The 70,072-nt window shown below is 47.9% G+C and overlaps 3 protein-coding genes and 1 long non-coding RNA gene across 7 annotated transcripts; 2 read left to right on the top strand and 2 right to left on the bottom strand.

Annotated features, from left to right (window-relative positions):
• The first annotated feature begins 9,801 nt into the window (after positions 1-9,801).
• CHURC1 (churchill domain containing 1) lies at positions 9,802-21,808 on the top strand. 2 transcript variants are annotated; one of them, XM_008138949.3, is made up of 4 exons: positions 9,802-9,906; positions 13,583-13,718; positions 14,380-14,450; positions 19,458-21,808. In XM_008138949.3, the coding sequence occupies exons 1-4, from the start codon at positions 9,868-9,870 to the stop codon at positions 19,548-19,550; spliced, it is 339 nt and encodes a 112-aa protein (XP_008137171.2). In that variant the 5' UTR covers positions 9,802-9,867; the 3' UTR covers positions 19,551-21,808. The 2 variants fall into 2 exon arrangements, with proteins under 2 accessions (XP_008137171.2, XP_054571965.1); XM_054715990.1 differs by having other exon boundaries at positions 9,806-9,906; positions 14,377-14,450.
• Positions 21,809-25,608: 3,800 nt separating this feature from the next.
• On the bottom strand, positions 25,609-29,158 carry GPX2 (glutathione peroxidase 2). Its single transcript, XM_008138946.3, has 2 exons — positions 28,812-29,158; positions 25,609-26,267 (listed from the first exon to the last, which is right to left on the bottom strand). The coding sequence occupies exons 1-2, from the start codon at positions 29,031-29,033 to the stop codon at positions 25,917-25,919; spliced, it is 573 nt and encodes a 190-aa protein (XP_008137168.2). The 5' UTR covers positions 29,034-29,158; the 3' UTR covers positions 25,609-25,916.
• A 1,824-nt stretch (positions 29,159-30,982) lies between these two features.
• RAB15 (RAB15, member RAS oncogene family) lies at positions 30,983-57,150 on the bottom strand. Of its 3 annotated transcripts, XR_008556080.1 has the most exons (8): positions 56,831-57,150; positions 39,803-39,863; positions 39,014-39,074; positions 38,470-38,547; positions 37,688-37,777; positions 35,965-36,030; positions 35,311-35,786; positions 30,983-30,992 (listed from the first exon to the last, which is right to left on the bottom strand). XR_008556080.1 is itself a non-coding variant. In XM_008138945.3 (7 exons), exons 1-7 carry the CDS (start codon positions 56,952-56,954, stop codon positions 35,628-35,630), a joined length of 639 nt encoding a protein of 212 aa, XP_008137167.1. In that variant the 5' UTR covers positions 56,955-57,150; the 3' UTR covers positions 33,698-35,627. The 3 variants fall into 3 exon arrangements, 2 of the variants coding, with proteins under 2 accessions (XP_008137167.1, XP_054571959.1); XM_008138945.3 differs by lacking the exon at positions 30,983-30,992 and having other exon boundaries at positions 33,698-35,786; XM_054715984.1 differs by lacking the exons at positions 30,983-30,992; positions 37,688-37,777 and having other exon boundaries at positions 33,698-35,786.
• Positions 57,151-58,817: 1,667 nt separating this feature from the next.
• On the top strand, positions 58,818-60,956 carry LOC114230610 (uncharacterized). The gene is made up of 3 exons (XR_003616539.2): positions 58,818-58,990; positions 59,775-59,897; positions 60,832-60,956. It is a non-coding gene; the product is annotated as an uncharacterized LOC114230610 (long non-coding RNA).
• Positions 60,957-70,072: the final 9,116 nt, after the last annotated feature.

Raw genomic sequence — 70,072 nt, 5'->3', positions numbered from 1 at the left:
GAGTACAAGTCATATGTACTACCCCTTTGTTTACCTGATGCCTGGCCAGCATCTTACATATAATATACATTAAAAAATGTTTGTTTATCATGATGGTATCTTTACTGTTATTTAGGAATGAAACTTGGGCTAGGAGTAAATGTTCAAAAGCAGTAAATTAACCTAATTATCATTATGGCAAGAAGACAAATTTTCTGTGTCCCTAGATACGGACATCAAAAAATTTCCTCAAGTTTTAGGTGAGGGCGGGATTGTGGACTCCGGGACATGGTTCTGCCTTGTTCCCTAGTAACATCCACACTCTAGACAGCATTCCCTTTCCATTGCTCTGTCGTGATGCCTCATAGAAGCAAGCTGACAGCCCCAACCAGAGGCTTATGTAACACATCAAAATAAAACTGCCCCTAAGAAAACACTGCTGTGGCTAACTGACCTGAAACCAAATATTTGGAAGTTTTGATCTGCCTGACTTATTTTGCTTCATTAACATCTGGCCCCAGTTCAGCGTTCTCTCTGCTAACCTACCAGCATACAAAGGACGAGGAGGAAGCAGACCTAACAACAGAAAAAGACAGCATGCACTCATGGCAGCTCAGGCTCCAGAAGAAAACCAGAGCACAAACTGAAAAATGAAAGACATGCGGGAAAGAAAGAATCAGGACAGAATCATCTCCGAGTAAATACTTAACACAGAGCAATGTTACCAAAGAGCATAAAGTCAAAATCCAGTGGGGGTGTGAGTGGATGTGGAAATGCTCCTGGAAGGCAAACCATTTTGTTCAAACTCTGACGGTTGAGACCTTATGAAAAACCCCTCCTGCCAAGCAGGCAACTCTCAGGAGACAGCACTCAGCTATTTTTTACACGGAATCGTATAAGGAAGTTTGCCTTTGATTACTCCTGAAAGTTGGTCCTTACAGAGATTTCCTCTGTAAAGCTTTGGCCAACTGTTTTTGCTTCTATCAAGCAGCAATCTCTGAGCCCCTCCAGAGATTCTCATGTTCTCCAGAATTTGATGAAGAGCTCCCAAACATTCCCGGAGATGCCCTTCTTCCTTCTACTCAGGATTTTAAAAAATACATATTTTTATTGATTTCAAAGGGGAAGGGAGAGGTAGAGAGAGATTGAAATATCAATGATGAGAGAGAATCATTGATTGACTGCCTCCTGCACGCCCCCTACTGGGGATCGAGCCCACAACCCGGGCATTCCCTTGACTGGAATCGAATCTGGGACCCTTCAGTCCGCAGGCCAGTGCTCAATCCACTGAGCCAAACCAGCTAGGGCAGGATTATTTTTTTTTAATCTTCACTGAGGATATTCTTTCCACTGACATTTTTTTAGAGAGAGTGAAAGGGAGGGAGGAGGAAAGAGGGAGAGAGAGAGAGAAAACATTGATGTGAGAGAGACACATCAATTAGTTGCCTTCTGCCCTCACCTCGACCCGGGCCAGGGATCAAACCTGAAACCGAGGTTTGTGCCCTTGACCGGGAATTGAACCCTCGATCGTTTGGTCTATGGGGCAATGCTCTAACCACTGAGAAAAACTGGCCAGGACTACGTAGGATTTTTTATACCTAGACCTCTCTGGAAGTATTGAATATAAGACCTCTTGGAGTTCCCAAACCTTTTATTTGGTTCTTTATCTCAAACTAGCTTTCCCGTTGCAGGAAAAATCCTGCAATAGGATTTCCTGCTGCACTCTACCCCGCCTCCGCCCCGCCCTTGCCGCCCACCCCGCCTTCTCCAGCCCGCCTGCATTTCGCTTCGCTCCCCCCTGGCCCCACCTCCGCTCCGCCCTTGCCGCCCGCCCGCGTTTCCCTTCGCCCCTCGGCCCTGCCTCCGCCCCGCCCTTGTCACCCGGCTCACCTTCTCCTCCAGCCCGCCCACGTTTCCCTTCGCCCCCGGCTCCACCTCCGCCCCGCCCTTCTCCTCCCCCCCCCCCCACCCCCGGCTTGCTTGCTTCTTCGAAGCTTTACTCCCTTCTGCAGCTGTTGGCTTCTTTGGACGCTGTCTTGATATGCAAATTAGCCGCCATCTTTGTTGGGGCAATTTGCATACTCATCCTAATTGGTTGGTGGGCGTGGCTTGGCTGGTGGGCGTGGCTTGGGTGTAGCGAAGGTGCGGTCAATTTGCATATTTGTCTATTATTAGAGTAGATAAGGTCATAGTCTACTTTGGAAGTTTTAAGCCCAGAATAAACAACTAATAATGGCAGATGTGCTGCTGTAGTGTATTTCCTTTTTTTTTTTAATCCTCACCCAAGGATATTTCTCCATTGATCTTTTAGAGAGAGTGGAAGAGAGAGGGAAAGACAGCGAGAAACATCGATGTGAGAGAAACACATCAATTGGTTGCCTCCTGCATGCACCTGACCAGGGCCTGGGCTGGGGAGAAGCCTGCAAACAAGGTACATGCCCTTGACCAGAATTAAACCCGGGACCCTTTGGTCCGCAGGCCGACGCTCTATCCACTGAGCAAAACCAGTTAGGGCTGTAGTGTATTTCCTATCCCCTTTGATCATTCTGCTGCCTTTCCCCCTTATTTTTCATTCCTTTCCTTCTGCTTTATTTTATTTCATTCTCTCCCTCACCCCATCTTTCCTCAGATACATTTAGGGCCCTTGGTTGCAGGCAGGGCCAATACTGTAGATTTTTTAAAATATATTTTTTATTTTTGATAGTATTACAGATATCTCCCATCCCTCCCCATCAGCACCCTTCCTTCCAGTCTACACTCCTCCCTCCCCCCAGGTCTTCACTGCCCTATTGCCCATGTCCATGGGCTATGCATATAAATATATACGTTACTTGGTTTATCTCTTCTCATACCTATTGAGGTATGTCAGTCTGTTAATACTGTAGATTTAAGCATTCATCTTCTTAGATGCAGAGGAGTATATTAGAAAACTTCTTGAGAGTTATTCTACCTCTGGGATTCTCTGGGGCTACAGTTAATAACCACCCCTTGATTATCAACCACTCCTTATATCTTTATTAGATTCTCTGGACTCCTGTTCATCAACACAGCTAACATTTATGAAATACTTAATACATATATCAGACCCTGTGTAATTCTCACAGCAACTTGATGAGGTAGGCGTATTCCCATTTTGCAAATGAGGAAAAAGGCACAGAGGAGTCCCTTGCCCAATATGTCACAGCTAAGTGATGGAGCTGGGATGTGAACGCACGTCAGTATGTCTCCACAAAACCACTTGGCAGAAAATGTGATGCTGATATATATATATATTAGGAAGAAGCCTGAGCAATTCTAAAATTCATTACATGCTAACATCCATCGGGGCTGTGTTAGGCATAATTATGAAGTCTCTCCTGACTTAGGGTCGAAACTTTATCCTTCACATGAAAAGATTGAACACTACTTGGATCTAAGCCACCTGCTCTGTGCTCCAGCCTCCCAGACTTGTTTTCCCACGCCTCTGAACTTTTGCACATGCTGTTCCCCCTGTCTAGGGAATACCCTGTTCAATATCCTCTAATGTCCCAAAGTCTGCTGAAATATCGGCTCTTTTGGAAAATCTTTACTAACACCGTGTGCCTCTGCCCAACCTCTCCCAGGCTGAGATGCCTGCCCTTTCTCTGGGCCCCACTAGCATCCCTAAGAGCAGTTATTACACTATATTGTGATCACTGGTTTGTTGGCTTTTTCTTTCCCCCTCCCACTCCCCCAGGTCATAAGCTACTTGAAGGCAGGCATAAAGTAGGTATTCCAAACATTGCATGAATTGAATCAAGTTGAATTCCTGAGCTTTAACATTATCATATTACTTCTTCCAGGCATATTAACACTCTGAGCACTACTTTAAATTTTGTAATGAAAGGCTCTCTGATGTAGGCATCTCAAGTATTAACTGAATTGGTGAGAGAGGCCAAGAAACCACACTGGTAGAGGAGTCGCATACCCTCCTTCAACTGAAATCAACAAACCATTATGAATCCAATTATCTACAAAAGAAAAAGACAAAATAGTGTCTAGAGCCAATTAAAATTAGGAAGATGTTGCTAAACTTCCAAGAATGAGGTGGCAAACTGAACTCTAAGTTTACAGATCATTTCCGAGAGAGCAATGAGGTGTTAAATGGAATGACATTAAGGGTACATTGTTCTCCTGTTGAGTCATCCAGGCCCTCGGCAGAATCTTCCTTTGGTGGGCACAGCAGGAAGACATGACTTAGCAATATATTCTTGGTGAGTAATTGGAGGATATTGGGCTTAAAACAATTTTATCTTAAACCCAAACTCCTTCTCCTAAAAAATGTTTGTTTCCTTTTTCAAATGTTAAGAGCTTTGAAAGCAAATGACCTGGAGTTAATAGAATGAAGTCAAAATGAGATGGGCGGAATGATGGCTGCTTTTGGCCATGGAATTTGGGGTAAGGTGGTGGCATGGGTGAAACTGTGTGTTCAGCTTTTTAAATCAATCAATAAACATTACTGAGAGCCCACTAAAATGGCATAAAGTGGCATAAAATGCTAAAAGCTGGGAAACATGCATCATTCCCAAGGAGTCCCAGTCAAGTGGTACATCCTATAATAGGGGAGTTGAATAAAGTATGGTTATAGGAGTTTAGAATAGGAAACTAATATGCAGCCTTCATGGAAGAGATGAAGTTTGAATTATGTCTGGGAGACTAAATAGGACTTCAACAGGGAGAGAAAGGACCATTCTGGGCAGAGGGAGAGCACAAAAAAAGCTAGAAAGAAAATACTTGAAAGAATTTGGTGGGGTTAAGGCCATGAGAAGTTTGGTGAGACTACACATAGGTAATGTGTGAGGACAAGGACAGGAGAGCAGGAGAGGCGGGGAGCAGCAGGACATGAGGAGAGAGAAGTAGACTGGGGCCAAATTTTAAAAGGCTTTGAATGCAGTGGGGAATCAAGGAGCTTTTAAAGCAGTGGCATAATAAGACTTAGTATAACGTACATTCCTGGCACTGTCTTCTGTAGACGCTGAATAACGTGCCTCAGCTCTCTCAAACCTTGGTATGTACTTTCACAGTAGCTCTCGTGGAAGATTTTGTGAAGAGCAGGAAGTACAAGGAACCAGAAGTGGGGTTGGAAATCTGTGATTAGGGCTCCCCGCCTCATTGGATCTCTGGGTAACTTTCCAAGTCTGCTTCCCGGAGGGGCCTGGCTTGTCACTCTCTCTCCATCATCTGTGGTTTCCGTCCCTAACACAGCTCTTTCCCAGTGTCCTCTCCAACACAACATGCACACTCAGGCTTTTCAAGTGCACACAAACCACCTTGTACAAATTAAAGTACACAGTCTCATATTACTCGATTCAGCTAGACGCACATTCACGCATTGAGCAGGCTGTTAGTCATTACCAACCCCCCTTTCCTAATTCATTATCCTCCCTTCTACTTTAGACCTCATGCTTATGGTGGAAGTTATTTTTCTTAACACACTTGAATCTTGTGTATCGTTTTATAAAACAACTGTGTGAAGTAGATATATTAATTATTGTCATTATTTTACAGATAAGAAAATTGAAGTCCAGCCAATAAGCAACTTGCTTAAGGTCCTACTATTATTAAGATAAAACTGGGGGGGGGGAGAGATCAAACAAAGGACTTGTGTGCAAGCATATGAGCCTAACCAGCGGTTAAGGACAACAGGGGGATGGGGGCATGTGTGGGGAGGGGTGTGGGCTGGGAATGGGGGGATGAGGACAAATATGTGATACCTTAATCAATAAAGAAATTTTAAAAAAAGATAAAACTAGGACCAGAATCTAAAATCTTAGCTTTAAATTACCAGGCTATTCCCCAAATATTCCTTGCAGGACCCTTCAGTCCGCAGGCAGATGCTCTCTATCCACTGAGCCAAACCGGCTAAGGCTCCCTTGCTTTTAAATGCCATGTGCTTGAAAGCTGGAGCTTATAATCCGAATAGCTATGAGAACCACAAAGGAAAGAAAGTCCAACTTGGCCACTGAACTGAAAAAAAAAAAAAAAGGCTGGTCTTGACCCTTTGGGCCAGGCTCACCTGTGTTCACAGTGTTAGCCTGGAATTGTAATTCATTCATGCCAGGCAGATGATACTAGATAAAGACAACCGCTCCTATTTCACACTTCCCTTGAGACAATGGAAAGAATGACACATACCTTCACCAAGCAGTTGGACTCCTGCTTGGAGATGAGCTTCCTTCCATCTCTGAAATTGGTCTGACTGACAGTGGTACCATAAAAGCTGCGGGGTGCTTCCTCGCCCCTTTAAATGAAAGGTGACGAGGATAGGTATGCTCAGCATCGCATCCTTCCAGTCTCTTGGCTTCAGGCATCATAAAAGGCAAAAGAAAAGAAGTGCTAGAAAGAGGATGTTGGGAGATTCAAACTGAACTCTTAAGGGAAAATTTTAATCTTGTCCCGGGACAAAGTTTAGCGTATGTAATGGAATAATTTTAACATTTAGAGCTACCTAAATGGATTCATTTACCAAGACGTAATTTCATGCATTAACTGCAATCTGTGAGTATATGTGATGTACGTTATTGACATCGCATGTTTATTAAAGAGAACATTCTATTAGAAGGTAATCCTTAAATATTTCCTATAAATTTTGCTTTAACATAATTACCTAGAAGAGAAAATAGATTTTGGGGGTAAACGTTTTCAAACTTATTTTACACCACTACTTGATCATTCCTTTCTATGCTAATTTCCTTCTGCTTTGTAGTCTCTATTTTCCTGTCTTCCACCTGTCACCCTCACAGACTTTCATATGCCTATTACCATAATCTCGTTTTAATTTCTGGTCCTGTTCACCTCCTCTTGCCAGTCTCATTTGCTGACTCTCTTCCCTGAGCATGGTTATATTTGAATAGGGAACTTCATTAGGTGGATAGCCATTAGCTCTTGAAATTTTGTGCCTATGAATAAGATAACCTTTTTATTCACTTGCTCATTTTAATAACAAGATACCATATCACTCTGAAAGGTAAAGATGTTAGTAAATATGTAGATTGATTTTCATGCCTCAGAACATAAAATCAGTTCATACCAAAGAACTTTATCATTGAGATCTTTGCAGGGTGATTTTTAATTTTTTTAAAAAATCATTAACATTCTCTATTAAGGATCAGGCAGAAAGCTATACATCTCCCCCTTGTGGTTCGTGTCTGTGTTTGCCTTTTGCATATCCAATTACTTCCAGTTTCCACCAGTCTCAATAAAATACTGCTAAAATAATCTCCCTAAAACACAACTCTGATATCCCTCTCCTGCTCAGACTTTCAGTGGCTCCTATCACCTACACGATAAAATCCAAACTCTTTGGTATGGCCCACCTGAAATTCCTATATGAAACACTCTGCTTTTTGAAACCCTATACAGTACATTCTTCAAGACCCAAATTCCTCTCTTGCAATCCCCCATCTGCCAGAAGTCTCTCCATCTGGTGGTCTAAAACCACAAGCTTCCAGTAATTATAGGCATTTGTGCTCACTTCATCTCTCAGATTCTATTGTGAATCTCTGGAGACTAGGAAAGGAACATCTTTTTCATCTTCCTATTGTCTGCACTGTTCCTTGCACAGAGAAGGCACTCAACAAATGTCTATAGAATTGAATATAATAGATACAGTGGTTAGTAATGTTAAATGTCACCATTAGGCTTTAAAAATAGAGGATGCATTTAAAAATCAATCAAGAAAGAGAATTGCTTAGACCAGCCTTGTGTGGTAGAAATATGATTTAAGCTACATTTGTAATTTTAAATTTTCTGGTAGCCAGATTAAAAAACACCACAGGTGAAATTGATTTTAATAACTAGCCCAATTATCTCAATATCAATATAAAATTACAAATGAAATATTTTACTTTTTTCATACTAAGTTTTCTAAATCTAGAGTCAAAGATGTACTTACAAGACATTTCAGTTCAAATTTGTCACATTAAAAGTCCTTTATAGCCACATGTAGCAATGAGCCACTGTATTAAAAAGAAGTTAAGCTCAGCCCTGGCTGGTGTGGTTCAGTTGGTTGGAGCGTGGACCCACATACTGAAAGGTTTTGGGTTCAATTCCTGGTCTGGGTACATACCTAGGTTGCAGGTTCGATTCCTAGTTGGGGTAAGTGCAGAAGGCAACCACTCAATGTTCTGAAGCTTCTCTCTCTCGTCTTTCCCTCTCTCTAAAATTAATAAACATATCCTCGGTTGAGTCCAGGGTCGGGACTGCGTCCTAGTCCTGACAGATTACTGACTAGTTTTGTTACCATGGACAAGACCTTTAACCACTTACTTTCTTGGTTTCCTCATCTGAAAAGGGAAGACATACTTTTCTCACTGTCAACAACAGTGCCCAGGTTGAGTGTGGAGAAGGAGAGGCTTTATTTTTGTGCACAATTTGCAACCAGGAAAACCTAGTCTCTGGTGAAAACCAAAAGTGTGCACCACTGAGAATAAGGGGCGGCCACCTTTTATAGAGAAACACCCCCCCCCCCCCCCGCCCTGTTTCCTGATTGGTCCATTTTTATGCAAGTGAGGAATCCAGAAGCACAGTTCTGAATGGTCCAAATGGCACTATCCTGATTGGTTGGAATTCTGCATTCTGATTGGTCTCATAAAAGAACAGCTCTGATTGGTCAACATAGATGCAAATGAGTATATAGCTCTATAGTTCCCATTGGTCCGGGCAGGTCTCGCTCCATGGTTGGAACTCCCTTATAGGCGTTGACTCAGGTGGCTGGAGCACACAGTGCAGGAAGCTGACAGCTCAGTTCCGTGACTTTTCCCTGAACGGCAGTGTGTGTGAGAGGCCTCTGTCAGCAATGGCTGCTAGACTCTGATTATGAATTTGGGCCCAGTTAACCATGAGGAGTCCTTCTTGGCAGGTGTATTTCTTCTGGGGGTTCACATTACTAATCTTATAGGGTCGTAAAAGCATAAAATTAGAAAGTGAATTGTTGAAAATGTATACAAATGGAAGAAGGCATGGCATTATAATTATTCCGAGAATAGAGTGAACTCTGATGCACTAGTTCCTGCAGTGCTTCTTAGCACACCTGGGACTTTTAGTAACTGTTGCAGATCCTTACCAGAGGCTGAAATACCAAAGGTTACCATTTCAACACTCCAGTGGATATCCAATTCCCATATTAGCAAGCCCCGTTAAACTGGCTTGCTTTAAAATGGTTATTAAAAAATAACCAGGGCAGCAATCACAAGCATTTTGAGCTGCACAGAATTGGGAAATGATGCAGAGATCACTGACCTGGCCATTTTCTATTTATATAGTGCTTGCCTGCCACTGAGGTGCTTCTGTGACACACAGAGGCCTTTAGGAATGTCATTTACTATGAACGTTTCACATGTTCTTTTTAGGAGAGTCTCTGCAAAGCTTGAAGTGCCTCTTCCCAAACACTTCAGTTATTGCTTATTCGTCTGCCGAGATCTGATCTATCATTCTCACTGCCCTAAAAAAATGGCTAAGGAAAAATATTTAAATTATATTTTCAGCTTTATGTGTGGAGTAAACCAAGGCAGCTGAAAGGCTGAAAGAAAGCTGAACGTGAGAAACAATTACTTTCCTTGTGTATTGTGACTGGCAGCCTAGACTCAGGAAGGCGCCTTTTAGAACTTTGCTCAGTCCAAGATCCCTTCCCTCTTCCCGCCACTTGGTGCTCTTTCTCCCACCGTTTCTGAAGTCCGACCGGTTGCTGCGTAAGAGACCCGCCCGCGTCGTGCCCTAACAACAGTTGCTAAGGGGCGGGGACTTCGACTCTGTTCCCAGACTAAATACTCCAGGGGCGAGTACTTAGGGCGCATGCGGCAATCTTTCAGCTCTCGCGAGGTTTCGCCTTCCCGGAAGTACTGGAGGACCTTCCCTGTTAACGGCGTCGCCATGTGTGGGGACTGTGTGGAGAAGGAATATCCCAATCGGGTGAGCGAGTGAGCGCCGAGAACTTCCCGCTCCTTCGGCCGTGCCCGGACCCTGGGGCTTCTCACACCTCCGGCTGGCCTTCCCCGGGCACTTGACAGCTGTGGCGGCCCCTTCCCTCTTCCCCGCCCTTGTGGGTGACATCAGCCGGCATCCCAGTTCTCTTTAGTTGCAGGGGACAACAAAGAAAACCCCGCCACCATCAACCCAGTCGGCAACAGATATCCCCATCCCTCCCCCTGGTCTCACCCGCAAGCTTCATTGGATGAAGTTCAATTTTTCTTACAGAATTCTAGATCTGGAAGGGACCTCTGAGGTCATCTGTTCCAACCCCATTTTGTAGATGAGAAAACTACTGCGCTAGAAAGGGGAAACCACTTGCCCAGGTCCATATTGTAGTTAGTATGAGAGCCAAGACGAGAATGTAGGTTTCATGGCTGTTAACCTTTTAAATCTCTGTTCCTCTCAAGCTCAGGAGGTTGCAAACTTGTTTACTCTCATGCAACATTCACGGTGTACTTACTGAACTTTTATGTGTGCGTGGCTAGATTACAAGGGGGTACCTAAGAAGAAATAAGAGGCAGCTTCATTGCTGCCTAAGAACTTACCTTTTGGGGGAGTGTGTGATTAACAAGAACTGAGTAGTACAGTCCATAAATGTTATTCAAATTTAGAGAAAAAGGGGAGAGCTATAGGGGATAACATTATTACCCCCCTCCCAAACACCCCCCAAAAGGACTTAAGTTGGGACTTGAAAGTTAGTTGTGACTAGGGCAGAAAAGAAGGAAGGGGGGAAATAGCAAAACAGGGATTCTTGTATTGGGTGAGAGGTAGGAAATCTCTATAGTTTCTTCAGTCTGTTAATATTTTGAGTAATATTCAGTCTTTTTATATAACAACATGAAAACTCATATGGGACAACCTCTTTGAAAAGAGGTTTAGCATTATCAAATAAAGTTAAAGATGTGCATACTGAATGACCCAGCAGTTCCCATTCTACAGAAATAAATGCATGTGCATATGGTCCTGGAGACTTGTATAAGAATGTTGATAACAGCATTGTTTATACTAGTAGGCTGGCAAAAGGCGATAGAGTCATAGAATGGAACACCATGTATGAGCAATGAAAGTGAACGAATTAGAGCAGTGGTTCTGAACTAGGAGTAATTTTGCCTCCCAACAGACATTTGACAATATCTGGAGACATTTTTGGTTGTCACATCTGGGAGTACTACTGACACCTAATAGGTAGAAGCATTATGGTGTCCATTTACGTTTGACGTACTTTTCTGTACTGTATTCTATTTCATATATACTTTTGAAGTTTAAAAAGAGACCCTAACCCTAACCCTAATATATTATATATATATATATATACATATATATATATATATATATATATATATATATATATATATTATGTTTTTACTGTATGACTCAGCAATTCCACTTCTAGTGACTTACCCAAGAGAAAGGTATATGTCCACACAAGACATACATGAATCTTATTGCTGCTTTATTCATAACAGCCGATACCTGAAAAGAGCCCAAATGCCTGTCAACAGATAAATCCATGCAATGGTATATCACTTAGCAATAAAAACCAGCAAACTACAAATCCATATAACAATAGAGATGATTAACATGGATATTATGCCGAGCAAAAATATCTGAATGCAGATGAGTATACTGAATAATTTTGTTTATATAAAATTTCAGGAGAGGCAAAATGAATCTCTAGAGATAGAAATCAGATCAGTGGGTGCCTGAGATGAGAGAGCGGTTAGAGATAAACTGCAAAGCATAAAGGAACTTCCTGGGAAGACAGAAATTTTTATATCTTGATTGGGGTAGTGTTTACATTGGCATGTATGTTTATTAAAAGTCATTTACCAATACCCTTACAATATGTGGATTTTATTGTATGTAAGTTACACCTCAAACACATAGTTGTGTGTTTTTTAAAAATATTTTTATTGATTTCAGAGAGGGAGAGAGAGAGAAACATCAATGATGAGAGAGAATCATTGATTGGCTGCCTCCTGCACACCCCTACTGGGGATTGAGCCCGCAACCCGGGGCATGTGCCCTGACCATGCCCTGACCTGTAATTGAACCATGACCCTCTGGTTCATCCTATATAATAAAAGCCTTATAAGCAAAGTGACCAAACGGTGGAATGACTGGTTGCTATGATGCGCACTAATCACCAGGGGGCAGACGCTCAATGCAGGAGCTGCCCCCTGGTGGTCAGTGTGCTCCCACAGGGAGGGCGCCACTCAGCCAGAAGCCGGGCTCACGGCTGGCAAGTGCAGCGGCGGTGGTGGGAGCCTCTCCTGCCTCTGCAGCAGTGCTAAGGAGCAGTGAGCAGGCGGGCAGTAAGGAGCGAGGGGTTCCAGACTGCAGACTGCGAGAGGGCACAGGCCGGGCTGAGGGACTCCCCCCCCCCCTCAGTGCACGAATTTCGTGCACTGGGCCTCTAGTAGGTCTATACTCAACCACTGAGTCATGCCGGCTTGTTTTTTTAATCAAAGCAAAACACTTGTTCTTAATAGCTGGAAATTTATACTTCAATCTCAAGGCTTTTCCCTTCTTTAGTAGTTAAGTCCATGTGCCTATGATTTAATGTCTTCAAACTATATAGTTAGCTTGATTTTCCCCCCATCAGAGTTAATCTCTTCCTTAATATATAGCACCGAGGAGCTACTCATAAAGAAGAGGTTAATTGTACAGGGAATCCAGGATGGCTTCACTGTGACATCACTTCAGCTAGACCTTAATTCCCCTGATACTTCATAAGCTCTTTGAGAGCAGAAACATGTGACTCATCCTCAAATTCTCCACTATTCTTTGCACAGTATCAGGCACACAGCTACACTGGAGAAATGTTTATTTAAATGGTTTTTAATCACATTAACTGTTAAAAATACTTTATGTTTGCTGGTCAGAAATGAGATTGAAGTAGATTATTTATGAAATGACTTTTAGTTGTGAACAATTATTAGTAAGCCTTGAACAAAGACTTCCCCTGAGCCAGGAGCATAAATTGTTTAGTTTCTCAGTGACGAAGCAAAACCCTTTCTCTTTGAATTGCCATGGTGTTAGTCTGATGAATTGCAGAGTTTATCTCCTATGCCTGAATCATACATATCCGTTAGGACTGACATCTGTAGAGCTAAGAATCTATTTTTTTGTTTATGTTATGGTATTTTTAAGGCTTTAGAAAATGCTGTTTCAATAATCAACTAAGCATTGCAGTGTATAAGATCATTTTTCTAATTGGCTCAGTGTTTCCATTTTGATTGAATTTTAATTCTAGTTTTATGATAAGATACCTCATCTAATATTGTTTGCTGTTAGGTTTCTTTAATTTTTCTTTTCATATTTTATATTACTAAAGCTTCATTAATTGTTTCTGAATAACCATTTGCATTTATTTCTCTTAAACATAGTTGCAGACTTCAGAGACTTACAGCTCTAATACCACTTCAGTTTTATTTACCATGAATACTACATCTAGAGGAAAAAATAATAATTTCAAAAATTAATTGGTTTTGCCTTCAAGCAAGTAAATTTTGGCGCTTTTCTTTTTTGCCTTTAGAGATTTTAAATCTATTAATCGTTTTCACCAAGGATTTTGAAATATAAGAAAATTAAATTACTATTTTTATTATTTTAGGGTAACATTTGCCTGGAGAATGGATCTTTCTTGCTGAACTTTACTGGCTGTGCAGTGTGCGGTAAGCGGGATTTTATGCTGATCACAAACAAATCTTTGAAAGAGGAAGATGGAGAAGAAATAGTTACCTATGATCGTAAGTAGACCTTTTTGTTTGTTTTGTTTTGTTAATCTTCACCTGAAAATATTTTTCCATTGACTTTTTTAGAGAAAGGAGGAGAGAGAGAGAAACATCTATGTGAGAGAGACACATTGATTGGTTACCTCCCACTTGAGCCCTGACCAGGACCGAGGATCAAGCCTGCAACCAAGGTACATACCCTTGACCAGAATTAAAACCAGGACCCTTCAGTCTACGGGCCCATGCTCTGTCCACCAAGCCAAACTGGCTAGGGCTATCATATTGTTTTTACTAGAGTCTTGTTTTACCACTAAATTTACTTTAATGTCTAGCATTAGTTGTTTATCTATGATTGGTTGTCGTAGCACAATTTCTATCATTCCTGAGAATAAAAGCTTTTACATAGTTAGATAGGTCTAGCTGGTTTAAAAAAACAAATTTACATATCTGTTTACTGATTTACCTTAGAGAGCATTCAATGGGAATTAATATGTGCACATTGAGTGTCTGAACTTAGGCTGTTAATTATGTAGTGTTGCTATGTCGTGGATTCTGGATTTCTTATCAAGGTAGATGTTTTAAAGCAATACCATTGCTGAGAATAGAAATTCTACTGCCTTAAGACACCTTCCAGGACTTAATTCTTTAATATTTAAGTCTCTCTCTGTTTCAGCAGATCTGTGTCAGAATTGTCATCACGTAGTAGCCAGGCATGAATATACATTCAGTATCATGGATGAATTTCAGGTAAATGTACAAATATGGGTATGTTATTGGTGGGGGAAGATAATAAAAGAATCTTGAAAATCTGGATATAGTTTTCATAAATGAAGTACTAGTGAATATTAGAAGAGACCATCCCCCTCTCTTCTACCTGTGTAACTTGAGAGAGAAACTTTAGATGTGGGTGGATCTGCTCAAACCTGTCTTCACAAGAGTCAGAAATCAGAGTGTGTATTTTACAGATGATTTCTCAGTCCTGTCATTTTTATGAAGAAGATTCTTATGAGGTTATTATTGTGCATCTTTTTTATCTACCTAGTTATATGATTGCACAATTTTTGGCTTCCTACTTGCTGGGCATGGAAATTGTGATAAGGCGGTTTTCCCTAATAGGCATGTAGAGTTGAGCAATTCTGTAGTCTCCATTGCAGTAAGACATTGGAATATTATTTGGTAAGTAAAATAACAAAATGGATGTATCAAGGTTGGAGGAGAGAAGTTGAACCACCCTCAGGACAGAGAATAGGGATTTATGATAAGGATTAGTCCTTAGACAATTGTGAGAGCATGCGAAGAATGCAACAGAATTCTACAGGTTCGTGCAGGCCTGAAGTAGGGGTAAAGGTCAGGAAGGAAAGCTGGACAGTGCAGGAGAGCCAAGGGCACCCTTTAACCACGAGGACACGCTGCAGCCTGCGTCTGTCCCTCACTGCCTCCATTTTCAAGCCTTCAGCTTGAGTTACTTATTTAGTGTGAACTAAATGTTCATCCACAGGATATAAGTATTAGGCTAGCGCTTTTAACAGGCAAAGGAATTTTTTTAAATCTTCCAGATTTGAGTAGTAGTATAATTAGGAAAAAAATAAGATCTTTCATGATAGAATATTATAAAATAGTATAACCACTCTCATTCTTATTTTAGTGTGTAAGAAAACACTTAGTCACCTGTCATAATCTGGTCTAATACGTTGTGCTTATAAATAAATAGCATCTTGGCCACATTTCCTCAGCATCCAAAAATTATACCTCAAAAGATATTTATATGATATATGTAACCGAGCCGTGGCCAGATAGGGGAACAAGCGTGTCATGAGCTTAAAGGAGCAGCTCCATCCTTTCATGGGAGGAAAGGAATGCTTGTAGCTATTTCCCAGAAGCTCCTGAAGGACCTGAGAGCTTTTTAGAGTTCCTGAATGGATATTGAGATTGCTTGTTCACGCCCTAATTGAGCCATTGTATATTGCTGCCATGAGACCAAACTCAAGCTGATTTTCCTTTATGACTGAACGCAGCCATGTTCAAAGCTGCCCTAGAAATTACTCTGTGAAAGGAGGAGGATGGTTTATTGTCACAATGCCCAGATAGTGTGAAATTCTCTTGAAAAAAATCTCTTAGACTGGACTCTTGATCTCCAGTGTTCTCTCTCCCAGCATCCACTTTCCCCCTCTCATATGTTAAATTCTGCCATCAGACTACCTCATTGGCCCTTCCGTCGCTCACCTTTAGCTACAGTATAACGTCCAAACTCCTCTTTCCAAAGTTCTTGCTGGGCTGTGGCTTCACGTTCCCTAGTTTCCCACTGCTCTCCTCATGTGCACCACACATAGCATTCACCTTAGACTTCTTCCTTCCCTCCTGTTACAGCGGGGGAGTTTTATTTCCTCTGATGCTTACCCCTGCCATTTCTTCAGGAGTCTCGTGTTACCTCCTCTCTTAAGCATACTCTTTTTTTTCCATGGGACTTAAAATTTTTTACATTCAATATACTCTGTTCTTTGTTTGTTAAAAATAAATTAAACTCTTTTTATTTTACTTAGCTCCCTCTATGATGCATCTTCTCATCATCTTTCCTTCCTTTCGCTTTATTACTTGAATAGGTTTATATCCTGCTTCCCTTATTTCTCTATGTGCCTCTTAACCACCTACACACTGGTTTTCATTTTCACTTTTCTAAAACTCTTTTCTCATAGGTTTCCCAGAACAGTTCTTCCCTCTTTTAGCATCTCTTCTGGTTCTGGTTTTGTTAACCATTGTTGTCTTTTTAAAGCATTTCTTCTCTTAGGTCCATCGTGCTAGATCTTTTTTATTTCTTTTAAATCATTTAGCCTGCTCATTTGCTTTTTCTCTGGTTTCCTTTCCTGTTTTCCCCTAAGCTTTGGTGTCTGGCCTAGGACCTTCTCTATACTCCCTCAAATAGTGAGCACACTCCATCTCATTTAAAACCTGTCAGGTATCTGCCAAATCTCCTTCTCTAAGCCTAATATCTTACCTGCCCTCTTTTTCCCTGTTTCTCTTATTTTTGCTCCATTGCCAAACCTTGTGTCAAGGACAATAACCAAATTACTTCAGCAGCCCCCAAACTGTAGTTCTGCACTCTGCCCTCAGTTAATCTTTCTCAAGCATATCACCCTGTCGCTCCTCTGCTACGTCATAGGCACATGCTTGCTCTTTTTCATATCACTGTCCTTATTCGGCCTTTTTCCTTGACTGGCCCCTTTCTCTACCTTCAAGCCAACTAAATCTTACCTCTTTTAAGCTGAGTTTAAATTTTATCTCCTTGCTCTTGATAGTTCAACCCATACTTCTTTCTCCTTTTCCCGAGCACTTCTTGTACCTACAGCAGGTCCTGTAGGTCTTCATTCTCAGCTGCTGTGACTTAGTTTTCTCTTCCCCACCCTATTCCAGCCTCATCTTACTCCGGCAGTGGTTCCGATTCAAAGTGCAATTCCCACCATTGATAATGTATTGTTTTGTTTTAAATGTCTTATGGGAATTTTAAACATAATAAAAAATAGGCAGAATAGAGTATTAACCTCCATTACCCAGCTTTAATTTGCTTTGTTTGTACCTTACCATTCCCATGTCTCCCCACAGGATAATTTTGAAACAAATCCCAAATGTATCACTACTTCTACAAATATTTCAGTATGTATCCCTGTTTATAAAGCAACCACAAGGCCATTGTTAAACAAAGAAGATTTTCTGATGGCAAGAATAGAGGGGAAAGTAGAGACAGAAGTACAGAGTTGGTGGAAAATACATTATGAATGATTACATATATTCTTTATTTTTTATATCACCCTAAAAGCCGTTAAAATGACTATGTGTTTGCCCCAGGAAATAAGAGGGGACCGGTGAGATTGCTTTCTGTTCTTCTGTGGATCAGGAAGGAGAGGCCTTGGAGTCAGAATTAATATATAGTGATAGAAAAAAAGGACTTCGGTGATATAGCCATGGGACCCTCAGAATAAGCCACAGGATCTGGTCTTACCCAAAGGTGATTCCACCCACTCCACCCTTCCTTCCAAATCTGTGCCCTTTGGATTTGCCCAGGTGGAGCCTTAAAGGGTCTCCATGAATGCCTGGGAGGAATTCTTATTCTCCCAAATTGGCTAGATTTGGTAAAAGGTTTCCCAGTCCCACCACATTCCTGGCAGCACATGGAGATATGTTTCTGGCACTCCAAGGTAGAATTCTAGGCATATTTTCCCACAGAAGTGCTGCTATATATGGTTAGAATCTATAGTACTTGTATAATATAAATTTAAAAGACTCCCTGGAGTTCCTGGGAATCTGTCGGGTACAATTACTTCTGTGGGAAACTGCTTTTGAATTCCTAACAGTTGACCTACAATGGAATTTGGAATACAGACTGCCTATAAATTAATCTTTACAGATTATACCATATGTTAGGTGTGTGTCTGTTTTTTCTCCCAAGTTAGGTTGTAAGTTTTACACGGGCAGTTTTGTCCTTGCCTTCTTTCATGTCTACCAGTGTTCCTAGCACTAAATAAAAACTTGTCAATGAATAGATTGGTTGAAAACTCAGATATTTATCTAGCTTCACACATATTCCCATTTGACTTTATTACCTTTTTCTTCTTCATTTCCAGTGGGAGGCTGACATCCTACTAGTGATGTCCAATGGGTGAAAGCAGAAGTATTTGAAGGCAGTAAAAGACCTTGGAGAGACTGGATTTTTATTTTATTTTTAATTCATGAGACTTGCATTTGTTTGCTGAGGTCTAGCCTCTATTTCTATAGTGTGTGTAGAGTAGACTTGAAAATTCAATGTAGTCTTTAAGAAACAGTCCACTGCCACAATTAAGCTCTTTGCTGAACTCACTAGAAGGAAATGGAAAGGCAGTTGCGTTTGTGCTGTAGTCGTTGTTTATCTCTGTGGCCCTCTCTCTAGTGACTGTCCAGGCCCTTGAAACACAAACTGCCTTGACTGATCAGTTGCCGGACAGCTAGCAATCTCAATGTCAGGTGCAGAAATACGTATAGATTTGACATAGATGTTTGTTTTCCTAAAGAAGATAAAGATTTTTAAGCAAAAGATTTAAAAGAAATGTTTCTGTAGTTTATGACCATATTAAATACTCTAGAAAGGGACCTCTATTAGAACAGGACTTTGCCCTAAGGATTTTTTGCCTAAAACAAAATCCCTTCTGTCATTAGTCTAAACATTTCTTAAACCCAAGAAACATAAAACTTCTGAAATAGATCAAATTCCAGACAACTGACTATCTAAATATGAGGCATGCTTGACATACTAGTGGATTTAATATAATTTTTTATTTTCTTGGGATAGGTTAAATAAGCTTTTTTGGTTTAGGAATTTTCTCCCTTGTTTATTCTTTTAAAAATCATTTCTATTGCATATTAGTGCTAAATATCCTAGAAAGGAACATCTGTATGATCAGGAATTTGTACGTAGGGGCCCACACTCAAATAACAGCACTAACTAAGCCCAATATGTGTGTTTTTTTAAGTCCAAGAAATGGCCATGCATTTCCAAGATGGCATTCTTGTATTCATAGTAAATAGAGCATCAGCATGTATTCAGTTTATATAAACAAAAGGCTGTGGGATACCTAGAATAAACCAACGACATTGTTTATAGGTGTTGAAATTGACTTAACTTACAGAAAGAATACCCATGGCAATGTAGAGGACAGCACCTGAGTAAGTTAGGAAGCATCTTCCTCCCTGTTCCTCACGGTAATGATGCACTTTATCTTGTTCTAGGAGTACACCATGCTGTGCTTGTTATGTGGCAAAGCTGAAGACACTATCAGCATTCTCCCTGATGACCCCCGACAAATGACTCTGTTATTCTAAGGACCCTTCTGCAGTTCTGTTGTAACTAGGTTGTGTTGGTTACAATGCTGCAAACCTGATGGTTTGTCTTAGTTTATAATGGAAATTATTTGCTTATTTGTTTCTGCTTAGACTTAACTATTCTTTGAAAGAAAAGAAGTAATTTGGGGGATTACTGTTCTCTAGAGCTGAGCTCTTCTCCCAAAGTTCCCAGTTCACATTGGTGCAGCCAGAATGAAGCATCTTTGTTAGTGCTGTGTGGCTAAAAATAATTAGAATGGGAGAACCTAGTGCCCAGATCTTGGTTCCAGTAAAAGGAAGCAGAGCTCCTTGGAGAAATGACTTACTCTAGGACTAGGACTATAAATACTCAAGATGAGCCTGGAGCATCTTGCGCCACAAAAAAAAGAAAGTGCTCAGAAAAAAATCACAATGGTTGGGGATGTCAGAAGGACAGAAGAGCCAACTGAAGGAGCTCCCAGTAATCAAAGCAATTAAGTAGCATTGGATTATAACTCAAACTATAAAATAAATATTCATGAATCCATACTGACATAAATAAATGATTGAATAAGTAAATATATACATTATGATAGGCAAATCTCCCATGCAAAAGATTTTCAAATAATGTATATAGATATTCCCCACTCCTTAAGTGTGAGTGTGTGTGTTGATTTCCATCTAGAGTATAGTATTGAAAGGGCACAAACACTAGCCTGGATCAAGGTTAACGTCATTGGTGATAGGCCATGTGATAGCATGATGTGATGAGAATGGCACTTTACCTTTGTAGTATCCTCCCCAAAAACCATAACTCCAGGCTCATCATTAGAAAAATATCAAACAAATCCCACTTCAGGGACATTCTACAAAATACCTGGCCAGTGCTCCTCAGAACTGTCAGGTCATCAAAGATAAGGAAGTCTGAGGAACTGGTTTACTCAAAGTAAGTAAGCAACTACTGAATGTAATGTCATATCCTGAATGGGACCTTACACCAGAAAAAGGACATTTGGGGAAAACTGGGGAAATCTGAATAAAGTGTGGACTTTTGTTAATATAAATAGAATGGTTTCATTTGCTCCAAAGGAGTCTTAGACTATCTTAACTTGCATAGTTGAAAGAACACTGGGTGTTCAATCTCTGTCATTTAGGCCCCTCAGCCATTCGGTAGCAGCACAACCATTAAGCAAAGCATTGCTCTATTTTTTATTGTCCCCTTTTTAAAAAATTGGTCTAATAAGAATTGATATTATATATCCTGCACAGTATTATTGAGAGATCCAAATGAATAATGAATGTAAAATGCTCTGGAAAGCATAGAAAGAACTAGATACAAATGAGATGGCTTCAGTTAGTTCTTCTCATTGTGAGACCAAACTTAAAAGGGTTAGGCATTAGAAACAAAATTGTTTCCTCTTCAGATCTAAGAGACTTGGGCTTTCTGAACTAAGGCTTTGCTTCTAAGAAAAAAAGGTGAGCAAAGTGATCATGATTGATACCAGGGAGAAGCTTTGTTATATAACAGGGATAATAAAGGCTGAGGTTTATTGAGTACTTACTTTGTGCCGAGGCCTTTTTAAAAAAGCACTGATTTAATCCTCATTCACAGCTCCATGAAGTAGGTACTATTATTAATTCGATTTTAGAGCCAAAGAAACTAAGCACAAAAAGTTGAGTAGCTTACTCAGGGTCACACAGCTAGTAGTCACTCCCTCTCAGGAGTGTTCAGTACACATGAAGTATAGGATCTGGCAAGGTCAGGAAGAGTTTGAGAATATCAGTGACTGCCCTCTGAGAAACCAAGGCATGTCAGACCAAAATTTATTATTTGGAAAAGCTAAGTTAGCTGCTCCTTAGGAATCAGTTGTTTTATTCCTGGAAAATATTTTCCACTTACTGCAAATCTATATCTGACCTGCTGAGGAAATCATTTGGTGAAATGAATCCAGAAAGTAGAGAAAGTGCTTCATTACTTTAAATAGCACTAAGCCCTTTACAGCCTCTGAATCGTCCCTTTTTGGAGTTTGAATGCTTCCAATTTAGTCATTTGGAGCCCAAGAGTACAATTCCATATGCCTCTACTGATATCTTCGTCTATTGCAAGATGTATAATTATCTATTTTGAACAAAATATACTACAAAAATTTAAAACATAAAATCCTATCCATATATTTTATTATTTTACCAACATCATGCTATGTTTTGTGATACTTTCTTTTTCATCTTCTAGAATTTTTCTCTGAATCTAAAAAAATAAAGACCTTTTGAACCCAGTTCTACTGAGTCTATTTTTCTGTTTAAATAAAGAGGAACCCGGCAAAAAGCATCAGTCTTTTTTACCTTCCTACCCTGAGATACAAGAAGGACAAGGCTTCACCTGTACGTGTAATTGGGGATGTGGGCATGTCCTGACACCTCATTCTTTCTCTATTTGCTCCATGTGGTACAGATCTGGTTCTGCCTAGTTCAGATCTTGGAGTTCAAAGCTCAGTATGTTTATTGTGTTGATTTAGCTAGCTCTGTCTTTCTCAAGTTGTTCTGGGTTCTCCCAATACTAATTAATTGATATATGATATAGTTTTGGCACAACCAGATATGGTTTGTTACTTTTAAGTTATCACTAAAATAATATATGTTCACTGTTCTTTATTTCAGTTTCATTCTTTTGTGAGCAAGGTTAAGTTATTGACTTAATTTGAGGCTCTCAGTTTTAAAATGTGTATTTCTTGACTGTAAAACAAGAACCTGGGTCTAGAATTAGCTTTGCCACATGTTCCTGGTGGGAGGTTAGACAAGTCTCATATTTTATCTATACCTTGGTTTCTTCAATGGAAAAATAGAAATAATCATGTCTCCTTCATGGAATTTTTAAATCAAATAATATAAGTGAAAGGTTTTTAGGTTGTACAGTGTGGGGTGTAGAGGCAGCTGGCAGTGGTCTTTATGAAGAAACAGATAGAAGGGAGCAGTGGTTAAGAGTAGGGGCTTTGGAGTCAGGCTGACCTGGGTTTAATTTTCAGTTCTGCTACTCTATAGTCCTTTGTCCTTGGCAGGTGTCTTACTCAGTCACCATTTATTTATATTGTTGACACTATTACTTTCCTTCTCTTTAAATAAAGGTAAAAATTCCTCGCAGAGTCAATATGAGGATTAATTAGCCTAACCCCGTGGTCGGCAAACTGTGGCTCTCGAGCCACATGCGGCTCTTTGGCCCCTTGAGCGTGGCTCTTCCACAAAATACCACAGCTTGGGCGAGTCTATTTTGAAGAAGTGGCATTAGAAGTTTAAGTTTTAAAAATTTGGCTCTCAAAAGAAATTTCAGTCGTACTGTTGATATTTGGCTCTGTTGACTAATGAGTTTGCCGACCACTGGCCTAACCTATTTAAAGTACTTAGTGTAGCCCTAGCCAGTGTGGCTCAGTTAGTTGAGCATGTCCCACGCACCAGGAGGATGCGGGTTCAGCCCTGACCAGTTTGGAGCAGTGGTTAGAGTGTCAGCCCTTGGACCAAAGGTCATGAGTTTGATTCCCTGTCAAGGGCACGTACCTCGGTTGCAGGTTCCTACTGGGGCATGTGCAGGAGGCAGCCCATCGTGTCTTGTTCATGTCAATATTTCTCTCCCCCTCCTCCCTCCCTTGCATCTCTCTCTAGAAATCAATGGAGAAAATATCCTTGGGCGAGGATAAAAAGAAAAGAAGGTTGTGGGTTCGATTCCTGGTCAGGGTACATACGTAGGTTGCAGGTTCGATCCCCAATTGGGGCACATACAGGTGGCAACAGATCGATGTATCTCTCTCACATCGATGTTTCTCTTTCTCCCTTCTTCCCTCCCTTTTAAAAAAAATCAGTAAATAAAGTACTCAGTGCAGTATATGAGTATACGAAATGGTAGTTTGGATGATGGTTGTGATGGTGATTATAAGAGATCGCCAGATACGAAATCACCCATTAGAGATAGGCTAACTTTCTTAAACTAAGGACAAATAGCTATGGGAACATATTTATGGAAATAATGCTCAGTTTCATTCCGTATCTTGGTCCTCTGATATCAGTTATTTGAAGCCAGTGGCTATATTTTTGGAAGAGCCCTCAGAGAAAGGATGAGCTCTGTCCCTCTAAATGGAGCAGCATCACCTCAGCACTTGTGGGGAAGCTTGTTGATGAGCCTTCCCCCTACTTCCTGAGTGCCCCTCTGGAAATATGATGAAAAGATTTTGTTGATCTAGGAAAATGGGTGATTATATTAAGCTTTGCTTTGTCATTAAACTTATGACCATAAGCTGCTACTGTTGAGGATGTAAAGGGCGACAAATAAGATGAGGACTTAAGGAAAGGAAACAGTTTCTCATTTCATTTTAACAACAGCACAACTAACGATTTAGTAAAACACAGCACCCTGTAAAAACAACTTCCCCAGCTCTGCCTCCCTGTACCTTCCTGAGCCAAACGGTCAGGTCCCTTCTGAAGCAAATAGCATTTCCCCTACACAAAGGAGGGGCCCTCTTCCTAGCATTAGGGTCCTTTCCGACTCTCCGAAAAATCACTTACAATTCCCATTCCTTTGGGATCTCTAAATAATTCAACTTGAGCCTCATGGGAAAGACCCAACACATTGTACTGGCATGTCAGGCCCTAAATTGCCTGTAGCATAATGCCAACAGCCAGGATAGCTGCCTCTGTTATCGGATGTAACACAGGCTATAACACTATCAAGATGATGAACTAGTCATTCTAGCATCCAACACGAATTCTGTATTTCATTTCTTCAGGGAAGCAGTTTGTCTCTGCAGTTATTGCTCTAAAATCAGTGGTTGGCCCTGCCCCCCCCCCCCCAAATCCGTACCCCAATGTTGGCTTTAAGAGCAGGAATCTTAAAAGGCTTGTGTTTTCAAGTCAAGGGCAACCTTGATTTAGCAGAAGGCCCGGCAGAAGGGTGCCAGGGTCGCACTATAACGCTCAGGTTACCCTTTTGAAAAAAAGCACGGTCGATGACATAGCTTTAGTTGAAGGTCAGACCATGGGGATCCTTAACCTCTGTTCTACATTTGCTTCTCAGATGATGCAAGTGCTTAGAAAATAGTTTAGGGAGCATTGTAGGAAAAGCCTTTCCCCTCAGCACTGGCGTTCTCCTTCTCAAGCAGCGTCTTCAGTTTGGAGAATTGTCCCTTCAGGGCTTCAATAAAGAGAAGTGAAATATTCCATCTAGTGGTCAGAGAAGGAAAGGTGCAATGAGAAGTTTCTAGGGAGAGGTTTGTGGGCCAGAGTGACAGGGCAGGGGCCTTTCAGCAGGTCTTTTCCAGAACGTGATTGGACCTGGCCTTGGCGGTGGCGTGTTTTGGGAGTGTGCCTGGACTAGATGAGGACCCTGGACACCGTCCTCACAAAGCCATTGGGCAGAACCCTGTTGTCACAGAGGACAGCTGTCACGTTGGCAGTCTGACCGGGAAGGGAGGCCCTCGCCCATCCCCACCCTTGTGGAAGAAACAAAGCCGATTGTTCATGCCTAAACTTGTTTGTCTTGTGTCTGAACTTGTGAATATGAAAAACAAGGGTGCAATGTGAACGTTATAAAGGAGGGAGAGTCAGTCTAGCACAAGATCAAAACCAAGTGTGCTCAGCAAGGTGACCAGGAAACGGATGAAGTGCCCTTTGTGTGCCAGTAACTGCACCCTCCCCACCCTGCTGCTAGTGAGAGTCCACCGAATTGACTTACCAGGAAATCCTCAAGGGGTAGGTAGCATTTAATTGGCCCAGTACCCATAGCAATAGCCTCGACTTCTGGGAATCCCCTAACTAACCTCCTAGTTCTCTAACCAAAGGGCCCATTGTCTTTCCCTCCTCTTTACCACCTCATTCCCACAGCTCTGGAGAAGAGTCATAAAGTAATAACAATTTACTGCCACTCCACCTGCCTCGCAGAACTTGACCAGGGCCTGCTTTCCAGGCAACAATTAGGGGGTTCCCCTTGATCAGAGCCTCCCTCTCCGAAGCCTTGGTGTGCTGCCAGCTCCTCTGGCCCACCTGCAGTATATACCATCCCTCCACCTTGTCAAGGAAGAAGACACAGAAAGCCAGGCCATTTCCACACCTGCCCTTTATTGGACTCAGCTAGCAGGCTGGCCCGGGCTCTTCACATGCCTCAGACCCCGCCCAAACAGGTTTAGGACGGTGCCATCATTCTGTGAAGGCCCAGAGCCCACCTACATCTTGGAGGCCAAGTTGAATCACCAACCAGAAGGTTGGGAAAGAAACAGGCTGACAGGAAAGGCAAGGCTCTTCGATGAAGGAGGGTCCAGCAGTGTCTCCTGAGGACACTCTGAATCCTAAGGAGAGATACTCAGGGGCTGGATGGAGTAGGAGATCTGTGTGCTGAGCAGCCCGCGTCTATATGGCAACTTTGAGGAGGCGCTTGATGTCGGGCTCAATGTTGACGGTGGGGAAGGTACGGCTGTAGCGTCGGAAGGGCTCCCCCTCTGGCCCGATAAGGAACTTCTCAAAGTTCCAGGCCACATCTGAGCGGCGCACTGGGCTCCAAATGATGAACTTGGGATCCGTCATGAGAGAAAATGGGTCATCATAGGGGTAGGGGAGCTTGTCCTTCAGGTAGGCGAAGACAGGGTGCTCATTCTGACCATTCACCTCACACTTCTGGGCAAGGGTGAAGGTGGGCTGGAATCCACCCCCAGGGCGGACATACTTGAGACTGTTCAGGATCTCCTCATTCTGACAGTTCTCCTGGGGGAGGAAGAAGACAGAGAGCATGGAAAAGGGGAGGGGAAATGAAGGGTCCACAAAGCAAACCTTTCACCCTCTAGACTCCTCCCCAGGATCATTCTTTTCTATGTATCTTTCCCCCGCTCTGTTCCTTTTCTTCCCTTCTTCATTTGCTCTGCCCTATCCTTGACTTAGAGTTTTCCCTCTCACAGCTATTATGTTTTGCTAGGCCATTTCTGAAAGTTTTTGCAGTTCCTATCTTGGCTGTTCCTATACTGAGAGATTTAGCACTTTTGAACTGTTGTTTCTCTCTCCAACCTACCCTGAGCAGTTCTTAGGGTGTCTGTCTGAATCTCAAGGAACCTTAAGTTCAGGGCAGTAGAAAGGAAAAGGAGGCTCAGGTCATACTGCATAGAACCCTCCTTCTACTTACCTTCCCACACATCCTGCTACCACCTTGCCCTTCCTGTGCCCTGGCTTTGCCTCTGTTGCTTCTGTTTACATGTGAGTGTTGAGGCCTTTGCCTTTGCCCTACTCAGCTCCTCAAGCCAAGGGTGAAATTGAGGCCGAGGGGAATGGGGTTTACGCTTCTTGCTTTCATCTGCCTTGTCCTGTATCTGAAGTGCAAGCAGGAGGGAGCTTTGCTGAAGGAAGACCCCCATCCAAGGAGGTCTAGTTTTCAGGTGCCACAAAGGCAAAGTGATTTGGAGACATCGGTGAATGTATTCTAAATGTAATTACTTGGTGGCTAACAGGGATGAATGAATAGGTTAGAGGGTTTAGGGGTCAGGGGTTAGAGGATTTAGGGATCTGGAACAGGCCAGGGAAAGAGGGAGTTAAGGAAATTAAGTGCTTGAGGGCTAAAGGTTGTGAATGTGTAACTATCATTCCTTTCATTTCTGGACTACTATCCCAAGACTCCTGCCCCTCACACTCAGTCTGCTCAGCTGTGAATGCTTTAGCCTGAACCTGTTACTTGTCTTTCCCTCCCGCTGCCATCACCGATCTGTCCCCACTCAGCATTCCCCGCCCATGACGTCCCCAAAAGGCCCATGAAAACCCTTATTTTCCACACACCCCCAAGTCTAATAGAGTCAGGTATCTCCCACTGGGAGAAAGTCCCTGCTTCTGACCTACGAGGACCAATTAGAACAGTCAGTTCTAGGCCGTCATGACATCTTGAGCCCAGAGTCCATCTCTATTAGGCTTCTTATCTCTAATGCAAATGGCTGTCTGGCTACAGGTAGGTTGTGGACTCCCTCCAGCAACTAGATAGCTGGAAGTGATGGTGTGAGTCTGGGGGCACCTCCAGGCCAGAGAAACATCTCTAAAGAGGTTTTGCTTTTGCCCAGCTGGCGTGGCTCAGAGGTTGAGCATTGACCTATGAAGCAGGAGGTCATGGTTTGATTTCTGGTCAGGGCACGTGCCCTAGTTGGGGGCTGGATCCCCATTGTGAGGCATGCAGGAGGCAGCCAATCAATGAATCTCATCATTGATGTTTCCATCTCTTTCTCCCTCTCCCTTCTTCTCTGACATCAATAAAAATATTTTTTTAAAAATAAAATAAAATGAAGAGGTTTTGCCCTTTTTTATCTCTCCTGCTTTGGCCGAGCCTAGAAGCAGACTGAGCCAGGGAAGGAACAGTCAGAGCAGTAATGGTGTGGGCTCAGGTTTGTCACAGCCAATGACATTTGTCTGCCTGCATACATCTCTGCTAGTCTCTTCCTTCTCTTCATGCCACTGTGAATTGAGCTAAGGGGATTTAATGGGAGGGTTCGGTTGAGGACATTCTGCCTGCTTGTGCTGTTAAAACAATACGTGAAAATAGAAGAACCCCTAAAAGATAACTTGAGGTGTGTGGGCTGAAGCTCTATAACAACTTGACCCATTAATCAGACAGGGAGGTGCCTGTGAGGCCCGGAGGAGACATAACACCCTGAGCTTTCCCTCAAATTTACTCCCCACTTGGATGATTTCAAACAAGCAAATAAAAGTCTTCAATCTAAACAATAAAGTTGCTTGCATTTGCATATTACTTTTGTATATCTTATCCTTGAAGCCTCACAATAATCCTATGAGATAAGTGGTATTTTCCCCAATTTAGAGATGAGGAAAGTAAAACAGAAAAAGTGGGTGACTCTTCCCAGGGCACAGAGCCATTAAGTAGCAGAACCAACACTAGCTAGATCTAAGGTCTCCTGAGTCAGTTTAATCCTCCTTTGATTCTTGATCTTTTATTTCCTCCATTCATTCATTTAGCAAATATTTAATGAGTATCTTCTATATCTGAGGCACTGATAATACAATAGAGAGAAAAACAGACCTGGTACCAGCCCTCATTGGGAAGACAATAAGCAATAATAATAATAATAAAAATCCACGCCCTCGGTCTTTAATCACAGACAGAATCATATGTATACTTCCCCTTGGTAGTCACATGTACTAAAGACCTACATTGACAAACATGCCCCCGATTCCAGGCACTTCAACACACACAGTCTTTCTCCCTTCCCCTTAGCCTACTAGACAACCCAGCCCTTGTATGCAATACAAGGGACCCCTCACCTGATGTCCAAATTGATTGCAAGGGAAGCCAAGAACCACCAGGCGCCTGGGAAAGCGGCATTGCAGCTCGTTGAGCTGGGTGAAGTCCCGAGTGGTTGTGCCTCAGAGCGATGCTACGTTCTCAATCAGCACTGCCCTGCCTCGGAATGTATTGAAATCTATCTTCTCCCCATCCAGGCTGATAGCACTGAGGTCGTAGAACGACTTGGCAATGAAAGCCATGGTGAGCGTGCAGGGTGAGCCTGGCAGGTGGCGGGAGCCCACTTAAGGATCTATTAAAGGGGTGGGGAGGGAGGAGGAGCCTGGAAGGACAGGAAGGATCTCACAATGGGGCTTTGAGCATCCTCAGAATGACTTAGCAAAAACAGTCACCCACCTGCGAGGGCTGTTTGCACAAGGAGGTTGCTCCTCCTATTTACAGACTAAACAAAGCCACCTCCCTGCCCTACCCTGCTGGCAACCTGGGAGGGCCAACTTGATATCTATGAACAGACATGAATAATTCACTACTTGCAGGAAACCAGAGCCCCAAAGGTCGCCCTGGAGGAAAAAAGGGAGGGAGGGATGCAGGATTGACTCCTACTTGCCCTAACAAGTTGTTTCACATGGTGCATACATTTATTGAGTGCCTGCTGAGCGCCAAGTTCTGAACGGTGCAATGGAGAAGTCAGGGTCTGCTGAGATCTGAAATGGGAGGAAGAGAATTGGGATGCATGTCCCCTTGACTCAGACTAAAACTGAAATATATATATATTACTGCTCACAGTTTTCTCTTTGGCTGTTGCTTTCCACTAAATCAAAGGAGACCTTGGGGCACAATTTGTGATTTTTATAAAATAACTAGAGGCCTGGTGCATGACATTCGTGCACTGGGGGGGGGGGGTGTCGGTCCCCTCAGCCCCGCCTGCACCCTTTAGCAGTCTGGGAGCCTTTGGGGGATGTCCAACTGCGGCTTAGAGGGGAGCGAGCCTAAGCTGTCAGTTGGACATCCTTAGCGCTGTCTGCACTTGCCAGCCGTCATCTGGCTTGTGGCTGAGTAGTGCTCCCTCTGTGGGAGCATCTGCCTCCTGGTGGTCAGTGCACATCATAGCGACTGGTCATTCTGCCATTCGGTCAATTTGCATATTACCCTTTTATTATATAGGACTAGAGGCCCAATGCATGAAATTTGTGCACAGAGGAGGAGGAGGGTGGTTCTCAGCCCGGCCTGCACCCTCTCCAATTTGGGATCCCTCTCACAATCTGGGACTGCTGGCTCATAACCGCTTACCTGCCTGCCAGCCTGATCACCCCCTAACCACTCCCCTGCCGGCCTGATTGATGCCTAACTGCTCCCTGCCGGCCCAATTGCCCCCAACTGCCCTCCCCTCCCGGCCTGATCACCCCCAACAGTGCTCCCCTGCTGGCCCAATCACCCACAACTGCCCTCCCCTGCTGGCCTGATGGCCCCCAACTTCCCTCCTTTGCCAGCCTGGTCGCCCCCAACTGCCCTCCCCTATAGGCCTGGTCGCCCCTAACTGCCCTCCCCTGCAGGCTTGGTTGCCTCCAACTGCCCTTCCCTGCCAGCCATCTTGTGGCGGCCATCTTGTGATGACATTGCGTAAGGGCGTCACGTGAGAGCGTGATGCACCTAGGCTTTTATTATATAGGCTGGCTTTCGGTGCCTCGGCTTGTACCACGCTGAAGAGATGAAGTTGTGTTTGTCTTGTACAGTCTTCCCATGAGTGAGGTCACCTGCTCTCAAGAAAGTCTGCCCCTGCATGGTGCCATCTCCTCTCCAATACCCCTGACTCAGAAAGTCTGGAGGCCTTGCTAGAAATTGAACTCACAGAGATTTATTCCAGGATCTTGGAGTTTGCAAACTGGGAACACAGCTGGGCAAAACCCCAGAAGTGTTCCAAAGAAGAAAGAAAAGTTAAACATTCTTATAGTAAAAAGTACATTCTTGAGAAGTATCAGTCCTGCTTGCTTAGCCCTAGGATTGGTCCAGAATATTGTCAGTCAGATGCCAGGCAGTCAGGATGAAGGCTGCCAGGTGGTCGGAAAGATGGGACCACAAGGTCAGGTCAAGTCCTGGTGGTCTGGATAATGAATGTCAGGTGGATGTATAGGCGGGTCTTTCAGGGGATAATTAGAGGGTCACCTGGAGGTCCAGATGTATATCCAGGCATTGATGCAGGACTAAAAAGTTCAAAAAAGTTTAAGTTAATGATGCCAGGCTCATTAGAATAAGAATGGAGTATTTCCTCATGCCTCAGTTTCCATAACTTAATCATTTGAGCAGCTTGGTTAAAATGACTTCATTTTATACATTCCCTATCTTTACTCTTTCTTCCTCACGGGGTTGTGAGGATGCAGTCAGCTGTGGCCTGGTAAGGGTAACAGGAGTTGCATAGCAGGTGGGGACACTCAGAGGGGATGAGCTATACCCATCTCTTCTCAGACCAAGGCTCCGTCCCAAAGACTTTCCAGAGGGCTGTGCTGGTCCCACCCCACAGAAGGGAAGTCTGCAGGGAGTCAAGCTGCTGCGATTCTAGACCCAGCGAGGCCTTCCATGACATTTTCAGCACCAGCCATGTAGGGTATTGCAGGCCACCTGGGGACCTGCTGCGGCTTGTCATGGTGTGAGCACACCCCTGGAAGCCCACAGGAATCAGAGACACCGAACGCTCCACTTCATCCCCCCGAGCACCCACCAACTCAACAAATCACCTGCTTTTTTAATGCCCGGATTTCTCCAGCGGTGAAACTGGCAATTGGGCTTTACCTGGCTTTGGGAGTGTAGAGAGAGATTTCAATAACAATGCAAATGTTTACTGGAGACAGTTTTCACAGGGACAGGTCCACTGGGAACTGTCTCCTAGGACAAGTAAGCGAAGCTGGCAGCAGCCAGGCCTGAGAATCTGATCTGTGAAGATGGAGAATCACTCCGCAGAGGGTGCCCGGCTTGTCTGTCTTTTGTAGCCTGTCCCATGGCTGCTTAAAGCACGTGGGAACCTACACGTCTCAACGGGCTGCTCCCTAAGAACAAGCCTCCATCCCCTCAGTGGGAATGGAATCTGGCCAGCAGAAGAGGTAGCAGGAAAGGCGGGGTGGAGTTCTCAGAAGCAGCCCATAAACGTTTCTACCAAGCCACTGAGTCAGAAGGACTTGGCCTTGACAGTGGGCTAAACTTTAACTTGAACTTGGCAGATTTATGTGCGTGCCGAGAGCTTCTCCAGAACTCCGGGCTTCCGGACACCTCCTATGGGCTGCCCTCCTGTGACCTCTCTCCAGGAAGGCCCCGGAAGTTCCTGAGCTGAATCGGGGGGTGGGGGTTCCCTCTCCCTCAGGTACAAGCCATTTTTTTTCTCTAGGTACGGCCGTTGAGTCACCCAGGTTCTTACCTTTCACAACTGAATCACATCGATAAGGCTCTCCTAAAATTCCTCTTTGTCCAACTTCACCTCAAACCAGCCCACTTTCCAGAAGCTGGTAACTTGGTGACATGCCCTGAGTGTGTGATTCCCACAGCTCTCCACAGGGACAGTAGGGGTTCTGGTAATTGCACTGGCTCAGCAGGCAGAACGCTTAGGCCAGTGGTTCTCAACTCTGGCTGCAAATGAGAATTGCTTATAAAGATTTTTCTAAATAGAGGACAAAGCTTTCCCCTCCAGAGATTTCAGTTCTGTTGTCTCTAGCCACGACTCTGCCACTGTTACTTGGGGCCCCTAGACACCTGTTTCCTTATCTGTTGAACCAGGAAAATCCCCCAACTTATATCACCAGATACGATCGGTGGGATTGAGGAAATCAAGTATTACAAGCACTCTTTAAACTGGAAAGTGCAAGGTAAGGTCTTAGACTCTTGCCCTGCCTTGTTTTACTCCTTCCTTCTTCAGTTGACCCTTACCCCCATTCTCTGTCTCTTCCATCAACTCTGTACCCCAAAATATAGTATTCAACAGCCGCCACCACCCAGACCTCCAGGATTCCAATCTGCCGTGCTCCCCGCGAGTATTCAGTCACAGGGCTAGGATGAACTTCAGAAAGATGACTTCGCCCCTCCTCAGGCCTTCAGGAAAGCCTGTTCTCATCTGACAGCTGAGAACCTCCTTGGCTTTAAAGACTCCCTCAGTGATTCTGCACAGTCTTACTTCTGCAGTAGAAGCCCATCGCCCAGCAATGGGGACTTTGCTCGGGGCTCCCCTGCAGGAGGCAACAGGAAAGGTACAGCATGGAAGATGCTGGCCACTCCCATTGTCCTTCTACTGCCATTGCTTTAGGGTTCTGGAGCCTCTCCCACCAGCCCTGCCTCTCCCCTTCACTGCCAGGGTCTGAGCGAGACCTATTCCCAGGAACGCATACAGGCATCCCCACCTGTGGTTTGAAATAGTCTTTATTTTGTAAACATCTGTGTTTAAAATAGATGAACCCGGCTCACAATTCATATACTGGACCCGAGACACAGCACACAAAGTTCACCCGTCACAGGGAGATGGGGGGTCAGGAGCAGGTGGAGGGCCAGGGCCGGGGCTGGGCTGAGTCTCAGGACAGCAGGTGCAGAAGTGGGAGGTGTAAGCAGGCAGGAGTGCCCGCTCAACAGTCTGGGCCTAATGCCAGACCCCAGGCCACCTCCTGGATTGGAGTTTAGGGGTGGCGGGCCACCTCTGGAACCTGATGAATGTAATGCACCCTAACATCCCAACCGTCCCCCGGCTCCCACCCCTCCCCCAGCTGGGGGCTAATCAGCCCTAGAAGCTCTTCTCTTTGCTTTCCCTCCCAGAACCCCTGGGGCACAGTTAAAACAGTCCCCCTGTCCTGAGAGGTAGGAGAAAGGCAGAGGTGCTCAGCCTGTCCCCAGGGAGAGCTGCAATACTGCGCCCCCTCCCCCCCCCCCCCCCCCCCGTTGGAGCCAAGATGAACAGGACCTCCCCTCTCTGAAATCTGGGCTGAGGGCACTGAGAGCTGACTCTGAAGGCGGACGTGGCCGCCCTCCCTCCCCAGGTGATGCTGCTTGTGTCCTGGCATCCGAGGAGCCAGCCTTCAGGAAGCATCCCTAGCCGGCTCTCTATAATTCTTCACTAGCCAACGACTAACTGCTCCTGCCCTCCTCTCCTTCCACTCTGCTAACCTGTCCCCCTCCCTGCATCCGGAGTCATCCTTGCCTGCGGTCTCCTGGCCTGATAAGCCTGGAAGAAAGGGTTAGTGATTTCATGCCCCACACCCCATTTTTGGGTAAGGAAGTGGGGGATCCTATTCCTTCCCGTGGATGTGCCCTGGATTTTGGCCTTAGTTGGTGAATGCTTAACGCCCAGTTGCTCCTTTTAGCTCCAGGCCCAGCCATGCAATGCAGCTAATACGTAGCAGAAGGAAGATCCCCCTGTGGAAGGGGGGCAGGAGCCCTCCTGGGGCTGGTAACTGACTTGTCCCTTCCTTAAAGGGCCTTCTTCAGGATACTCTTAGGCCCTAAGGGGTGAAGAACCTTCTTCCTGAATAAAGAGCCCTGCAGGAGTCCTGTTCCCTCCACCTGCAGCCATCGTGCAGCTGGCAAACCTCAAACTTTGCCCCCAGGAGCCAGAGGGGCAAGGTGAGCACTTTGTCTGGAAGAAGGGAGAGAACAGCGTGGAGCATTTCCTCAGGGCCTGCCTCCCTTCTTCCCAGGAAGTCCCGCTCCTCTCCCACAAACTCTGGGTCTCCTGAAAGCCTTGAGCTGCAGGCTGGGTCAGTGAAGGCCCACCTCTCACCTGCCAGGGGGTTGTGGGAAATGCTCTTCTCACAAAAGAACCGGAAGGGCCCAGGGAATCCATATCCCCCTTTGGCTTGCAAACTGCGGTCCCTGGCCTGCTCTCCCTTGCTTGTAACCTGATATGTAGGAACTAGTCCTTCAATTGCAAAGGCTCCTCTATCTGGAGTCCTTGGCTAGCTTGTCAATCACTGCCCCGGGCTCTCCTCGGCCCTGCAATGCCCTCAGGCTTTGGTTCAGGTCTTTAATCCGGGAGCCCAGGGGGGGGGGGGGAGGAATTGTGTACGTGCAGCACGGGAGGTAGAGAATGGAGGTGACGTTTTATCCCTGCCACTCCTCGCCATTTATTTTCTCCTCTGAAGCACCTGCCTCTGAGCTCAGTTCCCCAAGAGGGAGGTGGGCAGGCAGCCAAGCAAGGCCAAAGCTGGGAGAGGTAGGGCAGCCCCAGGCTGAGGACCACGGCCCTCCCCACCTGATGTTTCACTTCCCCAGGTCAGTGGTGAGGGCCCGTGGCACAAGAAGGACGTGGGGAGGGGAGGTGGGAAGACGCACCCCCACCATTGGCCCACCCACAAAGCAGGGTGGGGGTTCTCCCAGGAGCAGAGATGGAATATCCCAGGAGCTACAGTCCACCCCCTTGGACAGGGTTAGGAAGAAAGGAAAGAAAAGAGCTGCATCAGCAGCCACAAAGCAGGACACACAGGGCTCAGGGCGTGGGGGGACAGAGAGAGAAGTGGGAAGGAGAGAGAAAAGCGGACAGGAGACAAGACGCACTGAGAAGGAGACTTGAAGTGGCCTCGACTCCGGACGCCGCTGTCTGGGGAGCTCGGGGTGAGCGGGCTCCAGCACATCGGGGCTCATGGCAGGCTGCGGCGGGAATCGGGCTGAAGCATACCACTCCGGGGGAGGGGCTGGGGGCTGCTCAGAAGTGACAGCGGAGTCACCCTCAAGGCCAGGCTGGGGGAGTAGCAGCTACTGATGTTCCACGGGGTCACCCAGATGAGAGGAGAAGCAGGGCAAAGCCCAGACTCCCTGTCTGCCACAGGCCTCCTGAGGGGAGGGGGGATTTGTGGGTGCTCCTCGCAGGGCCCTCAGCACCAGCAGGTTTTGGAAGAGTTCACCGGGCCCTCAGGTTTGCTCTCATCCTCCTCGAGCTCTGCCAGCGCCAGCTCTTTGCTGGCACGCGTCCGGACACCATCCAGCTCCTTCCGGTGGGCCTGCAGCACCAGCTCCGTCAGACGCGTGAAAGACTGGGGAAAACCAAGGGGCGCAGGTCAGTCCAACGTTTCCTCCTCCTCCTTCTGCAGCCCTGTAACTGCCCGAGGGGCGAGGCCTCATCTTATCGTGGCTTCTACCTGCCACCTTCTCCTCCGGCTCCCCCACTCCAGACTCAGCCAGAGACAGGCAGCTGGGCCGAGGCGTCCTCACCTCTTTAATGTTGAGGTTGGTGCAGGCACTTGTTTCGTAGAAGTCCATGCCGTACTCCTTGGCCAGCTGCAAGAGAGAACTTTCCTGAGAGGGAGTCAGGGAGGGAAGGGAGGCGCCACGGCACCTGCAGGTACTTCTGCCATTGCCCTCACAACCCTTCCTGAGTGGTGACAATTTCTCAGAGGAGGTGACTTCTCAGGTGAGGCTAAGAGCTCCTTCTAAGACATAGGCTAGCACAGACACATACACACCCAACAGACACCAAAATAGGAAGCACTGGCAACCTAATGAAAGACCTGGGCTTTGGAGGCAACGAGTCCTAGACTTGAATATCAGTGCTGCCACTTAACCGCTGTATGGCCTTATTCAGCTGTATGACAAGGTACTTATTCTCTCTCAGCCCCAGCTCTGCCATCTGTTAAAGGGGGATGGATGACAGCGTCTGTTAACCAAGGATGTGGGATGATTAAATGAGGTCATGCATCTCCAAGCACGGGCTTAGCACATGCAGGGCTCAATAAATACTATTATTCCAGCAGCATCTGTTTCTACTTTCAGATTCTTCAATAACTAGACATTATTATTATTGTTAAATATATTTTTATTGATTTTAGAGAGGCGGGAGAGAGAGATAGAAACATCAGTGATGAGAGAGAATCATTGATCGACTGCCTCCTACACGCCCCACACTGGGGATTGAGCCCGCAATTCAGGCATGTGTCCTTGACTGGAATCAAACCCGGGACCCTTCAGTTTGCAGACTGACGCTATATCCATTGAGCCAAACTAGCTAGGGCAAGGCATTATTTTTAAAAAATATATTATTTTATTTTATTTTTTTTAATATATTTTTTTATATTGATTTCAGAGAGAAGGAGAGGGAGAGAGAGATAGAAACATCAATGATGAGAGAGAATCATTAATTGGCTGCCCCCTGCATGCCCCACACTGGGGATCGAGCCTCCAACCCAGGCATATACCCTGACCAGGAATCAAACTGTGACCTCCTGGTTCATAGGTTGATGTTCTGCCACTGAGCCATACCAGCCGGGCTGCATTATTTTTTACTATCAAAAAATCAATTTCATCTTAAGTGCTAAAGGAATGCTATTGACTGAAGAGGTGGAGAAAAGCACTTGATGCCCTCCGAGTGAGTGGATGGGTGACTTGTCTCAGTGGCATCTGTCTGTCTTTCTGTCTTCTGGGAGGGTGGTCTCCCTGTGTGCTTGGGCATCCCCTCAGCACCATCTTCCTACCCTCTCTGCCCCCAGGGCCTCTTTGACTATGGGCCCTTCGTTCCTCATGTACCTTCCTACCTCCTTCCAAGTGTTAGAAGGATAGGGAGGGGGTGAGGAGCGGGTGGGTGGCTGTAAGACGGCACTATGCCTGGGTGCTGTTGGAGAACAAGCCAGCAACTTGAACTCCTTCCTCCTCACTAACACTGGAATGAGCTCTTCAGCAGAGGTAATCTCACTCTGGGGGACTTGGAGTTGGGAGGGTTTCTTCCCAGTAGGTCTTTGCATCAGGGTGGACCCCAAATCACTGTCCCGAAGGGCAGAAAGCCAGCTCTCAAGGATGGCAGCTCACCCAGCGCCTTGGCCTATCATAGGAGTATGAGGGTGCCTGATGGGGGTGACAGAATCCTGGGTCACAACTCTCAGGACTGGCCTGGAAGGTAGCAGAAAACCCCAGGGATGGATTCGGCCAGCTCACTCCCACGTACCTGCTGCCCTTGCTCTCTTCCCACCTGCCGCTTCTGCTCTTCATCGGCCTTATTCCCTATCAGGATCTTCTGGACACCTTCTGGTGCGTACTAGGGACAGAGGACAGGCAGAGCCGCCCGTGAGTGCTGCCTTCCCTCCCATCTCCCCACCACACGTCTACCCTGGCCTCACAACAGCACCAAACTTCAGAGCCCCGGGACAGAGTGGCGGACTGGGTGCAGCTGCCAGGCTCCCCCAAGGACCATGGGTGACCACAGTGTCATGGGGACAGTCTGAATAGGAAACACTGGCTAATTCTGAGGAGCTCTCACCCACGTCCCAGCCTACATGATGGAGTGCTTCCTGAGACTGGACAACTGGTTACCTGAGTTGGAAAGGACACTGGACTTAAGCCCAACCCCTCATTCTACAGATAAGGAACTGTGGACGTAAAAGAGTTCGAATGGCTTGCCCAAGGCCCCACAGCTACCATGGCAGAGCCAGGACCAGAATCCCACCTGGTCCTGAGATTTTGGGGAAGAAGCTGTTCACGGGATAGGCTTTGACCTAACTCACTTCTGGGCAGCCTGGCAGGGTACAGAGCACGGAGGGCATGGCAGCTTGGGCTTCTCCCTATAGAGGACTTACCCAGAGGTCTTCATCCCGGGCTGTGGAGGGCAAGCTTTCCTGGCAGCGTTTGCTCGCCAACCCCGAGAGCTCCGGCCTTTCCCATCCGGCCCTCCCTTCGCCTTCCCCTCTGAGGTGCCCTCCCCCACCCCAGTGGTGAGGTGGCGTCTCCTACCTCATCCACATCGCTGACCCACTTCATGATGTGCTGGTAAGAGCGCTCGCTGCTAATGTCGTAGACTAAAAATATTCCCTGGGGGAGAGAGCAAGAGAGAGGTGGGGGAGGGGGATGCTCATGGGGCCAGAAGCCATGTGGTACCTTAAATGCTGGGTCCCACTCTCCCTGCTCTCTGCTTAGCATAATAAGGACCCCTCAGCACCCAGAAATACCTTCTTCTGTCTCAGACCCCCAAAGCTATCGCTTCCTAGACCCACCACAAAACTCTCTGAGGTAGAAAGCCACCAAATACTTGGACCTGGGTCTTTAGCTTAGGGTGGATGGAGGGTGAGGGTGGGGGACCTGGCTATAGTGAGTGCTCAGAGAATCACTGATGAATGCATGGTCCACGAACAACTCAAAGACCACCTAGGGACTCCCTCCCCAGCAGGCAACCCAAGGGCCCTATTTTGGGGGTGAGTGGCACAGATATCTCAAGTACCCAGAGCCGGGAGTGTGGGTGGCAGCATCCCACCTCTGAACCCTGAAAATGGTGGCTCACCTGGGCCCGTCGATAGTACTGCTTTGTGATGGTCTGATATCTCTCCTGCCCCGCTGTGTCCCTGCAGTAGAAAGCCAGTCCCTCAGAAGAGCGGGGACCGAAGAAGCAGGTGAGAAGGGAGGAGCAGGAGCTGAGAGACCCTGTGCCTATGCAGGAAAGACTGGGGAGCTGTAGGGTGAAAATTAATGGAGCTTTGGTCTCTCAGGGGATCTGAACATACCTGAGTCTGCAGGAGAGGTGCCTGGCCATCTGGTGCTGACAGGGGTAGGGGCCTTGTTCACTACATCTGCACCAGAAGCCACAACCATAACTGGGCCTTGATAACTCGCTCTAGAATTTGGCCAGACTGGATGGACTGCTCCACCTCCAGATCCTCTGAAGGCAATGGCCCTACCACTCGAGTTGGGAGGCAGCTGCAAAGGCAGTGAGTGTGGCCAGGAGTGGAGGCCAGAGCCACAGCGGCCCCCTGTGGCTACTTTGGGAACTGCACCATGCTGCACTGAGGACCTCCCACCAGCGTCCCACCCTAATAGGTGGGGTATAGCCCTTCCTCCTTCCAATCCTACCATGAGTGGCACAGCCCAAGGACAAAGCCTCATTCTAAGGCAAACCCACAGTGGATAATCTGTCAATTCCTCTCATTTCTGCCTTTTGGTGACTTGTGGTCAATCCCATAGTTTCTTTAGGACGAGGTCAAAGATGAAGGCTCCTGGGAGCAGGAGATGGATTTTACACGTGGCAGTGGCAGCTCGGGAGCAGCCCGAGGTCCTCTCCTCCCACCCAACTCACCAAATCTGTATGCGCACTTTGATGCCATCCACCTCTATGGTCTTCATCTTGAAGTCAACACCTGGGGAAAGGAAGCGAGCAAGCGTTAGGAACGAAGAGCCCACCTCGAACTGAACGGGATGGCCGGGTGCTCGCACTTGAAGGGAGCTCCTTTGGTTTAACTTGGCAGAAAGATGGCATGAAGTGAGGGCCTTCTATATATATGATTGATTTCAGAGACAGAATCACTGATAGGCTGCCTCCTGCACACCCCCTACTGGGGATTGAGCCCACAACCCGGGCATGTGCCCTGACTGGGAATCAAACCGTAACTTCTTGGTGCATAGGTCGATGCTCAACCACTGAGCCACACCGGCCCAGGCGGTAAGGGCCTTCTTGAACCAAAAACTGACCCCAAGGAAGTGTCTGGTGCTCTGAATGGGGCTCTCCTTCCTCCTTGAGCTGAAAGTTGTCAGCAGTAAAGAGCCTGGGGGTACAGGAAGTGAATGGAGGAGCATAGGGAATCCACTCCATCGCTGCCTCAGCCCCAAACATGTCTCACTCACTCATGTGTGACGTCTTCCCAGTTACACTTCCAGAGAGAACGGCTGTATTAACGCCTCTGGGGAGGCTAATTCCTACAAACAGCGATCCACCTTATGGGCCTGGGCTTTCTCTCTCTGCCTTATTAACCATCAGGAGGGGCTACGGCGCTGTCCTGAACGTGGGGAAGGGGCATGGAGCCCGGAGAGAGGAGGACTGCTTCCCACCATGGTGTGTATGAAGCCCTCGGCACCCAGCAAAGGCCGCCGAGAGAAGGCCTGGGGGACCTGCTGTTGACTAACTGGTTTCCTGTGGGAGGTGCTGTGGTTTGCTGGGAGCCTGGCCTGAGCTTGAATTCTGACTCTGGCCACTAAATTCACAGCCATGACTCTGGGCACCTTGCTTCTCTGAGCCTCCATTTCCTCATCTGTAAAATGGGGATATTACCAGTCCTTTCAGTGGGTCCCTGAAAAGAACAAGTGACATGGAGTGCCTGGCACCTGGTGGCTAGTCAGCCGCCTGCAGCGATCACCATGCCCTCGTACTGTCCTGGTCACAGTGGGGGCTCGGGAGTGACGGCCAAGGACCGGATGAAGAGGCGCGGCACAGCGTGTCGTTGGGGAGGGAGAGGAAGACAAATGGGTCTCGGGCTTGAGGGGCTAAGCTGCCACAGGACACGGGACACGCGATGATCTGGCAAACCAGCCCAGGGCAGAAACGTACTTCGGGGAATTTGCAGCAAGAGAAGTCAGCCCCACCAGCAGCACACGAGCTTGAATCTGAGAGACGACAGGGAGATGAGCCGAGAGGTTTCTATCACGGCGCCTCTCCCCAGCTCTGACGGCGCCCAGTGAGTCAAAGCTGTGTCTGGCAGGTTAATTAAGCTTAAGTCTCCGTGTACTCCCTGGAGACAAGTCAGGAATGGGCATCGTTAACGAGTGTGCAGATGGAGAACACGGGAAAGGCAGCGTTCTGGACCGGAGTCCCCAGGCTGCACAGCACAGCCCCGCCCCGTGCTAGAGCTCCCCACATGGCTGCCAGTCCACCGGGGCATCAGTTCTTTGCCAACCGGAATACTTCTGCCCTTACCCATCCTGTCCCCAGCTCTCCACAAATTCAGACAGATCAAGTTCAGGCTCTTCCCTCCCACCATCGAGACCAATAATCATTTAATTAGAAGGAGAAAAGGTTCAGAACCAACAACCTGAACTAAATAGAATTGGTTGGACGTGAATCATGTTGCCTGCCCACGCTGATTCCTATCTATGGAGCTGTACTTTTCCAATGGACAGTGCCTGGCAGCCATTCTTCCGAGTGTGCGGAGAGGTGAAGAGAGGGGGGAGGAACAGGGAGGGGGCACTGGCCTTGGTGGGGGCAGGAGCATGCTCACGCCCTCCCTAGACAAACAGTTGTCAAGAATTTGCCTCTCCCCAATACCTGGCATAGAAGGAAAACAAGAAGTTCTTGGTGTGTTTTTTTTTTTCATGCTACAGTGCCTTCTTCCTGGGAGAACCAGCAATTTTGTTCACATTATAGTAAACCTAGCTCATCCTCATACCTAGCTCATCCTCCTACTAGCCTAGCAAGTCTAGTGCAGTGCCTCATGCAAAGTGGTCACAAGGGGGCTGCAAAGCGCAGCCCCAAAGACCCCAAAGGTGGGGGTGGGGGTAGAAGGTTCTACGTCCTTTATTCCACAAACTCCATGGGAACTGACTGTGTGCCCTGCACACTGCTCCGTGCAAAGAGCGGCAAAAACGACCCATGGTCCCTGCCCTCACAGAGCTTAGCGGGAAGGAAGCAAAGGCCCCGGGGGTGAGATAACAGCCCAAGGACAGCCCAGCCACGGCAGAGGCCTGCTGAGGCCCACAGCCCATGCACCCCTTCCCGTTTCTTGAAGGAATGATGGAGAGTTGTGGGCTAACTAGGCATAGAGGCCCTCACCAGGTTCGGTGTCCCTGTTTCTCCGAAGGTCCTGGAGAAGGGCTGAGCTGGGGGAGGAGATCCCAGCGCTAGGCCCTCCTCCCCTACACCCCACCAGGAGGAGCGCAGGCTGTTGGAAGAGGCAGGGCACCCAGCTACCCTGGGAGTGAGAGCTGGGCTTGGACTCCCTCACCCCGCCTCCCTCCCTTCTTAGCTGTGTGGCCAGGGGACTCTGGGGCTCATAGCATCCCCACCACTTGTAACCGTGGCCCTCCTGACCACCCAACAAAATTTGTTGTAACGTCTCAGAGAAGCCAAATGCTTCAGTTCTTTTCTTCATAAGCACTAAGGGAGAAACACAGAAAGCCTAGGCCTTCGGTGGGAGGGATTTTCCTCTCCCCACCCACTCCCTCTCTTTTCATAAATTTAAAGATGAACAGCCCACGGATCCTCAGGGGAACCTGTTCCTTCTACTCTACTCCCCCACACCCCGCACCTTCCGCTGGGTCCACCTGCGAGTCAACCCCTGGCCCTCCATGACCTGCGCCCAGACACAGCCCCTGCCGTCTGCCTGAGTGGCTGCTGGCTTTTTCCATTGCTGAGCACGGCGGGCAGTCAAAACACTGGCCTTGTTTAGTCGCCTGCAGACTCATGCTTTGTCACCTCAGCTGGGCCCCCGCGGCTGCTCAGCAAACTGTTTAATCGATGTGTGTTCACCGCTCACATTCCTCACAGCTACTGTCCGCCCCGCTGTAGGCTTCGGCCCCAGTGCGTCCCCTCCCCACAGCTGAAGGCCTTCAGTCCCAGTGCGTCCCCTCCCCACAGCTGAAGGCCTTCCAGAGAATACCGTGGCCTGGCCGAGGGCAAAATGATGCTTCCTGATGGAGCCTTTCCTCTGAGGCCCACCCCTGTTCCTCAGAATTTTCTCTTTTCTCCACCTTCCCTGAGGAAGAGTCCTCTCTCCTTCCCACGTCTTCCCCGCAGCTGTGCATCTTCCCCGCAGCTGTCCGCATCAGGCCCCCCTGGTTCACACCCCAACAGGTTCGCCCCTCTCAGTTGCGTCCTCAGAATCTACAGGAGGAAGAGCGGTTCTTCATCCGCCCCACCCCCATGTGTTCTCATCCTGGCTCCCCGAAGGCAGCACTTCTCAAACTTCAAGGGGCACGCAGGCCCGTGGGAGATGCAGACTCGGATCCAGTAGGTGGTAGATGAGGCCCGAGATGCTGCATCAAGGCTCCCGGGGAGGGTGACGCTGCCGGTCCATGGATCACACTTCTGACAGCAGCTCTGGGACAGCCGTTCTGTAAATGTGGTCCCGGGACCTGCAGCCTCGGCATCAGGCAGCACACAGTCTGAGAACCACTGTGTAGCCCATCTCCAGGCAGAAGCACACCCCAGGCTCATTGCCCGACTTATAGCGACGGCACACCCCCTGGCTAGGGGACCCAGAACCCTCAGTTCTTCAGCAGCCCCATGATGCAGGTAGGAGGGGAGATAATCATCGTGAGACACGGAGTGGCCCAGTAATTTACTCACTCATGTTCCCACGTCTTATGGCTGAGCCAGAACTGGACACCTGTCTCTTTAAAGCCTACCCAGGGTGCTCCTCACCCGACCAGTGGCTTCCCGGCTCTCCGAGGCTGTGGGGCCTTTGCTGCCACGCCCCAGGGCCCCCGCACCTGCTCTGGTATTACGAGGCGTCTGGAAGTGAAGCAGTGGGCACTCAGGGGCAAGCCTGCCACAGCCTACTTTCAGGGAACCCCTGGCTCCGTGGGAGTGCATGATCCCACTTCGCCCAGAAGCATCACCCTGGACAGGGCCACCTCGGTGTCCCTACAGAGCCACCTCGGTGTCCCTACAGAGCGCCTGCTTCCTGTCCCAGGCACAGGGACAGCGCGGGTGCGAAGAAACTAGCAAACCACCCCACACAGCTCCCGCAGAGGTTCCTAGAGACCCCGGAGCCCCGGGCGGGGTGGGGGGGAGGGTCAGGAAGATGGAGCCCCTCCCAGCCACATGCCAAGAGCATGGCGAGCAGCTCATGGTTCTCCCAGCACCTCAGATATGTTGATTGTGGTGTCTGCCACACCCAGTGTCCTTTTCCGGCTGGAACTGCCCAGCCCACGGCCTCTCCTCAGCGTGTTCTTTGCAGAAAAGCAGCTCCTGACTGGACCAGGGTGGATATCTGACCGAAAGGAGGCCCATCGATGGGCTTGCTGGTGACCCCCACGGTGACCTGGTGGAGAGGGACCAGGGGAGCTAGCTAAGCCGATCAAACCGGCTCCCTCCAGACCAGGGTCCTCAAACTTTTTAAACAGGGGGCCAGTTCACTGTCCCTCAGACCATTGGAGGGCCGGACTATAGTTTAAAAAAACTATGAACAAATTCCTATGCACACTGCACATATTTTATTTTGAAGTAAAATAACAAAACGGCAAAAACACCCGCATGTGGCCCGCGGGCCGTAGTTTGAGGACGCCTGCTCCAGACGGTGCAGAGGGGACTGGCCAGTGGTAACGAGAGGAGCATGGGGCAGACAGATGGGCAGAGAGGCGGGATGCCTAAGGCAGGAGCGTGCTGGCCGGAGTGAGGCTCAGGGCGCTGTGTCCCAGCACAGCCGCCAGGCCACACCAGACCCCACCTTCCAGCCTCATAGCGCACCTCATTTTCTTAGAGAGCGCCTCAGGATACCCGAAGAGTCACAGCCTGTGAGTGTCCGCTGCTACCTAATGGCCCCCCTAGGCCCCCCCCCTCTCCCCCCGGCTGGCAGGTAGACATTGCAAGTAAGGGGCTGGGAGGAGGACGCCTAAGACGGTGTGACCTGCTCCCTGCTGCCTCCCAAGTTTGTGTCTTCCAGCCCCAACTGGTACCTAAGGTAAGGTGACCAGATCTTTCCAAAAACAGGGACTTTGTTAAAACGCCGTGGGATGCGGGACAAATGGTTAAAAATCGGGACTGTCCCGCCAAAAGTGGGACAATCTGGTCACCTTAACCTAAGGGGCAGATAATATACTTTGTATCTGACAGCGTTTTCTGTTTGTTTTTAAAACCTCGGCCCCCATGCAGTGTAAGGAGGGACGGGTGCCCACGGCTCAAGAGCAGGGGCGTGTGTCCTGCCTTCTGAACGCTTCACAGACACCAGCAACAAAATCTCAGGTGAGGGCAGTGCCCGGCGCTGACGCACCCGTGGCCTCCGGCTCTTCCTGCTGTGTCCCCGCTGCCAGGCCTCTGCCCCTCCAGCAACCCCCGCGGCTGCCAGGCCACAGCCGGAGGCCCGGAGCAGTGAGAGCTGCTGTCAGAGAGCTCGGGGGAAGGTGAGGCCCTCCTCGGGCCCAGGGCGCGGGGTCAGGTCAGAGGGACAGGGCAGGGGACAGGCACGGGCAGGCGCTCACTTGGGCAGTAAACCAAGGCTGAGCTGACTGCCTCCCCGGTCCAGCAGTGGAGACTGTGGGAAGAAGGGGACAGGGCACCCCCCCGGGGGAAGGACACTCCTCACCATCATGTCTCTCTCCAAAGGCAGCCCTGGAGCAGGGAGGCAGTCTGGCTGGAAAACGGCGCGGCGTGCACATTCAGGGCCCAGGGGTGAGGCCAGCGTTTGCTTCCGATCCTGCCTTTGCCGCGCGTCACCTGTGTGGTCTTGGGAACGCTACCGAACCTCTTTGATTCCGTTTCCTCGCCTATAACACGGGGTGACAACCCCCGAGGTGGGAGTTTTTGTGAGGATGAGGAGAGAAGGTGAAACACCCGTCCCACGGGGCCGGGCACACGGAGCTTTGTCGAACGAACGTTAGCTGAAGAAGCTGCCAGCTCCCTCGGGGAGGATGAGACTTGGGGGCCCAGGGTCACAGCGTGGGCACTGGAAAGAGCTCTGAGAAGCCGGAGGGCTCACGCTGGGCAGCGGAGGCAGAGAGGTGAGAGAAAGCGCCAGAACCAAGCTGGAACGGTTTCACAAAAAGAAAATGCCACCACCACCCCCCCACCCCCCCGTGGAGCCCGAGGGCCCCCAGCATCCGGCTGCGACCTGAAATCTGGAAAAGCAGGGCTGTGCCTGCTGGTGGGCCAGCACCTCACGGGTTAACGTCAGGTGCCAGCCTGCCTGCGGCCCGGTGCCACAGGCTTCGAGTGGAAACGGGGCTCTCCGGGGTGCCAAGTGTTATCGCCGCCATCAACCGCAGCCCAAAGGACCAGCAGCGTGACCTGAGCCTTTTCAGGAGCAATGAGACGCCACCACAGGAACAACTTAATACACCTGAAACCCAAGGCCGACACCCAATCCCTGGAGCCGTGCTGGCTCCAGTTACCAAGCCCAGGTCCCAGCAAGGCCCCCTTCGGCCCCTAGGAAACCAGCATGTGCTGGACAGTGGAGTTCACGTGGGTGTGACAGGAGGTCGCCAAAGAGCAACCCCAAGACAAGTTTAGGGATGGGCAGACCCTGCAGGGGGCGCCTGCCGGACTGTGCCACCCCAGATGAGGCGTCGGAGTAATCCCCACTCCAGAACCCCCTTCTCTCGGCCAGAGAGACCTGTGGCGCTCGGGGACCCATGACGCCATTTCCCCCAACGGAGGTAAAGAGCGGGAGAGCGAAGAGCCAAGACTCAAGAGAAGATTGAAGACAAAGGCTCCTGGCACACTACCGTCCCTCATACCAGGTAGGTGGGGGGCCAGGGGAGAGCGTCTTTGCCCTGGACCTGCCACTTGCTGTATCCTCTTCCTTCCTTGTCTCCGGGGACCTTAGCCTCACTGTCTGGGGGAATACATGCCCACTGACCTCCTCCTCTTACCCATTTGCAGACGGACGACCGCTCACGCCGGCCTCATCCCTGCTCTGAGCACATGCTCAGCCAGCCTTCGCACCATCTTGCTCTGGGAGTGATGGGAAGCAGAAACAAAGAGGCCCTGGTCTTCGGCAGACAGAATCCTGATCTTCTAATGCCAAGGCCATGTTTTAACCTCCAGGGCACTGAGGGTAAAGGTCTGATGAGGACGCCCGCCCACAAGAAAGACTGGAGATTTCAGAAGGATACTCTTCTTTTTGTCAACATACACACTTACAACCTCAACGTGGAAGGTGGTTTGGGGTCTAGGACAACTCCAGAGGCAGCCACCTTCGCATCAATCGGCACAGGCCAGTCTTTAGAATCCCAGGAACCCGGGGGTTTTGTTTTGTTTTTCATCAGGCAGAAGGGTTTCCCAGCCAAACCCGGACTCCCAAGATGCTGGAAGGAACACATTTCCCCAGTACCGGAGCCCTAGGAGCTCCCTCCTGCAGAGCCCCAGCCATGAGGTGGTCCTGGAAGATGGCTCCAGCCACCTGGTGAGCTGATGGGCTACACCTGACACCAGCAGTGACCCTGAGCGACAGGCAAAACTGACCTTAGTCTAAGATACAATCCCTCATCTCTTCATACACTAAGAGGACCCACTCATACAGGGATTGCGGGAGCTTGCTCTTGCTCCTTCCTGCACCTGAGCTGCTCCTAGGACGTGTACCTGAGCAGAAGAGCTACAAGCTACTGGAAACAGTTCACCCCTAGAGTACTCCCCCGCTCTCCCCACTGTCTCAAACACGTGTAGCAGAGTGAGTCTCTCTTAACTGTCTTAGGAGTCCCAATTAACCAATGCTGTTTGAGACTTCCTTCAGGGAAGAGCAAAAGTCCTCTAAGAAAATTCATTCATTTATTCATTCGAACAAACTGCTACTGAGCGCCTATGATGTGCCTAGAACTAAGCTCAGAAGACACAGCAGTGAATAATACAGAGAGATCCTTGTCCTCAGAGAGCTTCTATTCGCGTGAGGAAGACAGATAACACAGAAGTAAACTAACACGTCATTTCAGAGCAGGATGGGTTCAGAGGCAAAAGCAGAATCGTGGAGTAGACAGTGAAGAGATCTGTGTGCAAGCGGCTTCCGATTAGCTGGTCAGAGAAGACCTTTGGAAGCAGGTGGCATTTGAGCGAGGAGCTGAATGACAGGAAGGTTCCAGCAGGGGAAGATCTAAAGGATCAGGGTCCCAGGCAGGGGAAGCAGCAAATACCCGTCAGACCGGCACACATTTCAGTCACACTTACAGTTCCTCAGGGAGAAAAGGAAGAGGGACCAACATGATCCCTTCCATTGTTATAAAAAGAAAAAGGCTCAGCAAAGCCCTCCCTTCCCTTGGGTCTCGTGGGGACCCACCCTCACATGTGCACCCACCCACACGTGCATGTACACTTGTTTCAGGCTCTCACCTGAGAAAACGTACCAAGAAACTTCTCAAACACTAGCAAGGCCAAGATGAGGGCTACGCACCCCCACTTTACATCTCTGCACTGAATGCGCATGTGTGCAAAGCACACTATTTCTGTGTACAGAGCAGGTACACAGAACAGGTGGTTAGGAAACATCGTTTCCTTTACCCTTGCCCTTTCCACAGCCGTGTGCACAGACCTCCATGGGGGCTCTGCGACATGTGCCGTGTGCTCCAGCTAACCCTGCCGCACCGCCGTCCGGCAGACCCCGATCTGGGCCTTGCCTTACAGTGGGCACTGACCCTCCATTCCTCCACCCTCCTCCTGAGCCTCTTCCTAGGCAGGGCTGCATTGACAGGCAGCAGAAGGTTCTGGGAGGAAGACTCGGGCTGAGAGCCTCAGAAGCAAACACATGGGGTGGGGGAACAGGGCCTTCAGGTGCATCTACCCCCACACAGAGCCCAGCAAGGATTGAAGTGAACGTACGCTGGTCTGTAAAGTTCAGACCAGCCAGGCACATACTGCACCTCCCCCGCTATCCCCTTATCCCCTGGGGAAGCCTTCTTCATCTTCAAGGCCCCACTCAAATGTCACTTCCTCTGTGATGCTTTCTCCAGCCTCCCCAGCAGGAATTAGTCACTCCTCTGTGACTCCAAAGCTTTTGCATCGTGTTCCGGTTGTCTGTTTGGAAGCCTGGCTCCCCAACTGCACTGTAAGCTCCCAGAGGGCAAAACAGCATCCTATTCATTTCATCTGATCACCGCCTGGTAGAAGGTAGATACTCATTACATATTATTCAACAAATTGAATAAGTGAGAGAGAAAATGAACGCGTGAGCAAGCGAGTGAATAAATGAAGTCAGCACAGGCCAGGAGAAAAGATGCGTGGAGAGAAACTCTAATCGGGAAGAGCGATCAGGAAGGACCCACATTTCAAAGCCAACTGTCCTCTCTGTAGATCCCGGTGCCCTGGTCACAGAGTTCTCAGGAAAGAGATTGTCAAAACAGTAACACGAGGGCGACACTCAGATCTCACTCTCAAAGGTCCCCCAGCTGGACTCCTCAGTCACACACAACACCCCCCGCCTGTCCTCCAGGGGACGCACCACGGTCCCACGTCCCACACCCTCAGTCGGGTGGGGAGCCACGTGTCCTCTTCCCTTTGGCTCACAGGACGTTTTGCTTGGCAACCCGCGGAAGGACCTTTCAGGATGAGCAAGGGCATGAACAAAGCCCGTGTGGAGAACTGGGGGAGGGGAGAAGGCTCCAGTTTGGGCCACCTGCCTGCAAGATGTGAGTCATCACTTATCTCAGGACCTCACATTTCCCAGTTATAAAACAGGGCTGATGAGTAGCCCTTTCCTCGTCAGTGGGCGGAATTAAATGCCTGTGGCCCCCTTGACAAAGCACGCTGCCCCGGCAGAATAGCCAACGAGAGGTCACAGGCCTCCGCAGAGAATTGGCAGTTTTGCAGGGGAACGGGCACAAATATTAGATTACAGACGAAGGCACTCTGAGAAGAGCTGGCAATCGGGGTAGAAGGGTAATGGCCAAATATCGACTTTCATGTGAGAAAGCTCATCACCATGCTGTCCGGGGAGCAGGAGGAGGCTGGGAGGAGCAGGAAGGAGCAGGAACGAGGGCGCCCAAAGCCGTGGGTGCCTCTGCAGAGCTGTGAAGGTGTCACAGGTGCACAGAGCAGCAGAAATGAAATCCTTGGAGGGTTTCCGAGCCATTATCGGGATCATAACCTTGGGGAAGTGGGCGGGCAGAACATGGCCTGAGGCAGAGTGGCACCTGACAGAGCCCTGAGGCAACCCCTCTCCCTACTCCTTCACACTTCCTCACCAACCCTTCCTTCTCAGCCCCGGGCACTGCCAGGGCAAGGGGAAAACTGGCACGGGCACGGGAATGAGCCTACTCCTGGGCTCCCTGGAGAGTGAGGTGATGGGCCCCTGACTCCTGTCTGTGCTGTTCACGCTCTGTCTCCGGCTCCTCACACCCACCTGCGAGAGCGGGTGTCCAGTCAACCGCGCCCACTTGACCGACGGCGCGAGTGATGGCTGGTTTATGCCTCTCTACAACTTTCTTGTGAGCTAGGAATAACAGCGATGATACAATGACAGCAGCTGCCCCTTTTGGAGGGCTCTGCAAGTGCCTCCTATTCCTCAGCCTCTGTAAGCTTCACAGCGACCCTTAGGAGAGATTCTGCTATTATCTTCTATTTACAGATGTGAAACCCAAGCAGAGATGTTAAGTACATGTGGGAAGTCCTGGAGCCAGGGAGGCCGTGGGAATTTCACGCAGGTTGTCTGCGCTCTTTTCTTTCTTTCTTTTTTTAGCTTGTTTTTTATTGACATAGTTGAACTTCACAAGTGTCATAAAATACTGTCAACAGAGTGTTCAGACAGAAAAAAAAAGCAAACTTAAATATATTAACCAGATTAAAGCATGCAAAAGATCCAATGATACTTACATTAAAGAACAACATGCTAATGGTATCTAATTTACCCACTTTATATTGTCATAAAAATGTTAGTAAACATCAATTTGAAATTTGGTGAATGGACTTGATTCTCTATTTATGTGTAAGACACGCTACACCCTTTGCATGTATATGGATGGTTAACTTTACTAGTTGTGTTACAGTACATTTAGAGAAGTTTGGTATCGGTATATATTTACCATTCATAGTGCAGTAAATAATGGTTAGAAATGCATCCTCCTAATTTTCTCTATGAACTTAGGAAGCATTAATGAATTAACTACATGGGTCACTAAGTGACCAAAATTCCTTACTATTCACATTCACGTCTGTGCTCTTTTCATTCTACTCACAGCGACTCACCTTCCCTGCCTTTCTAGAGGGGCTTTGGGAACAGGGTGGGAAGAGACCTGTCTCAGGCTGCCCAAGCGCATGGGCCCAGCCCCAGCCCAGACCCTCTCAGAGTGTCACACAGCACAGGTGCACAGCGCCTCACCGTCTGGGTCCCACAGACCCAGTGCTCTGGCACTGGCCTGGTGTTTGTTCCAATCAGCTCTCTGGTCCTCCCCAGCCCTCTCCCTTCCCTTCAGTCACCCACAAGTCCTTGCCCCGGGCTCTCAGTTCAAACAGAACTTCCTGAGAAAGGTGATACTACAACACAAACCCAGCCTGAGAAAGCAGCCCTGAAGCCACAGTGGTTCAACCAGCCAAACTGGAAAATCACAGGCTGTGGCCTCCTCGGAACCCAGAGGGGTGCAGGGGTGCAGCGCAGGGAGGGGGTTGGGGGTGGGGGCTTTAAAACAAAAGGTCGAGAGACCAGGGACAAACGGAAGACCAATGACGAGCAGGAGAAAATCAACTCATGGATGATTCCTTCGGCTTATATGTCACCCCTGGCTGCCACGCAGAATGGAAACCAAGTCCCTGCATGCAGCTGTCCACGTAGAATAGCACATGGTCTCCTTGCCTGGGCAGGCAGCTCAGGTCATATGAGGCCATCTCAGAAGTTGCCAGGTTGAGGGTGGGAACCAAGAACAGGTGATGGTGTGGAGTCTGGTTTTGGTGCCATAGGAAGGGGTAAGAGGGGGGAGAGAACGGGCTGAGAGGTTCCTTTGTGCCCAGACACTACCGTAGGTAGCCCTGACTGGTCTACTGCTGCAAGTCTTAACCCCTCTTGCAGCCAACACCCCAAGTGCCATTCTCACCACGTCATTCCCCTGCTCAGAAAGTTCTTACACTCTTGTGCAGGCTCAAGTTCCACCCCTTCAGCCAGACCCTCAATGCCCTCTGCCCCCCTTCATTCATTCAATATTTATTGAGATTGTGGCTGACCCTGTACTAGGATTATGAAAACAAAGAGGAATAAGATTTGGACTCTCCTTGAAGGCACTTAAAAGTATAGTTTGGGAGACAAGGAGGTAAAGAGGAATGTTCTCATTCTTCCCCTAAAAACCCCCTTCTCTTCCAGCCAGACTGCCCAGAGTTCCATGAACACCCACTGAATTCCCACCTCTGTTGTCTCTGCTCCCATTTCACCATCTGCTCCTTCCCCTACAGCAGTGGTCGGCAAACTGCGAGCCGCGGTTTGCCGCTCTGTTGACTAATGAGTTTGCCGACCACTGACCTAGACTCTCGATTCCAATAATTACAGGCTGTTGTTGTTCCTTGTGATTAAGCCCCTATCCGCATGTGGCTCGCGAGCCGCAGTTTGCCAACCACTGCCTTACAGGAACTGAAAAGCAGCCCCCACTGCGAGGCCTGGCTTCGGCTTCCCTTCCTCCTTGGAGCCCTCCCTGTGGTTTCTGGTCCACCGGGCCCCTCTCCTTCTCCGACGTCCTCTAGCACTTGGTTGTAGCAGTGGCACTCACGGCCCCCTCACCATTCACTGGCTGCCTCAGGCACAGTCCCCCATCATGGCTTAGCTGCTGATAATGCCTGTGAGACCTTTATTCATGGTGATGATCACGATCATCGTGGATCTCTACATTGGAAGAACGCTTCACCAAGTGCTCAGATACACTATCTTGTGGGGGCCCAGGCTCTCTTGGCCTGTCTTGCTTGCCAGCTAAATTACAGGCTTCCGGAGAGGTGGGCAGGAAAAGGTGGACGGCAACACGTCTCTAAATGCCTGTCACCGTGTTTTGTAGTGAATGCTCAATTAACTTAACAGATCAGACAGTCTTGTCAGGAAAGAGCAGAGGACCTTAAGGCAGCAGCTGCCCCCCTTTGCACGGCACCTGGGTCAGCACAGCTGCACGGGAAAGGCGTGTCAGTGGCACAGGTCCAGCGCAGGGCCACTGCCCGCCGGCTGACTAGGAGGAAGAGGGTGGTCAGTGCCTACATGGGCGGTCTCCTCACTGCTCCCCGGCAAGCTGGTCTCTGGACTGTCACAGGATGTGGCCGAAAACAGTAAATCACTCAAGTGCCAGCCGAGGTGACATCAACATGGTCCGAACTCTGTCTTAGCACCACGTGGTGGGTTGCCTCCTTTTCCCCATTCACAAAAGAAGCTCCAAGAAAGGCGCCTCGATCAATGCCCAGTGAGAGAAAAGAATGTGCCTTCGACCAGGAGCAGCTTGAGAGAGGTGACTCCGTGTATTATGCGTCTTGGAATCTCCAGGTCTCAGCACCGAGCCTACCAACAGGACACAGGCACAGTTCTGACTGGATAAACTCAGGAATATGACTCGGTAGTGCCCATTTTCTTGGCTCTTTGACTTGTCCCCCTGAGTGCCCCTTCCATCTCTACGGAAAGCTTGCTATATCTGGACAAGGGGAAAGCTTTTCCTGACCACCCCACTCCTTCCCCACGTCTTCATGAATGCTGAAAAACACACACCGGATGAGGCAGAATAAGCTTCCAACAAGAATGCATTTAAGAGACCCCGTGGGCAGATTTTAAAAGGCTGGTGTGAAGAAAGACATGGGCTGAGAGGTTCTCTTCCACAGAATCCAAAATCCTAAACAGTCCTCTGCCTCCTGGGAAACGGTGGACCCAGCCAGCAAAAGCAGAGAAAAAAAAGGCCCTAGCCGGTGGATAGAGCATTGGCCTGCAGACTGAAGGCTCCCGAGTCGATTCTGGTCAAGGGCACATGCCCAGATTGAGCGCTGGATCCCCAGTAGGGAGTGTGCAGGAGGCAGCCGGATCAGTGATTCTCTCTCTCATCATTGATGTTTCTATCTCTCTCCCTTCCTCTCTGAAATCAGTAAAAATATATTTAAAAAAAAGAAGAAGAAGCAGAGAAAAAACGAGGAGAGCTGCCTCCAGGTTTTAGGTCAATTACCAAGAGCCTGTGGGGACAGGAGGGCTAGGGTGCTGTGGGGACACCTCCACCTCCAGTTCACTGATTCACCTCTGCCCACAGAGTGGCGGCCCCAGAGGGATTCTGAGGCACTCTCCCCCCCGTCCCCCACCGCCACCTGTGAGGGAAAACTGCCCACTTACCTGTCTAGCCTGAAGAAATGTCTAAGATGGGAGAAGACCAGGCAGAAGAGACATTAAGGAGAAGGGCTGGTGATTAGCGATGTGGGGTTTCAGGGACTCAACACATCGTGGGCAGATCACGAGAATTCTCGCTTCATATCACACAGTGTTTTTACAAAGGCTCACACTTTAAAAAGATATTAGCTTGTAAGAACATGTAATAAATAACTTCAAAATGCAACGGGTATTTAATTTTAAAGCGTGCCTTTAACACTTATGTAAAACGTTTTTTTGTACTCGTTCAATAGAAACTTACCCGGCCACTGGGTAAAGCTAGCAATAAAACTACTGGGCCGCAATGTGTTAAGGAGAGCTTTTCACAAGCTTCAGAAGGGTCCACTTGGTATTTCGGAAACAGCAGTCCTTCATTTGTCTGTGGGGTGGGGGGCCCCGTCCCCTAGGGGGGCCCACAACACGGAGCAGGAGCCTGAGAGCTCCTGAAGTGAGGTGGGTGAGTCAAGCTCTCCAGGGAAAAACTCTGGCCACTCCTAGGACGTGAAACGTGGTCAGGATGCCGGAATGCACACTACTGCTTTTCACGCACGAGCCAAGGTCCCCAGACAGCCCACCGCCCTGTGCGATGGCTCAGCAGCTCCTGGCACCGGGCCCATCCCCAACATAACCACTGCCAGCTTCTTTAAGTGCCACCCTGCTGCCCTTTGTCCCCACACCCGCACCTGCCCCCATGTCCCACCTGGCTCCTCAGCCACTCCCTGGCTCACTCCCAGGCCTTCCTCTCACACCTCCTCCTTCCTCAGAGCCTTCCCCAGAGGCAGGCAGCCTCCTGGCCTCTGCGCCCTCCCATCCCTCCGAGATGTCTCTCCTCCAAGCGAGATGTCTCTCCTCCAAGCGCCTGGACCTCCTAGGAGTCTGCCTTACAGCTTCTCTGGGAAAAACAAAAGCATGTGTTCCCTGACCTAACCAAGTCCCTTGAAGATAAGGAAGCAAAGAGAGAATGAGCCCCTAGGACCGTGGTCGGCAAACTGCGGCTCGCGAGCCACATGCGGCTCTTTGGCCCCTTGAGTGTGGCTCTTCCACAAAATACCACGGCCTGGGCGAGTCTATTTTGAAGAAGTGGCGTTAGAAGAAGTTTAAGTTTAAAAAATTTGGCTCTCAAAAGAAATGTCGATCGTTGTACTGTTGATATTTGGCTCTGTTGACTAATGAGTCTGCCGACCACTGCCCTAGGAGGTCAATGATGGTAACATTACTCAGTTTCCCACGTGTGTGAGCTTGTGCTAAGTGCTTTTACAAGCATTATCTCATTTATTCCTCACAACACCTTGGTAGGTAGGTACTGTTACTATTCCCATTCTACAGAGGGGAAACCGAAGGTCAGAAGCTTAGGTGATATTCAAGGTCATGTGGCCCCAAAGTGAAGTCTCCAGGTCTGTCTGACAACAAAGACTGTGTCTTAACCACAGGCCCTGTTCCTCGGGACTCCACCTGGTCCCTCTCCTCTCTTGGCAAGAAGTGTGTGTTGGGAGGGAGGGCGGAAGCTTCAAGTGCTAGGGCCCTGCCTGACCTGGCCGGGAGGGCACCTGGGCAGCGCTGAGGCTACTCCAGGCATCAGCCAGGGAACCTGTTAGATGTGGGTGTAAGTCCCTCAGCTCACACCTCCAGAGGAGCCCCCTCAGCGGGGAGGCACCATGCCCTGCCAGACAAGTGATCTCATCCTGTCCTGTCTGGGACGCCACCCGCCTGTCCCTCGAAGCCCAGGCGCCAGCATTGCCCGATCAGAGACGTATTCCAAGGGGGTCCTGCCTGCCTCTGACCCCCTGTCCGGACAGCTAGTCCTGAGGTACCTCAGCCTCCTTCAGTGCAGCCACTGCTGTTCCAGAGCTGGCTCTAAGGGGCCCCTTTCCCACCTTCTCTGAGCCCTCCTCTGTGTCCCACCTGGTGGCTTACCTCCACAGCGGTGCCCTGGAAACTCGGTCCCGTCGGCCCCTCCCTCCCTCCTTTCTTCCCCTCCAGGCTCCACAGTGGGTCGCCCCTGAACTCAGTGACTTGGCTCCCCACCGCGAACCCCTCTTCTGAGCAAAGGCTTTAATCCTCCCCCTCCACCGGGGGTGTGGGGGCGTCATTTCAGTGGCCAAGGTCCTCGCCGCCCCAGCTCAGGGCACCCAGGCCTACACCCGCCCGGTGCTCTCGGCCCGCAGAACCCATCTCCAGTCACGGACAGCAGCAGGCACCCCTCGCCTCCAGGAGCCGAGGCTCACGACCCCCGCCGGTGGCCCCGCACCCCGGGATGTATGCCCTCACCTTGCCTCTCCGATCCCCGCCTTCAGACCCAGAGGCGAACAGACCCTCCCGGGCTGGGCTGCAAGGGGCAGGGGCACCGGGCAGGTGGCGGCGGGGAGGGTGGGGCGCCCTGAGCCACCGCCCCTTACCGATGGTGGAGATGTGCGAGGAATGGAACTCGTTGTCGGTGAAGCGGCACAGCAGGCAGGTCTTGCCCACCCCGGAGTCCCCGATCAGCAGCAGCCGGAACAGCACATCGTACTGCTTCGCCATGGCGGGGGCGAGGAGCCGGGGCTGCGGCGCGCGGCGGGCTCAGCCCCGCTCGGCCGCTGCCATCGCGGCGCGCGCCTGCCGGGGACGCCGCGGGCGAGGAGGAAGGCGGGCCGGCCCCGCGCCAGCCCCGCTCGCTGGGTGCCGGGAAGCGCCGCGCGGCGGGAGCGCGGTGGGAGGAGAGAGCCGAGGCCCCCGCCCGCCCCTGCCCCTGCGCCGCCGCGGGGAGAGGGAGGGGGCGGGGAGCGCGCGGAGAGCACGCGGCGAGCGGCGACCCCGCGGCGGGGGCGAGGCCGGTGCGCGCTCCCCTCCCGCGGGGTGCGCGGCCCGGGGGGTGGGGGGGCCCAACTCCCCCAACCCCCTCCCACCCCCTCCCACCCCCTTTGTGCCGGGAACTAGACTCCCCCGGGAAACATTTTTGTTTTTCTGCGGACATTTTGCATGGGTGAGTTGGAGGGAGCTCCCATCCAGCCCACCTCTACCAAACGGCTTTTAGGTCTCATCTTTTTCCCCAAAAAAATCACATCCCGAACCTGGTCCTGCCAACCTGCCAACTCCGCCTTACGCCCACCCCCAGCTTCCCGCCCCAGCAGCAGCCTGGTGGTGGTGGTGGTGGTGGTGGTGGTGGTGGTGGTGGTGTGTGTATGTGTGTGTGGGTGTGTGGGGGGGGGTGGGGGGTTGTTGAGGGGTTAGTGGGGCTGGGGGGGTGGGTGGGGGTGAAGGAGCCCAGTGGTTGGGCCTCACCTGGGTTCATCCCGGGGAAGGCCCAGGGTCTGCATTCAAACACTTGAAGCTGGGATCTCCAGAACACTCGAGAGTGCTGCTAGAATTCTCCCTGGCTGCCATCCGGCTTGCCCATAACCCTGTGTGACTGTGCCTGCCCTCCGCCGTCCTCCCCCATCCCAGTTGTCCTTTAAACGGGGAACATTGCTGACCTCCTTCACCAGGCCGAAAAGATAGATGATCATAAAAACGTTCCCAAATGCAAAATCCTTTGGAAGTGTTGTGCAGGCAAAAAAAAGTCTCTGTTTTGGGTCTAAGCTGCTCAGGGTAGGCGCGCAGGATGCCAATACATTATTTCAAGCCACTGAGTATTTCTGCTAGTGTACATAATGGCACCAAGGAATGAATGGGCCTCTTTCAAGATCTAATTTACTGCCGCTGAATATGTTAGCACTGGAAGGAGGCAAATAAATGTTCTCTGGAGTCTAGAAAATTGCCTATTCCTCAGAATGAGTGTTAGGGGAGTCTGGCCCATTCGATCTTTAAAAAGTGATGAAAAAGTGTGTGCCTGACTTTTCAGGCTGAGTATTGGACGGAGAATGTGTTTTTCAGGAGTAGGTCATGCAAAGCACTCAGTCCATTTACTTGAAGAGTTCTATTTCAGGCAAAGTGCCAAAATTTATAATAAAAAGGGAGACAAAAATCTTGAATTTGAAAGCTATTTTGATTACATTAAAATCTAAGGAAACCGATCCTGTGGATTCCATTAAGATTTCCGGGTGTGCTTCTCTTCTCTGGACTCCGTGCATGCGGAGGGCTCTGCTGCTGGGCATCCTTGGGTTTCGCCCAAGCTCCTCCATTCACCAGTTATGCAACCTTGAGCATGTTACTGAACGCTTGTGCCTCAGTTTCCTCATCTGTAAAATAGGATATCGTCACAGGATGGTTGGAAAGATAAAATAAAATAATTTGTGGAAAGGACTTAGCAGAGTACTTGACACAGTACGCAAGAAATGCCAAGAGGAAAACACACCCTGTAATGTTTTCCCTGTGCATATGTGGGTGGTAAATATAGCCCCCAGCTGGCCAGGGATGTTTCCCAGACTCAGGCCTGTCCTGCTGTGATTTTCCTCCACAGGCCCAGACACAGTACTGAGGGCAGGTTCCACTCAGCCTGACCCCGCCTGGGCCCGCAGAGGCCTTCCCATTGATCGGCCCCGTCACGGTCAATGCTCTCCACAGGCCTCGTACTGGGACCATTCGTGGCTCTCTGCTTGCCTCTGTCTGGGGAAACAGGAAAGAAGTTGCCCACGGAGGTGAGTTCTTAGTCTAAGAAAGAAACGTCACTTTGAAGGAAATGGCTTTCCCTAGGCAAGACAGGAAAGGAAGTGAGATTTCCTGAACAAATCCAGGGAAACCAATGCCCAGACTCATAAAAAAAAAAAAGGAAAAAAAGGAGGATATTTCATCATTCTGGGCTCATCTCAAATTCAGTAGCTTACATTGCTTAAGAAGGGAGTGGTGGGCGGTGGGGGGTGGGGGGGTAGGGGGAGGGCACATCCTTTCCCCACACCTTGCCCCAATGCCTTTCTTCTGTCCGGCTGTTCCTGAGCTGTATCCTTTCACAATAAACGGGTGATCTAGAACATAGGTAAAGGAACAGTCTAGAAGTCCAAGCTTCTAGATTTTCCATTTTCATCCTGGCTCAGCTACTTGAAAGATGGTTCTAAAGAGCCATCATACGGGGATTTTTCTCTCTTTCTCGTGTGTGCGCACGTGTGCACATATGTACACACGCTGTGAGATGTTGGAACCGAGATTGTAGGACAGTGTTAACAAAAGAACCACATACGCTTACTGGAGACAACCAAGTTTGTTTTTGCCAGGGTCTTTGTAAATGAAATACCCAACTGCATCACCCCCTTACCTCAGTCACTCAGTGGGACATTTGGGCATCCTCCCCAGTTGAGGTCAGCTTGGACCCGGGGCAGATTTTAGTAGAACTGGGGAGACATCTGAGGAATGGTTGCTGGATGTCTCTCCCACAAGAAGCCTCCAAGAATCAGTCTCCCAATTACATTATTCTGATTCTTTCACCAGGGAGACCAGTGCCTGCCCCTGCTCCCTGCCGCCGCCAGCCCAGCCACACTGAGCATGCTCCCAGCAAGAGCACCACTGTGGGATCTACCATAGCAACAGCTGAATAACTGGAGAGATGAACCGGTAGGCAGCTCACTGCCGAGACTCAGCATAGTCAGACCCTGGGACTCCTCATTAGCAAAACCCTGTGCCCCTTCTAGACTCATTCCCGTGTTTCCTACTCTGGGGGGCGGTAAGCGATGTCCTCACCTCGCAGAGGGTTTCCACCTTATCTTGGGATTAGAAGAAACAGGCAGACCCCCTGCACCATCTTCTCAGTACTGTCCTCCATTCACATCCTTTTTCTCTTCTCTCTCTGGGATATAGAGAAAGGGGGAAAGAGACTCAGAAATGACAAGGAAAGAGGGCAGAGGGCAAGTTGTCAGAGACTTGTGTGAATTGGGATTGGGGACCAAAGGAGACGATGCTGATGGTAGTTCGTGTTAACCCAAAATGACGCACGGCACCATTTCAGGTTGTCCGTGGTGGCCCGGACCCCACCGTCATGACTGTATTAGTTTGCTCGGGCTGCCATAACCAAGTACCATAGACTGGGTGGCTTATCAGTAGAGATTTATTTTCTCACGCTTCTGGAGGCTGAAAGTCCACAATCAAGGTGTTGGCTTTTTCTGTGTTCTCTTGCCTGGTACCTGGCCATCTTCATGTTCGCATTTTCTTCACATTCAAATGTTATGTGCCTGTCTGTGTCCTTATCTCCTCTTCTGAGAAGGACACCAGTCACACTGGATTAGGGCCCACCCGTATGATCTCGCTTTACCTCCATTACCTCCTTCAAGGCCCTCACTCCCCAAATACATTCAGTCCCATTCTGAGGGATGAGGGGTTAGGACGGACTTCAATATATGAATTTGGGGTGGGGGACGCAATTCAGCCTGTGATAAGGAACAAATCCAAGAGCCTCGTCAGATATTTCCTGTGCACAGATAGTTTTTTAGAATGATTTCATTCTCTCAGAACAGGAAGTGAAAGTTGTGTCTTTCTTGTGGCTTCCTGACAGGTGGTCTACACTGTCGATGTGGCGGACTTTGTGATGGAAAAGCCTCAGAAGAAAAGTCCTTTTCTTTCTGAGACTAGAGTTGAGAAACATGACTAGTAACCTCCGGCCAAGCAATATATGTTGTATGAAACTTTTATTGTCAAAGTGATGTTTTGGGTACCCCACGCGGTTTTGCTCAGTGGGTAGAGTTGGCCTGCAGACGAAAGGGTCCTGGGTTTGATTCCGGTCAAGGGTATGTACCTAGGTTGCAGGCTCGATTCCTGGCCCTGGTCAGGGGACCTGTGGGAGGCAACCAATCGATGTGTCTCTTTCACAACCGAAGTTTTTCTCTGTGTGTCTCGCCCCATCTCTTCCACTCTCTCTAAAAATCAGTGGAAAAAATATCCTCGGGTGAGGATTAACAAACCAACAAACAAAAAGTTATGTTTTGGGGGACAAAACATAACCTGCAGTTAGGAATCTTTGCACAATGAGTCATTGTATGTATTAGATAAGGTAATGCTAGTTACAGTAACAGATAAACCCCTAAATCTCAGGAATTCATACTCTATTTCCTTCTCATGTAAAATCTAGTGGGCAGCAAGGAGGTGGGAGCTTCGTTCCACAAAATCATTTAGGCACCCAGGATGGCAGAGATTCTTCAACAAGATTCACATGGTAGGACTCAACTTAAAAGCAAGACACTGCTCTTCCTAAGATCTGACAGGCAAGAATGAGGGAGGAGAATGCCCACCAACCAACAATTGGGAAACACCACAACCCAGGTCCCTCACATATCAAGATTACAGGCTTTCTCTTTTACCTAAGTCTGTCCCTAAGACGCCCTCTAAGATTGGCTTGCAGACATCAGGGAGGAGGGGCTCTGTATGGAAGCTGGAACTTGGGGACACATGACAAGTGGAGGGGAGAGTTGACCCTGTAGTCACAAGTTAGCAAACTTTAGAAAGGAGTGGCAATAATATACATTTGAAAGAAGTCACAATATTTGTCCAGAAAATCATTTGTATCTATAAAGGGATTAAACCATATGTCCAGTGAATAAAACCCTGCAGATTCCTTTGTTAATTGAGATTTTTAACGTTTTCATATGAAGGGCAGCCCTAAGCATTGACCTTTTGCTGGCAGAGAGGGGAAGAGAGGAGCCACGCCTGGATGTACGGTACATCCCTTTTGCCCATGTTCCATTGGCCAGAACTCAGTTGCAAGGCCCTGCCTAAATGCAAGGGGGACTGCTGGGCAGCCAGCATTTTCCGTCACATAAATAGGTGTGTGGTGGCTGTCAACCCTACCTGTGTGTAAGCATCACTGGTGGAGTGGTGAAAATTGCATATGCCTGGGCCCCAGCCCCAGAGATTCTATTCAGTAGACCTGGGTTCGTGCTTGGGAAAAGCTGTATTTTTATTAGTAAAGGCACAGCCTGGGTTGAGAGTCACCAGTATGCTCTGGAGGGTACACTTCTGGCATTGCTTCTGGACAGTTTAAAAAATTATTTCTCATATTTCTCACAGTGTGAACAATGCTCTTTAATTGGTTTCAATTTTGTACCTGCTGGTAAAATAGTTTTCACCATGACAAACCCCAAACATGACTAAGAGTCAATACTTTTGTACAGGTTTTCAGTAATATCGCATATGTAATGATTAATAAAATCAATGTGATTAATTTCATATCAATACATGACAGTAAAACAATGCATTATGTGTAACTGATAGATAATTGATAGTTTTATGACACAGTTGTTCTTTGTACCATGAAATCATTGCATTTAGAAAGCCATTTTTTTTTAGAGAATTTTTATAAGTTTATTTGAGCCAATACTGATGACATATGCCAGGGAGCAGGGCCTCAAATGCTCCCCAGAAAGCAATTCTTCTTTGAGTGATTTGAAACCTTTTGTGTTTCTCTTTATGTGCTATAGAAAATAAGAATGAAAAAAAATAATTTCACAATTTCCAAATTTTAATTTGATCATTTAAAAATTATTACCAGAGAAAATTCATCCTACTGAAAGTATTTCTAAAGAAAAATCCTGTCCTAACCGGTTTGGTTCAGTGGATAGAGCATTGGCCTGTGGACTTAAGGGTCCCAGGTTCGATTCTGGTCAGGGGCATGTACCTTGGTTGCAGGCACATCCCCAGTTGGGGGTGTGCAGGAGGCAGCTGATCAATGTCTCTCTCTCACTGATGTTTCTAACTCTCTATCCCTCTTCCTTCCTCTCTGTAAAAAAAAAAAAAAAAATCAATAAAATATATTTTTAAAAAGATGTAAAAACTCTGAAAAAAAACTCTGAAAAAAGCCGAAATTGGTTTGGCTCAGTGGATAGAGCGTCGGTCTGCGGACTGAAAGGTCCCAGGTTCGATTCCGGTCAAGGGCATGTACATTGGTTGCGGGCACGTCCCCAGTGGGGGATGTGCAGGAGGCAGCTGGTCGATGTTTCTCTCTCATCGATGTTTCTAACTCTCTATCCCTCTCCCTTCCTCTCTGTAAAATATCAATAAAATATTTTAAAAAAAAAACTCTGAAAAAAAATTTAAAAGAAAAATATAAATCCTACATATTAAAAGTTCATCTTTATTAAATAGATTAAAATTAATTAATCCTGCCCTATTCTCCCACTGCATCTGTATATGTATTGTATTATTTTGTTTATATTTATATATGCATATTATTTTACATTTATTTAAAACTAGGGGCCCAGGGCATGAATTCGTGCACCTTGAAAAGAACTGTGGGCTGCCAGGCTACGGTGGGCAAAGGGGTGGGTCTCGGCCCATCCTCTGCGCCCCTGCCTGGCCCCTCCCGCCTCGGCCCCTGGTCCCCTGTCTGCCAGCAGCCCCATCCTGCTGCTGCCACCGCTCCCACGCGCCGACAGCTGGTCCCACTTGCACCCTCTGACAGTTAAGCGATTGGGGCGGGTGCCAGCAGTGGGTGCAAGCAGGATTGGTGCTGTCAGTGGGTGCAAGTGGTGGCTGCCGGCCCTGATGGCCCCTCAGGAGCAGGGTGAAGTGGAGAAGTCCTCAGGGGTGATTGGGGCTGGCAGCTGCGGCTCGCACCCACTGACAGTGCTGAGCAATAGGGAATGGCGCTGGACGCCGGCAGCAGGTGCGAGCGCCGGGCAGGACTGCGGTGCACAGGAGCAAAGAATTTTCAGTAACCACCAGAGACTCACCCTGATGACAGTGACCAGCGCCCCACCTTGGTCTGGTGCCCCCGCTCACCAGCTGAACCATCCCACCGTGGCCAACACCTGCCATGTTCCGCACTCTGCCGCCTGCTGCTGATGCCTGCCATGTTCCACGCGTGCCCCCTGGTGGTCAGCGCACGTCATAGCAACTGGTTGTTTGGTTGTTCCTCTGTTAGGTCTATTTGCATATTAGGGTTGTATATATATATATATATATATATATATATATATATATAATTTATTTATTTTATCTATTTATTTTATATTTACATTGTTTCTGTTTTAGTTAGTGAGCTCCTGAAGAGTAAGGCTAATCCTGTATCATGTTCGTTGTCATTATTTTCTACAGTATGTTACACCAACCAGCACTCAAATATTTATTACAGTGATTGGAAATCACATAACTTACTCAACGCCTAATATGTATGTAGCAGAGAATGAGCAATGAACAATATAAAAACCCCTGCCCTGAGAGCTTTCATTCTAGTGGGGGGAAGGCAGATAACAACATAAATACCTAAAATGTCAGGTCCGTCAGCTGGTGGTAAGTGCTATGGAGAAAAATGAAGCAGGACAGTGGGACAGGCAGAGTATTATTGCAGGGTGAGAGCGTTTCAGTTTTATATGAGGAGGCCAGGAAAGGCTCAAGGCAAAGGGATTTGAGTTAGATGAAAGAATTTGAGGAAAGCCCTGGCCGGGTAGCTCAGTTGTTAGAGCATCGTCCAGATACAACAAGATTTCAGGTTCCATCCCTGGTCAGGGCACATACAAGAAAGCAACCAATGGATGCATAAATAAGTGGGACAACAAATCAATGGTTCTCTCTCTCTAAAATCAATAAAAATAAAATTTAAAGGAAAAGAATTTGAGTGAAGAATATTAGAAGTGAGAGGGCAAGCCCTGCATATATGTAGAGGAAGGATTAATGAGCATAGATGCTCTGAGGCTGGTGGACGCCTGGAGTGTACACAGAACAGCAAGGAGACCAGTGTGGTGGACAGAGTGAGCATCGGGAGAGTGGGAACAGGCTCAGCCGTTGGGACCTTCTAGGCCTTGGTAAGAACCTTGATTTTGACTCTGACGGAGATAACAGGGCTTTGAGTGAAGGTGTGACTTTGCTTACACTGAAAAGGGTTCATCTGGTTTTTGAGTTTGTGTTAGGCTAATCGGCAACAAGAGTGGAAACAGGGAGAACAGTTGAGAGATGAATGTAAGAATCGAAGTAACAGATGATGGTGACTTGGGCCAGACACTAGCAGTGGGGTCGGTAAGCAGTGGTCAGATTCTCCATATATTTTCCACAAGATGTTTGGGGAGTGAGAGAAAGAGAGGCATCAAAGATGGCTCCAAGGTATTTGGAGTAAGTGGAAGGATGAAGTTACTCTTACTGAGACTGGAAACCAGCAGCTCTGTTGTGGTCATACTAAGTTTGAGATGCCTATTAGACATCCAAGTGGAAATGCAAGTAGGCTATTAGATACGAGCTCTGGAGTTTTGGAGAAAGATCCAGGTTGGAGAAATAAATGAGGGAGTTTTCAACCTCCTGGTGGTGTCTACAATATTGAGACTGCCTAGGCTCACAGGTGAATGACTGTAGACAGAGAGCCCTGGGCTGCTCCAAAGTTAAGGTGTCGGGGAGATGAAGAAATAGCAAAGGCCAGTGCTAGACACTCCAAGAAGGTATTTCAAGGAGAATGGCACGATCAGCCAGGTAAAATGTTGCCAGGAAGTCAAGTAGGAAGATAAGAGGAGGACTGAGAAATGGCCCTTGGATTTCTCAATACAGAGTTCAACAGGGACTTGACAAGAACTTATAGGGAAGCCAGGTTGGAATGGGTTCAAGAAACAGTTGGGCCCTAGCTGGTTTGGCTCAGTGGATAGAGCTTCGGCCTGCGGACTGAAGGGTCCCCAGTTCAATTCTGGTCGGAGCACATGCCCGGGTTGTGGGCTCGATCCCCAGTAGCGGGTGTGCAGGAGGCAGCTGATCAATGATTTTCTCTCATCAATGATGTTTCTCTCTCCCTTTCCCTTTCTCTCTGAAATCAATTAAAAAAAAAAAACACACAAACAAACAAACAAAAAACACAAAACAGTTGGAAGAAAGGAATTGGAGACTCTGGTAGGGAGGAAATGAGATGAGTAATGGGGAGGTAGTGGGAGGAGGAGAGGAGTCAAGAGGGTTAAAAATGCACCCCCTTCCTCCACCCCAAGAATGGAGAAGTAGCCTGTTTGGGGGTGATGGCAGTGATCGAGTATAGGGTCAATTTGATGTTTTAGCGAAGGCAAGGGAAGATTGCTGGAATAAAGTCTTGTGGTGGGACATGAGGAGAGGAGGAGGGGCTGGCTCTAGGTAAGAGCAGGAAAGTCATTGTATCCAGGACAGCAGAGTGGGCGGCTGCAGATGCTGGTGGAAGAGTAATTGTGTGGGAGGAAATTAATTATCTAGTGGGAAAATAGATGATGTGTTCCCATTTTTTCAAACTTTCTAAGATATGCATTGCATCATTTCAGAAGATATTAAAAGAAACAATTCATGCTGACATTATGAGCTCCTGTGAGTAAATGGCAGAGCAGTCTTAAAGCCTCCTTTATAGGTTTACTCGAGGGTCAGAAGCGACCTCTAGTGGTTCATTTAGGCCATTCATTTTTTTCTTTTTCTTTTTTTTTGCTCTTGATGGAAGTGTATAATTTTGTATTATTTTTATTATTTAATTTATTTTTCATTTTTTATTGATTTCAGAGAGAAAAGGAGAGGGAGAGAGATAGAAACATCAATGATGAGAAAGAATCCTTGATCGGCTGCCTCCTGCAAGCCCACACTGGGGATCAAGCCTGCAACCCGGGCATGTGCCCCTGACCGGGAATCAAACCGTAACCTCCTGGTTCACAGGTCAACGCTCAACCACTGAGCCACACCAGTGGGGCTTGTATTATTTTTAAAGAAACAATTATAACTCACAGTTTAATTTAGAAAAATATCAGGAATTTGAGTAAAATAAACCCAAACCATCTACAGTCCAAGCTGGAGTTGCTATGAATTATCATTACTGAGACTTTCTCATGTAAGTACATCATTTGCTACCATACTGCCAGTATTTATGTTCATTCTGCTTTATTTTTAAAATCCTCATCGGAGGATATGTTTATTGACTTTAGAGAGAGAGGAACGATGTGTGAGAGAGAGAGTCAGAGAGACAGAGAAACATCCATCACTTGCCTCCCATTCCCGCCTGACCTGGGATCAAACTCAAAACCTAGGTATGTGCCCTGACCGGGAATGGAACCCACAACCTTTTGGTATACGAGATGACATTTCAACCAACTGAACCATCCTGTCATGGCTGTTCATTATGCTTCTTTAAAAACAAACAAACAAACAAACAACAACAACAACATATTTTTATTGATTTCAAAGAGGAAGGGAGAGGGAGAGATAGAAACATCAATGATGAGCAAGAATCAATGGTCAGCTGCCTCCTGCACGCCCCCTACTGGGGATCGAGTCTGCAACTCAGGTACATGCCCTGACTGGAAATGGAACTGTGTCCTCCTGGTTCATAGGTCTGAGGCTCAACCACTGAGCCACACAAGCAGGGCAATTCTTTAAAACAATTTTTTAAATATATAGTTTTACTGATTTCAGAGAAGAAGGGAGAGGGAAAGAGAGATAGAAACATCATTGATGAGAGAGAACCAGTGATCGGCTGCCTCCTGCATGCTCTCCATTAGGAACTGAGCCCGCAACCCGGGCATGTGCCCTTGACTGGAATCAAATCTGAGACCCTTCAGTCCACAGGCAATGCTCTAGCCACTGAGCCAAACTGGCTAGGGCAAAAAAATACTTTTATTTACTTATTGATCTTTTAGAGAGAGAGGAAGGGAAAGACAGATGAGAGACAGAAACATTGATTTGTTGTTCCACTTATTTATGCATTCATCGGTTGATTCTTATATGTGCCCTGACCAGGGATCAAACCTGCAACCGTGGACTATCGGTTGACACATGCCTGATTGTTTTGTTTGATGCTCCAACCAACTGAACTACCCAGCCAGGGCCCCTTCTGCTTCTTGAACAAATGGTTTTATTAAACCCAGAAGAAGGACAACTGGTGGGCCACTGTTGATCCAAGGTTGAACAATCTTCTTGATGCTACATAGAGTACAAATTCCTCATATTTTTCATTCCTGTTTCACCTGATTTTTGGTTGTCACTGGGTTTCCTGTATCGGGATAACCTGTCACCCTGGGTTGGTTAACTGGTTTCCTCATACCAGTCTTTACTGGTCTTCCAGATTACTTTCACTGTCCTCTGTTATGCAATCTCACAACACCCTGTGCTTCTTTCTCCCTCATGCTATTTCCCTCAATGAAATAGTTCTGTAATGATTGTTTAATGTCTATATTTTTTTTGTAAATCATGAGACTCATAAGAGCTGAGACTGTGTCTGGCTTGTTCACCACGGACTCCTCAGCACCTAGCTCCGGGCCCAGCACATGATAGGTACTTAATAAATATTTACTGAATGAACAGACATTATTCTGCAGGTGACTCTTGCCATGTCCCTATTAATATCTTCTAGACCCCACTGCATTTCATTAATGGATTTCTATTTCTTGAATACAATTTGCAACTGCTTTAGGCACATCTGTAATAGATGTAACAATGTGTTACAAAACACTTCCAGCTACTCTTTCAATAGCTCAATTTAAATTTCTAGCCAGCAAAGCAACTCTTTACAAAGAAGGCTGAATCCTTAGACCTGGACCTTTATCAGACAGTTTTTTCTAAAACAGAACTAAGGGAAAGACAGTAAGTTGCCAATACAGAGTGAAGTATAGTGTCTATCAGTGATCCTAACCCACACAGTCTCACTTATTCTCAGATTTAGTAACATCCTGCCACCTCCAGGACTTAACTTGGCAACAATACCACTAAAATGGTATAGGGTTTCAGAAGGAGTCACCCCCAGATATGCCTCTGTTTTAGGAGGGTTATTTTGAGCTAAAGTCAACTGAGACCTTGGGGCTCAAGAGAAACTTCTGCCCGCCACTCCCTTAACTTCCTAGAAGAATTTGGATTAGGGGCCTTGCTCATAATAAGACATTATCAGAGATGACCTTTAAAAAACAACAACACTATCTATATGGCAGGGAAAACAATGAATTACTGAACACCTGCTCTTCTTATTGTCCTGCAATGACCCTTTGAAGCCTCAAGGTGCCTTACCTCAAACTTTGTTCAAAGTGCCATGCATGCCCCATTTTAATTGTCTCTGACTGTCTTACATATGTGGGGCTCTCATGTGTACATATGTAATCAAACTTGGTCATTTTCTCTTGTTAATCTGTCTCAATTTAATGATCAGACCAGCTGAAAAAAAACACACAGGAGTTTCTTCCTCCACCACAGTAGATATGGTGATAGTGTTTATATGCCTGAGGCCTTTAGGCCATCCTGGCCTCATCCTTAGAATCTTTCTATTTGACACCAGAGACTAAGAATGGGGGAATGGCTGGTTGTGAAATATCACACTGCCATTCTCTGGGTCCTAGACATGTGACTTGGAAATGAGTGGGAACAGAGTAAAATGCCCTGAGCAGGAAGTTGTGCTTGTGTCCCTGTCTATGTGGAAAGTCTGCTATCATCTTATCTTCTCCCATCCCCCCCATGCCCCCCAATAAACCCTCTGTGCTCTGAATAGTTTAACTTGTTGGTATAATAGTTTTGGTGTATTCCTTTTGATGTGGGCCTAAAAGATTCTCTCCTATTGCTTGACCAAAAGTAGCAGGAGTTGCCTAATATCAATGGAGTTAAATTATTTAACCCCATTCAGCAGGGTAGTTTTTAACTTAACCCCATTCAGTAAGTTTTTTTTTTATTCTGAATACTTTCAGATTAAATATCAGAATTAATATAAACATACATATGTACATCTGTCATGTTCTCTCAAACTTGCCATTCCTTCCTTTTGAGCTCTTCCCCGTATTGTTCACGTGGATCGCTTTTTGTCATCTTTCAGATCTCAGCTTACACGTCACTTACTTGAAGAGACTTGG

The sequence above is a fragment of the Eptesicus fuscus genome, chromosome 5 (genome assembly GCF_027574615.1).
Source record: "Eptesicus fuscus isolate TK198812 chromosome 5, DD_ASM_mEF_20220401, whole genome shotgun sequence".
Classification (NCBI taxonomy): Eukaryota; Metazoa; Chordata; class Mammalia; order Chiroptera; family Vespertilionidae; genus Eptesicus; species Eptesicus fuscus.
This window is presented reverse-complemented; position numbering and strand designations above follow the sequence as displayed.

Coding starts and splice junctions, on each gene's coding strand:
- CHURC1 (XM_054715990.1), top strand. CDS start 9,868: ATGTGTGGGGACTGTGTGGAGAAGGAATATCCCAATCGG. Junction 13,719..14,376: donor AGAAATAGTTACCTATGATC/GTAAGTAGACCT, acceptor TCTCTGTTTCAG/CAGATCTGTGTCAGAATTGT. Junction 14,451..19,457: donor GTATCATGGATGAATTTCAG/GTAAATGTACAA, acceptor ATCTTGTTCTAG/GAGTACACCATGCTGTGCTT.
- RAB15 (XM_008138945.3), bottom strand. CDS start 56,954: ATGGCGAAGCAGTACGATGTGCTGTTCCGGCTGCTGCTGATCGGGGAC. Junction 38,548..39,013: donor AGTACTATCGACGGGCCCAG/GTGAGCCACCAT, acceptor TCTCTCCCCCAG/GGAATATTTTTAGTCTACGA. Junction 36,031..37,687: donor GAAGAGAGCAAGGGCAGCAG/GTACGTGGGAGT, acceptor TCTCTCTTGCAG/CTGGCCAAGGAGTACGGCAT.